Genomic DNA, 72,089 nt, shown 5'->3' on the forward strand with positions numbered 1-72,089 from the left:
AAAAAAAACACAGCAGAATAAAATGTGTGATATGTCTATGAATAAACTAAATGTAGGATTGTAGGCAATCCAGTGTTGTATTCCATACATTTTAGTTTTAAAACAAATGTTTACAAATAAACATTTTATAAAAATGTCACCAAGGATGTAATTTTTTTTAATCGCCTTTTCACCCGATACAGGCCTACTGAAGGAGATAAAAGAACATGTAAGTAAAAGTAGTGAAACACTCACAAAAAACATTTTGAATAGTAACAGTACTATATAAAACACCTGTGTCATACAGAGTAGTAAATTGTTAGTTTAACAGTTCATAGTAATACTGTACATGCAGTGTGTTGTGATTAGTTGTGCAGCAGACATTGTAGTGTATTATTGGGTATTTGTTTCAAACTCTAAATGTGTCTCTGATGTTTTTAGGAGGAGCAGTACGAGTTGAACAGCAAACCTAGAGGTCTCTGTCTTATCATTTTCAATGAGAACGTTGAGGAGGAAGAACGCGTATGAAATTGGAGATCTGAAGAGGCTGGTATGAATGTTGTATGAATACTATGACAAATACCATCATACTCTCTACTGTTTGTTTGTAATGTTGTTCATCTATAAACTGATGATCCCTCTATATAAAGACAGATATAAGACAGATATAAACTACTATGCAGAACATCATGTAATGGGGGGGGGCTAGGTTATGACTTTTACAGGGGCCAGTTGCAAATTGCAGCCACTTGAGGGCAGTTTTGAAGGAGAGGAAGGTTTTACACTACTTCACTACTTTTGGTAGGGCATTCAACATTTTTGTTGCATAGCAGGAGAACGAATTCAACCCCTTGTTTGTGCCAAATCTGGGTTGTACGTGATCAGTGGAACTACCTCTGGTGTTGTGATTGTGGACTTCATTTATGTTTTTTAAGTACTTTGACAGGTACATGGGTATCTTAACGTTGTGGCGTATCTTGTAGACCAGGCACATTGCAAGTTGCAGTACTCTGTCCTCAACCCTGAGCCATCCGATCCTAGCCAAGCGAGCAGGGGTTAGAGGAGTTGTAGGTGTAAGGCCAAGAAGTAGCCTTACCAGTTTGTTTTGGGATGTCTGGAGCCTTGTTTATAAGGCCGTAGTGGTGTTGTGGTACCATAAGGGGCATGCATAGTCAAAGTGACCTTGGAGGAGGTCCCCTGTTAGAATCCTCAAAGTATTCTTACTGACTAGAGAGGAAATCCTATACAAAAAACCTGTTCTTTGGTTGACTTTTTTGATGACTCTTATTGCCATTTTTTCACCGGAAAGGTTTGCCTCTTAAATGGAACATTATCACCCGCTTTGATTGTGAAGCTGTCGGCCTTGCCGAGGTTAAAACTAGACCCAAAGAAAATGGATTCAGTTTTTCCCAGGTGTAATGATAGTTTGATGCGGATCGTATCGAGTTCAGAACTGAGAGTCATCCGCGAACAGGAACAGGTTGCAGTCACAAGCTGATGACATGTCATTAACATATATCAGGAACAGTAAAGGTCTTAGTATGCTTCCTTGCGGAACGCCACAGCTCACTGGGAGGGGGAGGGGGAGGGGACAGGGTTCCGTTCACCACATGTTCTCTCCCCTCCCCTTTGGAGGGAATATTGTCGAAGCCATTGGCCTTGTGTGGTTGAAGTGCGCTCAATCTTTTAAACACCTCATCGGTTGTCACTGTGGCGAGTTTAAAATCATCTTTGCGTACACCTAGATTCTTGTAGAATGCTTGGATGTGCTCTACACCAAAACGCCCAGAGTGGGAGGGCAGTTTGTAAACCAGTGTTGTGGCTATGGTTGTGTAAAGAAGATGTTTAAGCGATTAGGCACATCCAGCTTGTCTGTAATGAGAGTGTCGTCTGATTTGATGTTGATGTTTGTAATCCTGGTTTTAAATGTTTTGCTGCAGAATAGTTGGTTGTTAAGTAACTTCCAAAGCTCACGTGGTTTGTTTGTGTTTAAAAAAAAATGTCATAGTAGTTCTTCATTGCTGTTCTTGTCATGTCAGTTACCTTGTTTTTTTGCTTATTTCGCTGTTCTTTGAGATTCGCAAGGTGGGTTTCATATTACATTAATTGGCTACTTTCTTTCACTTTTCTTCATTTTTTTTTATTGCTTAAAAGTTACAGTTGACATGTAATATAGATCTGTGAGCTTGTAGATCTGCTATTTTCACTTTCTTTGGTACAACAAAGTATACTATAGGGCTTAAGTGGGCAAGAAAATGTCAAATGGAACCCTGCTTTATGGCCTGCTAAGCAGCTATAAAAGCATGAAAGTCTTATTATTGTCAGTATTGTCATCATGAAGTGTCATCTCTCTATTGGGTGAATGTTACTTCTACGTAAACAGTACAATGTCCTCTAAATTAAACACTGGTTCTTAAACTTTTTTAATTTCAATGACCCCCAGTTTGTTTTATGATTAGGCCACAGACCCCCATAACCCTGAGAGTGTACAAATGGAACACTCTCAGAGTTACAGATCTCTAAAGGTCCATTTGGTTCCAAACTATCAACAGTTTAGCTGAGGACCCCCTGGAACCCTTTCCAGGACCCCTGGGGGTCCTCACTTTGACAACCACTACTCTAAAAGCTTTGCTTTATACTTAGTACCTTAGAGGATGGAGTAGATTTGCCCCAGGGATTTTCTACATCCATTTTAACAACCTGGCCAGGGACTACAGATGAAAATGAACTCATTACATATCGTTAGCATATTAAGAAAACATTTATTTTACGCATTTGATTATATTTGTATGTACTTATCGTATTAATTCCCTCTGGAACCCTTGGTTTTATGTTGTACGCACGCGCGCGCGCGCACACACACACACACACACACACACACACACACACACACACACACACACACACACACACACACACACACACACACACACACACACAGAGGATTGTATTATGTAAATGAATGTAGTGTGCTTCATATCATTCACCTATTCATTTATATGCGTGTGTGTGTGTGTGTGTGTGTGTGTGTGTGTGTGTGTGTGTGTGTGTGTGTGTGTGTGTGTGTGTGTGTGTGTGTGTGTGTGTGTGTGTGTGTGTATTCATGTTAATTCATGTTCTGTATCGGATTTGACTTGGTGTGTTTGTGTGTGCTTTTTTTGCCAAAATAAAATAGTTTTCTTATAAAGTCGTTGTCATGGCTAATTCTTTGAATGAACAAACAGAACATTACAATATGAACTGACAGCTACATTAACACACAATGTCATTAATAGTCGTCATTAAGTGATGTCACAGTGATGTGCAATTAGGGTGCAAACAGGAAGACATCAGGATGTCGGTGCTTTGAATACTTGAAAACTTTAAATACTCTTAGTTTTAATAGTGTAATATCCTACTCTATCACTTACACTAGTAGCATCTCGTTACTATCGGGTGGAAACCTCCATGTCCAAAACTTTTCAGGATTCAATTCAAAGCAGCAAAAATAGACGATCTTCAATTTAAAATGAGCATATTCAAATATATTATTTATTGTATTTGTATGAAAATGTGAACATTTGTGAAAATCTTTGAAAATGATCTATCTTTATGCCTTGTATGATGACTGATGTCTTCGTTTTATGTTTTGTTTCCAGAGTTTAAAGTATGAGGAAAACTGATGGATGGGTTCATTGTTAAGTGTTGCTTAGTGATTTGTAGCACTTTTAGATGAACCTTACAGTAAAACAACAGGTAGGTCATCTCAAGATGTGGCAGTGCAGTGTTGTGGTTTGAGTTTCACCTTGTGACTCTAGACTGATGTCATAGAAAGCTTCCCCCAAGCTAAATTATCATTTTGGTTGGAAGCAATGGAAACACATGCACAATGGTTTGTGGGAGAAGTAGTTCCTTCAGTCTTAAAATACAGCATGTACACAGTCTTGCCTATCTTTGGCTTTTTGTGTTTTCTGATAAAAAATATATAAACAGAATGAAATGTTTCATGCCCATGATTCCTCACATCAGTGGTTGGCTTCATTCCAAGCATAACACTCTTTATAAAAGGTTTTTCTGAAACATCTATGGATAAATAAATGGGATTTCTACTTCCTACATCAGTGCTGGTGAAAACCTCTGTGAAGATGGCACCAAATATGATAAAAACATGAATAAAAATGGTGCTACATTGTGCCGTACATTTTATAATTTGTGCTGGTATCATTTTTGAGATATTTTAAGTTATATGTTTATGAGCTTTGCTGAGCTTTGCACCCCACATTTAAATACTCCAAATCGAACAAATGCCAGTCCGTCGCGGCCGATGCTTCCTTTTTGCATGATATTGTTTGATTGAAAGATGTGCAATCCAAAAAGTGCACATGCATTAATTAACAAAGTCATGAGTTTAGTTCGGCAAATTATATTTGGACTGAATAAGTTGGAGTTCGAACCAGGAACCTTCAGACTGGCAGGTAGACACTGTACTGACTGAGCCATTGGATAGATAGAATTGAGGTTCATACGGCATTGTAATATGTATAGACTTATGTGTTCTTTAACGTTGCTACCTTTTAAATGGCCATTGACAATGCATTGGGCGCTTAAAGTTAAATATTAAAAAAACTACACATTATTTAATTATTTGCAGAAACATTATGTCTCCTCGGAACCGAAACTAGTGAAAGTAGCCGATCTACAAGCTCACAAAGGCTCGAACCGGGAACCGTTTTACTAAGAGGCAAACACTGTACTGATTGAGCTATTCGATCCACAGACATACATTTGTGAGAAAGGAGCGCAAACAGATTATTTTTCTTTATGAAGCCAGGCCTCTACAATATTCATTGGCTCATCGAGGCTTCGTTTCACATTTTCAGAAACTTCTCTTCAATTAGGATTTTAGATAATGGTCCACAGATTGAGTGTAGAACGTTTCACACAAATTGCTAAAAAATCCCAGCAGAAACACTGGTTTAAGATTTTTTCAAACTGATCAAAATGGCGGAAAAAGCTTAATTATTTCACTTATGGAAAATCCACCCTTTGGCCAATAGTTTGTGTCTTTGCCGTTTGGCATAGCCCCCTACCATATTGCAGAGTTTCGTAAAAAGGGATTGCACGGTTAAGCAGAACTGCAAAAAGTGGTGGAAGACGAAAGTGTAGAGATGCAAAGAGGGTCCAAAGGCCCTACGGCCTTGGCCCCTCAATAAAAATGACGTTCACTATTGGAAAATGTATGAAACACCAAAACAAATTTTACTTTGAGAGAAGATACAACCTTTTAGACCAGTTCTGTGTCTATGCAGAGTAAAACTAATTTTAGGACAGAACAAACACAGCACCAGGCATGGACAAGCCATCGGGAAGTTTGGGAATTTTCCCAGTGGGGCTGTCTTTTTTATTTATTTGAGATTTGTGTTTGAAAAAATGCTATATTATTCAACACTTTCCCAAACAAATTAGATTTTTCAAAGAAATTCAAAAATAGCAGATATACAAGCTTGCAGTGCGACACGAGGTGACACGCTGTGAGCTTGTACATCTGTTATTTTTTAATAGCCAACGTATAAATGGATAAAGTGTTGAAAATGATTGTGATACTGTATCAACAAATGTTGCTGAGGACCCCCTGGAACCCCCCCCCCCCCCCCCCTTGGGGGGTCCCCGGACCCCACTTTGAGAACCACTGCCCTACACGTCCATTTGGTTCCATGTGAATATGCTCAGAGATAGATTAACACTGAGGATTTATTTTTCATTGTAGATTGGGGTTCCAGAGATAAAACATATTATACAGTATAATCAAATGGGGGTCATTGCCTATCAAGGCATATCAAACAGGGGGTCCTTGAAATTGAAATAGGCTGAGAATCATTGATATACTACAGGGACTATTCTACAGTATAAGCCTTCATGAAGAGTGTTAAAACACATAACTATTCATTGTGATGATGCTGCCACCTAGAGGTGTATATACTGTACATGCAATTTGAAAATAATACTTATTATTGCTATTGTCACACTTGTGACAAGATGTCACAAGTGTGCATTATTTTGCACGAATCCTACGATTTGACAATATGCAGTTACATCTGGCCAACACTTGATTGTCAGAAGTGTTCTATTCTATTCTATTGAAGGATTATTAAAGTATTAATGATGGAATATAAGTATGTTAGCTCTATATCACCATAGGCCTGAATACGTTTGAATAACTCACCTTACTTTCCTGCAGTCTTGTCTAGACTTTCCCCGACTATTTTCTTGCTAGATGAAAAGAAAATATATCAAAAGTGAATTTCACGTATTAGTTACATTTTAATGCTTTACTGAAACCAAAGTTATCCAAATAATGCCACTATAACAAAAAAAACATTGAACTGTGGACTCTGACAAGCACTTGGAATTGTAGGAGTTGAGGCATTATTTAGTTTGACTCGGTTCCACAGATAAATATTGTGAAAATAGACGATTGTGAGGCGTTGTGAGCTTGTAGATCAGCTATTTTCACAATGTTTGTCTCTTTCTTATATTATTTAACAATTTGGCAAATGTTTGACCAGTTATAGTATAGTTGATTACTTTTGATGCAGTAGGTCTAATGGTCTTTTTTCTTACTTTTCTTTCTTTTTTAAAAGATATTAAGGTATTAAAAAGGTCTTAAAAGTCCTTAAATTGTCACTTCACTGTCATCTGGCCCCCACCCCCACAAAGAAAAATCATGTGGGGACCCCCCTGGGAGTCCCGACCCACAGGTTGAGAAGCACTGACCTAGTCTAGTGCACCTGACGTCAGTAGCCAGCCTACTGACAGTAGCAACAAGACAGGAGCGTCCCAGTGAAGTTAAACAGTCATCTTTGTGGAAATGTTTTCAACTGCCATGGTTTCCTACAGTGGATGTCTCTTGATCAATTATGCTGGTTTCCAATCAAAGCTGGAGTTTATAGGATAGCCTTTAAAAGCGACCCAATGTAACCCACGGTTCTTGTTTTGATGTCATTAATATTATAGGTGCCATGGAGGCCAGCAACATTGAATAATTATATAAAGTTGATGCATTTATCTAACAGGAAAATGAAGTCCACGGCTTCTTACAAAGCACATGGTCAGAGCTGCTGCCTGCCTCGGACCTCGTTGGCACATCAGAGGCAGTCAGCTCCGTGGCACAGATCAAAGTGTTAATTAATGGTTTAAATAGGAGAACTGATGGTCACATTGATGCACATTACAACACCAATTTCACCGGATTTGGATCGTCGAGTCAGGCTATAGGCCTACTTTACAATTTGATCCCCAAAAAATATTTATATATTTTTTTCTTTTTTTTTCGGGGCCCCCCCAGTCGGGGGCCATTGGGCAGAGTCCTGCAACGGGCCGGGTACCCGTGGATACCCGACGGGTACCCGCGTTTGACGGGTGAAAACGGGTGAAAACTTTACTTTGATAAGATCACGGGTACGGGGACGGGCGGTACTGAACTAATCGCGGGCGGGTATCATTTTATTGTGAAAATCAGAGAGCACTGTTTCCGCCCAAACAACGTCACTTGTGTAACTTAACACAGCACAACTGCATGGAGCACGCTTGTCAGTTATCTTAACTCACAAAAACAAATTGAACATCCTGTTAAACCTTCAAATTAAAACCATCTGACGACGTAAACAACGACACATGTGTGCTGCGTAGATGCACGTTCGCGCGCGTGGCTTAAGCTCGCTCCTCCGTCTTCACTTGATTTCTGTACGAACCTGACCACTGAATGTAGCGCTGTTGTTGAAGGCTGCTATCTTTTTCAACACACTTTTCAATAGGATTTACTTTTTTTTGTGACACGTTATCTCTCCTCTCCATCAGTGTCTTAGGTATATCTGTTTTGTTTTTTTTGGCACCTTATCTCTCCTCTCCATCAGTGTGGTTTCTCTGCAACGTCAAAACATTTTTGCTGACATGAAGCTGTTATTCCCCACGTCTTCCTGTAGCTTCACCGTGTCTCACCAGGGCCAGAGAGCAGCAGTCTCATCAGCAGAGCTGGATCACTGAACGGGCCTGTCGGGCCCACTAGAACCAGGGGTCCAAAGGTCAGGAGGGCCCTCTATAAAAATGGGCCGACTTATACCCACTGTTCCAGAGCCTGACCCTAAACTTCAGCCTATGTATTTCTTTGTAAAGTATTAGGCTAATCCCATTTCAATGTGTCAGTGTTTTGTAAATCATTTACGAGCTGTTATCTCCTATACTACAGTGGATTGTGTGCATATTCTATGTGCATGCACTGTGTAGGTTGGCTCTGGCTGTGGTGCCTTAATGTGTGTGTGTGGGGGGGGGGGGGGGGGGTCTGAGGTGGTCTTAGACCGAGGGGGTCCACAGACCTGGGGTCCGCCCCTGCTCATCAGACAACTCAACACAGCTGAGAAGAGTGAGGAAGAACCAACAGGCTGCAGCTGTGGCTCCTTCCCAGCAGCCCTGAATAAAACACCTCTCCGTCCTTCACAGAGTCAAGTCACCTTTATTTTGATATAATTTACACTTTTTTTACACTCTCAGAGTTACGGGTCCATTTAGAACCCAGTCAAGTAACTGTGAGGGTCCCTGGCTGGACCCCACTTTGAGAACCACTGATGTAAACCACATTTTGGAGTCCACCAAAGCCAAATATAAAATAAAAACATCAGAAACAACTCATTCAAACATTGTTAGGATGAATTTAAAAAGAAAGAAAAAACTAATAATTACATTCAATGGTCATTGTTAACTCTTTGACTGCGGACGACGCGATAACGCGTCAAGTGCTACTTTGTCCAGTTGGCCGTCGACGCGCTCGACGCGCTGGACGCGCGTTCATTGTTTAATCTCTGATTGCGCTATGCTGCTTAATATTCAATGTTATTCTCGAGTTCCACTTACTTCACGGACATCTGCATCCGGTTTCATGACCTGGATTCCGTTTCCGGTTTTTGATTCTTTTCCCCAGTCATTTTCGTCCAAAATAGGTAAATAAACGGTCTTTCACACGGTATGACGGACAAACGGACAGTTTCTCTTCTATAATCTATGGTCTGGGTGACGATCAGTCATCGCCGTCGTATATCACAACGTAATTTTCGGCGATCAAAACAATGGGGGGGACGTCACATCCGTTTTCATGTTTTTCCTTGTCTAATCTATGAAGAAGGGTGAGAGAGACCCAACGACATGATCAAAGCTGTCATGTGCTGCGCTCTAGTGGCGGGTTTGTGCTGGGTCTTTATATTATGTGTCCTTAAATTATTTTCATGAGAAAAATTCAAAATATAAAAATAAAAAAACACGAAAATTGCTGGCACTGGGGGAGTACTTTATGAAAATACTCTGGCAGTCAAAGAGTTAAAACACAGACAATGGATCACCCTCAGACTGAGCTAAAAGCAATAGAGAAGATATAGAGGTCTTTAGGTTGGATTTAAATATTCAATGGTGGAGCTGGACTTAATGTATGATGGGAGATCATTCTAGAGGTTAGGAGCAGCAACAGAGAAAGCCCTTTAGATCACCTCTAGTTTTAAGACGTGTTTGTGGAACTGAAAGGAGTTGTTTAGTGGATGACCGCTGAGTTAGCGCATCAGAAATGTATTGTGGAGCTAGACCATTAAGGGCTTTAAAAACAAAACGTTTAATGTTTTAATCAATATGATATTTCACTGGTAGCCACTAGCCAATGCAGTTGGGCCAAAACAGGGCTGATGTGCTCTGGTTTCTTTGTTCCAATTTAATTCAAGCCAACACATATTTTCACATCAGTGTCCCTATAGGACAGAATCATTAATACGGGGTTCCATGAAAGTCCATTTTGAAAACGGCTGGACTGTATGTTTTCTCATCAATTTCTCCCTCCGTAGGAGAGCGTACGAGCCAGCCCACAACCACATGCTGCAGACTCAACAACCCAGTACCGCGGGAAGTAGGGGTGCGGCCGCCCCCACTCCCCCCAGGTACCGAATTTAGGTGAACCGAATAAACCGAATTTAGGTGACAAAAAAAAAAAAAAACCCGACCAAAACCGCGAAAAAAATGTGCGCGCGCATACCGCACCCTTAACATAAAAGGTCTTCCCGCGGCTATGAACCAACCCCTAGCACACTGCCAACCAGCTAACTGTCTGCTACCATGCTAGCTGCTAGCTCACTACCTTGCTGTCTAACCCCTGGCACAGAGGCAGAGCAGGACCCACCACCTGCCATTGCCCTGATCCCTCCTGCACCTAACCCCATTTCCTCCTAGTTTGTGTGATACTTTTTTCATTTATTTTTAATAATATTTTGGGAAAATGAAAACAATTAAATACAATAAAAAATATATATAAAATGATTTAAACAAGTAATCGAAAAAACAAAACAGCCCCCTCACGTATTAGGAGGGCAGTATGAGCCACCAGAACCAAGGACGGGTGTTTTCGATGAATCTAACATGGTTCAAAAAGAGTTTGAAGTTACAATGGGTTTGTATAGGAAGGGGGCGTGTCTGATAACATTAATATCAAATATCTAAATACTGAATTGAGCAACTTAAAAACTGTCTGGGGCGCTCCCAAAAGCCTGAGTAGACGATACAATGACCCAATTTAAAAAAAAAGTGAGATATCCCTTTAACATTTTAACTGAGCGAACTATCAAAGTTGCTGTAACACCATGGTTTTGGATGTCATTTGAACCTGGCCCACCCCCTTTCTGACAGGAACCCATTCAGAGAAAGGTAGGGCAGGTTTAAAAGTGGGTCTTGGCTAAACTCTCTTCCAGGTCTTGGATAAGCTCAGTTGGGAATATGTATAACTCAGTAAGATCAGATCTATTTATTGAACCTAACTGGAGTTGTGGCACCAACGTGGCTGAATGTAGTCTCCAGTATCAAGTCAGTTTACATGAGTGGTGTCACCTGGGTAATTTTGGTAAGACTGAGGTGATGTGATGAATGTGATCTGAGCTCCAGGGAAATCCTGGACTCCTGCATCTTCACTGGGTCCAGCTTCAGAACCTGCTTAGAGATCTATCTCTGTGTACTGGTGGTATTCTGTCTCTTCACTGGGTCCAGCTTCTGAAACACCTTGGAGATCTATCTCTTCATACAGGTGGTATTCTTCTTCTTCTTCTTCAGCTTCAGCAGCGGAACCAGCAACGTTATGGTAAACTATCTCAACATTCTCCCGTCTGACACTATAATAAACCAACTCAACGTTCTCGACTCCTGCCCTCTGCCTTCTGGTGGCCTGGAGAAACACAGCAGCATCCAACTTTATCTTACTGGAACAGATCAGGTTCTCTTACAGTGAGTACAAACAGTGTAACTACTTCATTTACATTGCAGTCTTGTAATGTATAAAGATTGAAACATTACCCTCCAGAGGATACTGATTATCACCAACAGTAACATCATTGTGGCTGTAACTTTGAAGATGTTAGCTGTCAGATGAGAAGCTGTGAGAGAAATACGAGCGTTAGAACATCACCACACATCATGGAACAGCTCTAATAAAAAAATATATTCTTTTGTAATTTGATATACATCATACAGTTGATGAAATCCTCTTTCTAAAGACATGTAATCTCTGAGTGTGCTTTCAGATTAACGATAGAAAAATCAATTTCATTCAGGTTACCTGTGACTGTGAGAGAGAGGAGCTTGCTCTCAGAGGAGAAGTTATGAGAATAAACATCGGTGTGATTTATAATAACATTGACGTGATAAACACAGCAGTAATTTCCTTGGTGGGTGTGGTTTGCTGCAGGAAACAGGAAGTTGGCAGACAGGAAGTTGGCAGAGTGATTGACAGCTGGCTGGGTGTTGGTGTGTGTCGTGTTGGATCCAGTGAAGGTGAGGTGGAAGGAGCCTCCTTGGTACTGTGGCTGGACGGAGCAGCTGATCGAGAAGTCAGAACCCTCCAACACCAGCTGCCCCTGCTGGTGGCCCTCAGAAACCCCGTTTATGGAGGGGAAGAGGGTGATGATTGGCTTAAACAGCAGATCTGTAACAAGACAGAGGTGATTGGCTGTAGCACCAGATCCGGAACAAGACAGAGATAATAAGGTAATACATTCTGCAAATTGTTCGCCCCCAAAATAGTGATGCTAATGTTCATGTGGTTAGTAAATTAATGTAATGATTATTGTCATTGTTGAAGTCATTGTTTGTTACCTGAACAGATCACCTCCAGTCTCTCAGTGAAAGTAAAAGATGCATTTGTTCCACATTCCCTAAGTGAAGACTCAGATCCAACACAGGGACATGTAATCACCCATACAGGTTGATCTTTAAACCCCAAACTCATTTTGATTGAAACAGCAGAGCCACAGTCCAACTGTCTACACACTACAGCTGATGAGTTCTGGTTCCACTCTGTAAAACCACCCACTGGTCTCCACTCTCCCTGAGTGGAGACCTCCAGTCTACCAGTACACTGACTGGCTCCTCCCACCCATCTGACATCATCAGACTCTGTAGAGAGACAAGAGAGTAACCAGTTAAACATTTATATTTTCATTATAATATGATAATTCAAAAGTGTAGTTTGTCTTTTACCTGAGCAGGTGAGTCCAACAGTCTTGTCAGGTGAGCAGGTGTTTTTAGTTGAGTCTGAGGTTCCACAGTCCAGGAGAACAGACTCGTTGCCTTCACACTGGAACTCTTTGGTCCACATTGGAGCCTTCACTTCTCCATAGAGCGCCCCTGAAGGACTGAAGGAGGCCCACAGTCAAGCTCCCTACAGACCACCTGTGCATCCTGCTGGTCAAAGTCACCTTCACACACTGAGACCCACGACTGATTAGACTTCACCTCCACTCTGCCTGAACATGAACTAGTCCCATTCACCAACCTCACAGACTCTAGAAAGAGAGAGAGAGAGAGAGATAGAGAGAGAGAGAGAGAGAGAGAGAGAGAGAGAGAGAGAGAGAGAGAGAGAGAGAGAGAGAGAGAGAGAGAGAGAGAGAGAGAGAGAGAGAGAGAGATAGATAGATTTAACCTATACACTTAACCAGGGTCCCAAAAGGGTCCATACTTGGACACCTCACGTTTCCCCCTCTACACCAAATCATTCTGACCTAACATAGTTAATCTACAAGCTCTGTGACACATTGTGAGCTTGTAGATCGTCTAATTCTGCAAATTGTTCGTCCCCCAAAATAGTGATGCTAATGTTCATGTGATTAGTATATTAATGTAAAGATTATTGTCATTGTTGAAGTCATTGTTTGTTACCTGAACAGATCACCTCCAGTCTGTCAGTGGAAGTAAAATACGCATTTGTTCCACACTCCCTCAGTGAAGACTCAGATCCAACACAGGGAGATGTAATCACCCATACAGGTTGATCTTTAAACCCCAAACTAATTTTGATTGAAACAGCAGAGCCACATTCCAGCTGTCTACACACTACAGCTGATGAGTTCTGGTTCCACTCAGACAAACCATCCACTGGTTTCCAATCTCTGTGGTGTTTCATCTCCAGTCTACCAGTACACTGACTGGCTCCTCCCACCAATCTGACATCATTAGACTCTGTTGAGAGACAAGACAATAACCAGTGAAACATTCATATTTTCACCATAAAATAATCATCTAAAAATGTAGTTTGTATTTTACCTGAGCAGGTGAATCCAACAGTCTTGTCGGGTGAGCAGGTGAGTCCAACAGTCTTGTCAGGTGAGCAGGTGTTTCTGGTTGAGTTTGAGGTTCCACAGTCCAGGAGAACAGACTCGTTGCCTTCACACTGGAACTCTTTGGTCCACATTGGAGCCTTCGGTTCTCCATAGAGCGCCCCCTGGAGGACTGAAGGAGGCCCACAGTCAAGCTCCCTACAGACCACCTCTGCATCCTGCTGGTCAAAGTCACCTTCACACACTGAGACCCACGACTGATTAGACTTCACCTCCACTCTGCCTGAACATGAACTAGTCCCATTCACCAACCTCAAAGACTCTAGAGAGAGAGAGAGAGAGAGAGAGAGAGAGAGAGAGAGAGAGAGAGAGAGAGAGAGAGAGAGAGAGAGAGAGAGAGAGAGAGAGAGAGAGAGAGAGAGAGAGAGAGAGAGAGACACAGAGAGACAGAGAGAGACAGAGAGAGAGACAGATTAACAATGAAGGTAATTATTTAATCCATTATTGATTATATTGAACCCTGAACACAAAAGAGACAAGTACTGTGTCCCTATGCACTCATAGAGATAAAGACAATTAACACAACTTTAAAGTAACTCTAAACTCACACAAACACACACACACACACACACACACGCACGCACGAGTGCGTGTGCACACACACACACACACACACACACACACACACACACACACACACACACACACACACACACACACACACACACACACACACACACACACACACACACACACCTTGCAGTGACATATACTGTATTTTACTGCTCATAAACTATAGGCTATATCCTAGTTATTTAGTAGGAATTAAGTTCGGGTGGCTCTTAAAAGATCTGAGCCACCCGTCCAAACGAATGGACGCTTATGGTTCAATTTGGTTCCATTTGTACCCTCTCGGAATTAAATTAACACCGGTAAAAGTTATGCTGGAGGGATCCCAATGTAAATTGTATCTGTTGTATCAACTTGTATGTACCAACAAAGAGAAAAAAATGCCCAATATTCGGCATTTTAGTCAAACTGCGTTCAATACGGATTGCGATGCAACGTGACATTGCCGTGCAGGCAGCTTAGATCATAGACATAAAAAGGTAGACGCCTCCTCCGACTCTGGGGCGTCTGTATGTCGGGCGCCATTTTTGGGAAGGCAAGCTTCCGTGTGCGTCACAGAAGGGGACGTTTGGTAGGCCAATCAGAGTTAGGTGGGGGCGGGTCTTTTCGTAACCCAGATGCAGAATATAAGAGGTAGCCGCGCAGCAACTAATTAGTTAGTTGGAACTTGCCAAACTCCACACTCGTATTTGTGAAATACATCGGAATTTACTGCAGTCTAAACAGGACCCCAGAGACATCTGGGGCCTATTTCACGAAAGCAGAATAAAATAAACCTTGATTTAAGCCAAATCCAGGTTTGACAAAGTCTGCTCCGTACAGCCTGGTTTATTCCGTTCCACGAACGCCAAGCCAGGCTGAGAAGGAGCTACTTTGTCGAGCTAGACTTTGTCAAACCAGACTGTGTCGAGCCAGGATGGTAAAGCCAGGCTTCACGTTTTCCTGTAAAAGACCATGAAAGTCGAATCCTTGAACTTGACCAATCATGAAGCCCAAAACCAGAGCGGCGTTCTTCTCTGTGGCTGAACAGCAGCACTGCAGCAGCTCATGGAATCATACAAGGAAGTAAAATGTATAATAAGCAAGAAAGAAAACACGGCCGCAATAAATATAGATCTAGGGAGAAAGCGTGTTAAAGTATTGCCGACAAATTAAATGCACAAGTCGTCCAAAAATATATACAATTCATATACAAGTCCGTATAATTCAGCTTAAACATGAGGAGTTTAAGTGAATATTGGAATTATCGCCTACTAATCTACAATGCTACATTATATGTGCCATGCAATGTTGACATTACATGGAATCCATCTATTTATATATCTGCATCAGTTCCGTCCACGGGGGTCCCCGGTCCATGTATGTATGTATGTATGTCAGCCATTTTTTATATCTATAGTGTTAACAGAGTGACAATGACATCACATGAGTCATTGTGAAACAATTATGATTCATGGTCACACACTATTTCAGTAATATAATTACATTGATTATATCTTATTGTATTTATTTCATTGTATTTGAATGCAGGGTCATTCAAATGAGTCCATATACAAACATAGGTGTTGAATTAAATGTGGAAAAAGTCAGTGGTTTACAATTGGAGTCATTGGACTAACAGCTACTTCACAAAACTTGAAGAACAAGGCACTGGATTAATAAAGCTTGACTGTTAGCCTGGTCCGTACCAGGCTAACTTCACAGCTAAATTTCCATGGTAACTAAGGTAGGATTGCTTAAAATTTCTTTTGTGAAACCGAGTCATGGATAAACTTATCTGGCAAGATAATTCACCTTTCATGAAACCGATTCATGCATAATCCTGGATAAATTAAGCCAGGATAGCTGTTAAATCCAGGCTTAACCCCTAAAACTCAAGCCGTTTCTTTAAAAAAAAACAGTTTTAAGCCCACAACAATCAGGTTTTCGAACATATCACAGTACTATATCAGCAGTCACCTTAGTCAAAAACCATATAATTAATGCATTAGACAATAAACAACACTGTGCTGCTATATTTGTTGATCTCTCGAAGGCGTTTGACACTGTAAACCATGACCTGCTTTTAGAGAAACTTCGCAATATTGGCCTTGACAATATGGCCCATCGTTGGTTCCAGGACTATTTAACCGACAGGCGTCAGTGTGTCAATGGAGGGGATGCTCGATCGGAATTCCTGCAGGTTACCAATGGTGTGCCTCAAGGTTCCGTCTTAGGCCCAGTCCTTTTTACATCTACATAAATAATATAGTCTCCAAGCTAAAAGACTGTCAATCCCATCTATATGCAGATGACACAATTATTTACTGTACAGCTGACACAGTCCAAATGGCAATGGACAAACTCCAACAAGCTTTTAACTCCCTGCAAGATGCACTCATCGCACTTAAACTAGTCCTGAACTCAAGCAAAACTAAATTTATGCTATTTTCAAGAGCTAAAAACATAGATTATAACTGTTTACATATAGATACTTTTAGTGGATCCTCTATTGACAGAGTTAGAGAATATAAATATCTGGGTATTTGGCTCGATGAAAAACTATCATTCAAACATCACATTGCTGAGCTCACCACCAAATTAAGACAAACAATTGGATTTCTTTACAGAAACAAAGTCAGCTTCCCGATGATCTGCAGGAAAAGAATCGTTGAAGCTGTATTTATGTCAGTATTGGATTACGGTGATGTAATTTATAGAAATGCTGCTCCTACTACTACCCTTTTACCCCTAGACACAGTTTATCACTCAGCACTTAGATTCATTACTGGTGAAAGCTACAGCACCCATCATTGGACCCTTTACGACAGGGTAGGTTGGTCCTCCCTCTCTGAGAGAAGAGATAGGCACTGGTATCAGTTTATTTTTAAGGCTATCGATGGGAAGGTTCCACCGTACCTTACATTACTATTAGAATGGGAAAAAAAAGCACTTACCAGACCTGCTCAAGTGACTGGCTTACACTTGAGGTTCCACCTGTTCAGTCTGAACTGGGGAAATCTTCTTTTTGCTTTGATGCTCCTATTTCATGGCACACTCTACAACTCACGCTAAAAATTAATGCCCCAATATCCTATGGACAATTTAATCACCTGCTCTTAAATCTCCCTACCTCAACATGTAATTGTTTTTAACTTACAAATGTTCTGTTATGGTTTATTTTGTTGTTTCTGTGTTTTATACATGTATGTGCCTTAATTGTTGATTTTTGTGTATGTAATCTCGTCAGCATTGCAAATGAGGGTAAACCTCAATGCTCTTTTTGAGAATAAATAAAGGTTTCAATCAATCAATCAAATTCTGATTTTGTGAAATAGGCCCCTGGTCAGTACGTGTGCTGTACAAGCAGACGTTTGTGTGCAGCTTGGGATGAGATTGGTTCAGAATGAAGATGTATTGTTCAACAGCCTTCATTTTATGTTATTGTCACTGTTGTCTTAATTTTACAAATTGAGGCTTCACCAATTCGACAAACTATAAATTACAGAGTGGCAACACAGCAAAAGTTGTGCAAAATAGTTATCTTCCAGGGATTTTCTTATTTATTACTATTATACTTTATTTATTTATTTGTTTATTTGTTTGTTTGTTTATTTGTTTACTTTCTAACCATATATTATAATGCTCTGCGACTTTGAATTGCTTTCAACTGTCTTGGAGTGTTATGTGTTACATTTCAGCTGAATTAAAATATAGAACACCAACTGTCTCAAACCAAATTAAATTTGTAGCCTATTTGCTGTTAAAAAATAAATAAATAAATGATGGTCAGTTATTCTTTCAAAGTTGATAACAAATAGAAGTTCTTTGTTCCAAACATTTTAATAAATAACTATTTATTTCATTGTTGTCTATTTATTTAATTGTGGTATTTATTATTTAATGTTTGGACCAAAAAGTCCATGGATAGTTGACCTGACCTGAATAGCATGATGAGGATGTTGGATATAGACAGAAAAAGGCAATTCTGCAATGTGACTTGCATAGTTCATGTACATTGTCTATTTGAGTGACTGGACTAAGTATAGGCCTACTGGATCCATAACTCCATGTCTGGCATTTGTTCTAAACCAAACTGCTTGAAAATCGGTTCAGGGAGTTGTGATGATTTCCAGTAGAGAGACCACCAGCTTCAATGGACATAAATGCGTTAGAAGGCTTGGCTGTGTGATATGTTTATACAACTAGATTCTGACAAGTCCCAGAAAAGACACGCTGTGATTGGCCAGTTGTCACTTTGAGTGGCGTGCCTTCCCAAATATGACGGCCACGATATAGGTCACTCCAAAGAACTGCAGCGGCCAATGAGGTATCGGTTTCTATATCTATTGCCTTGATGCCCAGTCGCGATGGAGAAACACACACGGTCAGTCAGAAAGATACATTTGAGATCTGGATTAAGAAACTCCGGTTGTTCTTACTGTATGCCTCAACACTTCCGTTGCATTTATTGATATTGCAGTGTTTTAGTCATAGGTTTTAGTGCTCCGAGCTGGAATCAAACCCCTTTCTCCAGCGCAGCAGACCGGACCAGGCACTGGCAGGCAGTAACAGGGCTGCGCCAATCACTGCTTTAACTTCATTTTTCAATAAATAGTCAAATAAGTATAATTATATTTTAAGATATTATTTGTTTCCACTTTGAAACTGCTCTATATATAAAGTGTGGGGTCGCCAAAACAATTCCCCCATAATATGGGGTTGTGGCAAAAAGATGTTTGAGAACCCCTGCCTTAGGCAGACAGACTGACAGACAGACAGACAGACAGACAGACAGACAGACAGACAGACAGACAGACAGACAGACAGACAGACAGACAGAGTTAGACAGAGACAGAGAAAGAGTTAATAAATGACTGTAAAGATTATTGTCATTACTGAAGTAATTGTTTGTTACCTGAACAGATCACCTCCAGTCTCTTAGTGGAAATATAAGACCCATTTATTCCACACTCCCTCAGTGAAGACTCAGATCCAACACAGGGAGATATAATCCCCCATATATATTGACGTGTAAAACCAAAACTACTATTAATTGAAACAGCAGAGCCACAGTCCAGCTGTCTACACACTACAGCTAATGAGTTCTGGTTCCACTCAGACAAACAACCCACTGGTCTCCACTCTCCCTGGTGTTTCATCTCCAGTCTACCAGTACAGTGACTGGCTCCTCCACCAATTTGATATCTGTTGAGAGAAAAGACAATAACCAATAAACGTTAATATTTTCACTATAATATAAAGATCCAAAAGTGTAGTTTGTCTTTTACCTAAGCAGGTGAGTCCAACAGTCTTGTCAGGTGAGCAGGTGTTTTCTAGTTGAGTTTGAGGTTCCACAGTCCAGGAGAACAGACTCGTTGCCTTCACACTGGAACTCTTTTGGTCCACATTGGAGCCTTCACTTCTCCATAGAGCGCCCCCTGGAGGACTGAAGGAGGCCCACAGTCAAGCTCCCTACAGACCACCTCTGCATCCTGCTGGTCAAAGTCACCTCACAAACTGAGACCCACGACTGATTAGACTTCACCTCCACTCTGCCTGAACATGAGCTAGTCCCATTCACCAACCTCAAAGACTCTAGAGAGAGAGAGAGAGAGGAGAGAGAGACGAGAGAGAGAGAGAGAGAGAGAGAGAGAGAGAAGAGAGAGAGAGAGAGAGAGAGAGAGAGAGAGAGAGAGGGGTTGGGGGGATAGAGTGATAGCGAGAATTTTCCCAATATATATTCATATAAGTATAATTATATTTTAAGATATGATTTGTTTCCACTTTGAAACTGCTCTATAAATAAAGTGTGGGGTCACCAAAACAATTCCCCCATAAAATGGGGTTATGGCAAAAAAAAGGTTTGAGAACCCCTGCTTTAGACAGACAGACAGACAGACAGACAGACAGACAGACAGACAGACAGACAGACAGATTTAACCACCCTATATACTTGACTAGTGTCCCACAAGGGTCTATACTTGGACTCACTTTTCCTCCTCTACACCAAATCTCTCTGGCCTAAAATAGTTGATCTACAAGCTTTTTTTTTGCATGTGAGCTTGTAGATCAGCTACTTTCGGCACATTTGTGCCAAAGAATAGTGTTGCTAGTGTTCATGTAGTTAACTCTTTCACTGCCAAGTACGACTTTTACAACTTTTTTCCAAAGGTCTAGACTGCCAAATACGACTTTTATGACTTTTTCTTTTCGTTTTTCAGTGGTTTTCCACCAGATGACGCTATTCTCTAACACACGAGTGACCATTTTCATCCTCAAGTCAAAAAGATCCAGAAGATCATGTGATCGAAAGATCCCCACCACCATTCCCTTCCTGCCTAGCGATTTTGGGGAAATGGCTGTATCTTATTTTCTCCCTGTATTTTTGACAAGACAAGCTATTCAATGGCCTGTAACAAGCAACCGGGGGGTGGTGATGACTATTTTTTCTTTCTCGCGGAAGCACAGTGAAACGCTCCGTGTTTAGCAACCATCAGGGGATCGATCAAACTGGATATAAATATTCTGTGACTAGTTGAAAAGGTAAGGAAAAACAAAAATCACTGGCAGTGGGCGTTTCATTTATTTATTTCATCTGGCAGTGAAATATGGTAATGAAATGTAATTGTTTGTTTACCTGAACAGATCACCTCCAGTCTCTCAGTGGAAATATAAGACCCATTATTCCACACTCCCTCAGTGAAGACTCAGATCCAACACAGGGAGATGTAATCCTCCATATAGATTCATGTGTAAAACCCAAACTAATATTCATTGAAACAGCAGAGCCACAGTCCAGCTGTCTACACACTAAAGCTATTGAGTTCTGGTTCCATTCAGATACAACAAACACCGGTCTCACTCTCCCTGGTGTTTCATCTCCAGTCTACCAGTACACTGACTGGCTCCTCCACCAATTTGATATCTGTTGAGAGAAAAGACAATAACCAGTAAAACGTTAATATTTTCACTATAATATAAAGATCCAAAAGTGTAGTTTGTCTTTTACCTGAGCAGGTGAGTCCAACAGTCTTGTCAGGTGAGCAGGTGTTTCTAGTTGAGTTTGAGGTTCCACAGTCCAGGAGAACAGACTCGTTGCCTTCACACTGGAACTCTTTGGTCCACATTGGAGCCTTCACTTCTCCATAGAGCGCCCCTTGGAGGACTGAAGGAGGCCCACAGTCAAGCTCCCTACAGACCACCTCTGCATCCTGCTGGTCAAAGTCACCTTCACACACTGAGACCCACGGACTGATTAGACTTCACCTCCACTCTGCCTGAACATGAACTAGTCCCATTCACCAACCTCAAAGACTCTAGAGAGAGGAGAGAGAGAGAGAGAGAGAGAGAGAGATGAGAGAGAGAGAGAGAGAGAGAGAGAGAGAGGAGAGAGAGAGAGAGAGAGAGAGAGACGGAGAGAGAGAGAGAGAGAGAGAGGACACGTCAGCATGAATCACTGCTTTAACTTCATTTTCCAATAAAAAATCATGTAAGTATAATTATATTTTACGATATTATTTGTTTCCACTTTCAAAACTGCTCTATAAATAAAGTGTGGGGTCGACAAAAACAATTCCCCCATAAAATGGGGTTGTGGCAAAAAGATGTTTGAGAACCCCTGCTTTAGTCAGACAGACAGACAGACAGACAGACAGACAGACAGACAGACAGACAGACAGACAGACAGACAGACAGACAGACAGATAGGGGTCTATACAGTACTTGGACTCCTCACTTTTCCTCCTCTACACCAAATGTCTCTGGCCTAAAATAGTTGATCTACAAGCTTTTTGCTGCATGTGAGCTTGTAGATCAGCTACTTTCGGCACATTTGTGCAAATAATAGTGTTGCTAGTGTTCATGTAGTTAATAAATGACTAAAGATTATTGTCATTGTTGAAGTAATTGTTTGTTACCTGAACACATCACCTCTCAGTCCCTCAGTGAAAATATAAGACCCTGCATTTATTCCACACTCCCTCAGTGATGACTCAGATCCAACACAGAATGGAGATGTAATCACCCATATATATTGAGTTGTAAGACCCAAACTACTATTAATTGAAACAGCAGAGCCACAGTCCAGCTGTCTACACAGTACAGCTAATGAGTTCTGGTTCCATTCAGATCCACCAGCCACTGGTCTCCACTCTCCCTGTTGTTTCATCTCCAGTCTACCACTACACTGACTGGCTCCTCCCACCAATCTGACATAGTCAGACTCTGTAGAGACTGAGAGAAAAGACAATAACCAGTAAAACGTTAATATTTTCACTATAATATAAAGATCCAAAAGTGTAGTTTGTCTTTTACCTAAGCAAGTGAGTCCAACAGTCTTGTCAGGTGAGCAGGTGTTTCTAGTTGAGTCTGAGGTTCCACAGTCCAGGAGGCCTTCACTTCTCCATAGAGCGCCCCTTGGAGGACTGAAGGAGGCCCACAGTCAAGCTCAGAGAGAAAACAGAGACAGACAGACAGACACACACACACAGGCAGGCAGACAGACAGGCAGGCAGGCAAGGCAGGCAGGCAGGCAGGCAGGCAGGCAGGCAGGCAGGCAGGCAGGCAGGCAGGCAGACAGACAGACAGACAGACAGACAGCAGGCGGATATATATTCTTGACCAAGGTCCAACAGGGGTCTATACTTGGACTCCTAAATTTTCCTCCTCTACACCAAGTCCTTCTGGTGTAAAATAGTTGATCTACAAGCTTTGTTCTGCACGTGATCTGGTAGATCAGATACTTTCAGCAAATGTTTGCCACAGAATAGTGTTGCTAGTGTTCATGTGGTTAATAATTGACTGTAAAGATTATTGTCATTGTTGAAGTCATTGTTTGTTACCTGAACAGATCACCTCCAGTCTCTCAGTGGAAATATAAAGCCCACCGGTTCCACACTCCGAAGAACCAACACACCATACATATTGAGTTGTAAACCCAAACTCCTTTTATTGAAACAAGAGAGCCACAGTCCAGCTGTCTACACACTACAGCTGATGAGTTCTGGTTCCATTCAGATCCACCAGCAACTGGTCTCCACTCTCCCTGGTGTTTCATCTCCAGTCTACCAGTACACTGACTGGCTCCTCCCACCAATCTGATATCATCAGCCTCTGTAGAGAGACAAGAGAGTAACCAGTGAAACAATAATATTTTCATTATCAAAAAAATGAATCTAAACATGTAGTTTGGGTTTTACCGGAGCAGGTGAGTCCAACAGTCTTGTCAGGTGAGCATGTGTTTCTAGTTGAGTCTGAGGTTCCACAGTCCAGGAGAATAGACTCGTTGCCTTCACACTGGAACTCTTTGGTCCACATTGGAGCCTTCACTTCTCCATAGAGCGCCCCTTGGAGGACTGAAGGAGGCCCACAGTCAAGGTCCCTACAGACCACCTCTGCATCCTGCTGGTCAAAGTCACCTTCACACACTGAGACCCACGACTGATTAGACTTCACCTCCACTCGGCCTGAACATGAACTAGTCCCATTCACCAACCTCACAGACTCTAGAGAGAGGAGAGAGAGAGAGAGAGAGAGAGAAGAGAGAGAAGAGAAGAGAGAGAGAGAGAGAGAGAGAGAGAGATGATAGAGAGAGAGAGAGAAGAGAGAGGAGAGAGGGAGGGAGACAGAGAAGGAGAGGAGAGATGAGAGAGATGAGAGAGAAGAGAGAGAGAGAGAGAGAGAGATGAGAGAGAGAGAGAGAGAGAGAGATGAGAGTGCGGAGGGAGAGATATTAACCAGTACAGGTAATGTATTAATCCATTATAGATTATATTGAACTCCTGAACACAACAGAGACAAGTACATGTACAGAGATTAAAACAAATAACATAAAATAACCTAAAAAACGTTTAAATATATAACATAAATAACAGAACAAATGAAAACAGACGACCAAGATGATGATGATGATGATCATCACATCATCATCATCATCATCATCATCATCATCATCATCATCATGAGGGACGGACTACGGACGGACGGACGGACGGACGGAAAGACAGACAGACAGACAGACAGACAGACAGACAGACAGACAGACAGACAGACAGACAGACAGACAGACAGACAGACAGACAGACAGACAGACAAATAGACTTCTCCAAGGAACCAGCACCTTATCGTTGTGGAAAAGTTTGTTGTGCCCCAATGAACCTGGGAGCTGTGTTGTCTGGAGCCTAGTGCTCCTTGTAGTGTCTCCCTTGGCAAAGTGGTCTTGGGGGAGGGGCCAGACAAAGAATGGCTCACCAAACACTTCATGGACTATTGAAGAAGAAGAGATGCGACCAGGCCCGGAGGAAAAACTCGACAGCGAGCGGTCAGGTGGCCGGGCTAACCACGGAGCTCAGCCGGTTACAGCCTGAAGAAGTGACGTGGGCAGATCTTCACCGCTACGTGGGGCCCACCACCCGCGGTCGGAACCAGTGGGGTCGGGTGTACTGCCAGATGGGTGGCATTGATAGCGGAGGTTCCAGACGAACCAATCTGGGGCAGCAGAGGCTGACTTTGGGATCGTGGAATGTAACTACGCTGGTGGGGAAGGAGCCTGAGCTGGTGCGGGAGGTGGATCGCTATCATTTAGACCTGACGGGAAACCAAACTCCTGGACAAGGGGTGGACCTTGTTCTATTCTGGAGTTGCTCAGGGTGTGAGGTCTCAATCGGGTGTGGGGGATACTCACGAGCCCCTGGTTGAGTGCAACTACGTTGGGGTTCACCCCGGTGGACAAGAGGGTCACCTCCCTCTGCCTTAGGGTTGGAGGGGGGAAAACTCTGACTGTTGTTTGTGCGTACGCACCAACCAAGAGTTCAGAGTATTCAGCCTTCTTGGATACCCTGCATGGGGCGCCAGGTGGGGGTTTCCATAGTCTTGGGGGTCCTGGGGGACTTCAACGCACACGTGGGCAATGCCCGAGATACTTGGACTGACGTGATTGGGAGGAACGGTCTCCCTGATCTGAACCTGAGTGGTGGCTTGTTATTAGACTTCTGTGCTAGTCATGGACTGACCATAACAAACACTATGTTCAAACATAAGGATGCTCATAAGTGTACTTGGTCCCAGAGTACCCTAGGCCAAAGATCAATGATCGATTTTGTAATCGTATCAGCTGATCTGAGGCCGTATGTTCTCGACATTTGGGTGAAGAGAGGGGCTGAACTGTCAACTGATCACCATCTGGTGGTACGTTGGTTCAGACAGGAGACCCCGTGGCCAGACCAAGATAGATAGATAGTCCACTACATTACAGAGACAAATATTGTAGTTTTGTCTCCGCTACAATCATGTGACATCTTTAGTTGCCAGTTAAATGATAGATTTGGATTATTAATATAAAAATGTATTCCTATTAATCACTTAAACCCTATTTATATACTTTCGGCTATTCAAAAAATGCCGATCTACAAGTTCAAAACTTGTTGCGATGCCACGCATTGTGAGCGATGAAACACATGGTGTATGTTTTTTTTAAGTTTGACATTTGTTGGCAAATTTGAGTAATATTACTTCAGTAAAATACATATATTTTGATGCTAATACTTTGGTACTTTTACGCAAGTCAAGTGTTGAATACAGGCCTTTTACTAATGGTAAAACATAATTTTTTATATTGTGGTATTGCTACTTTTACTGAATAGTGAAAGACCTGAGTAGGCTACTTCTTCAACCATAGACAGACAGACAGACAGACAGACAGACAGACAGACAGACATGACACACAGACAGATATTCAAATAAGGTAAATATTGTCATTGTTGAAGTCATTATTTGTTACCTGAACAGATCACTTCCAGTCTGGAGGGGGAAGTATAAGACCCATCGGTTCCACACCTCCCTCAGTGAAGACTCAGATCCAACACAGGGGGATGGAAACCACCATACATATTGGTCTTTAAAACCTGGACTCCTTTTCATTGAAACAGCAGAGCCACAGTTCAGCTGTGTACACACTACAGCTGATGAGTTCTGATTCCACTCAGAAAAACCATCCACTGGTCTCCACTCTCCCTGGTCTTTCATCTCCAGTCTACCAGTACAGTGACTAGTTCCTCCCACCAACCTGACATCATCAGACTCTGTACAGAGACAAGAGAGTAACCAGTGAAACATTCATATTTTCATTATAAAGTAACTATGCTAATCTAAAGTTTAATTTGTATTTTAACTGAGCAGATGAGTAAGCAGTAAAACAATGAATATTAGTTACGTTAAAAGAAAATGGTGGACTTTAATCTGTAATATTTTTTATTTTCTTTTGATATTCGTTTACCTGTTATGTCATGTGTTGGATCAGCCTGGAGAGCTAAAGAGAAAAATCTGTTCCAACCGACTCGGCGCCGGGCACGGTACTCCCTCGGGGTTGTCTGCGACACGCACGCCGAGTTTGAAGTCGGTCGGTCGAACGGACGGTTTGGGATAGACGGACACACAGACAGACGGACAAAGTCAAAAAAGTCTGTCAAAGATGGGGAACAGGGGATCAATCTAATAGTACCAATACACATTGGTGCTGTATCAGCACCAATGTGTTCTGTGCTCTGAGATTCTGACATGCGAAAGCTTAAAGCAAATTAAAATGAAGAAGTATTTCCACACCAAACATCCACATCGCATTGATAAACCGGTTTTTCTTGTTGTTGTTTTATGTAAAGAGGCAGAACTGCGGGGCCAACGTGTCCAGGTTAATTGAGCTGTGGGAACAGGTGCGTATGTTCCTCTCAGTCGTATGTATGTCTCCTCCTCACATAACTGACTGACCTTTACGTCAATAACATTTATCAAAAACAAATACAGTACCTACAGTGCCTAGCCTAATACCTAATCTTAACTAAAATGACTTACCTAATTCTTAACCAATTGTATATCCTTTACAGGAGGCTAAATAGGCCATGTGGTGAACCATGAAAAAGTGACTTTTTGTTCCCATGCATAGATCGGAATCAGACTCAACTTTATTGTCGCATCACACACAGGTGTATAAAGGTGTAAATTTGTGAAATTAGTTTTTGTGCAAGCTCCATCGTTTTTGTTATCTCCATAAGAGAGAGATAGATTACATCCTTGTGGACTTTAGAGCAAATATCCTGCAGTTTTTTGTCACAAGCCATAAATGTATATAAATGTGAATTACTAAAAAAAGAAAAAAGAAAATCTTATGGTGATTGTTTTGCTTATAAATGTATTGATACTCATTTTGACTAAACAAAATCTCTCTCAAACATGCCATTTATACGTGTAACTAACATATGAGACAGGTATTGGTGCATTAGTATACTCAAATGTGAATTTAAACCATCAAATATAGCAAATAAAATAAAAAAACGGCTCCAACTTGAGTGATTGGCACCCAACAAAATTAAACATTACACATGATAAATTCTGCTCAACCCACATGTTTCATACGTTAAAAATGTCAGAACCTACTGTGTAATGAGAGGGGGGAAATAAAAAAGAACACTTTGACTGCAAATGGCAGAAATCAATGAAAATGCTGCCCCGCCCCCAACATTTCAAATGCCAAAAATGAACAATACTAGAATACATGCATTACAGCTCAGAATGAGTACACAGGTACAGGTATAGTATCCAATATGTATTACAATACAACAATATGTTAATGCCACAGCATGTCTCATGAGCATCTGCTCATGAGACATGCTCACAAAATTGATTCTACCTTACAACTCAAACTCAGACCAAATTGTGTGTTAGTGTCACAGTATGTGTCATCAGTAGATATTTATTAAACAAGGTAAACAATGTTTCGACCACTGTGGGTCTTCATCAGACCTGATGAAGAGTCGAAACGTTGTTTAACTTATTTAATACATTTTCTACTGGAGCTACAGTGTGCAGACCTCCCTTCCTTTCCTCCAATGTACGTATTGTAGTTCAGCACCTGAAAAGGTTTTTTTTGGGATGTGCGTGCTTCCCTCTGGACTCATCAGTAGATGTACACATAATTGTACAGCATATTTTGAGCTGAGTTTGATTTGTAACATAGAATCATCCAATTTTGTGTGTGTGTGTATGTGGGGGGGGGGGGGGGGGGGGTGCTGGTGTGTGTGTGTGTGTGTGTGTGTGTGTGTGTGTGGGGGGGTGCTGGGGGATTCTGATCTACTCATGAGGCTGTGACATTAACGCATTGTTGTATTGTAATAAATAGTGTATAGTATACCATATTGCGCACTCATTCTGAGCTGTAATGCATCTAATCTAGTATTGTCCATTTTCAATCAAAATGGGGGTGCAGCATTTTGATTGCTTTTTGCCATTTGGGGTCAAATTTTTGTATTGTTTATTCCTCTCATTACACAGTAGGTTCAGAATTGTTTATGCACCATGTGTAATGTAAAATGTTATTGCCAATCATTCAAGTTGAAGTGTGTGGGGGGGGGGGGTCATCATTTTCAGTTAATAATACAGTAGAAGCATAATGAAGAATATTGAATCATTAGAGCGAGCGACTGTGTGTGTGTGTGTGTGTGTGTGTGTGTGTGTGTGTGTGTGTGTGTGTGCGTGTGCGTGTGCGTGTGCGTGTGCGTGTGCGTGTGCATGTGCATGTGCATGTGCATGTGCATGTGCATGTGCTTGTGCATGTGCGTGTGTGCGCGTGTGTGGGCACACAGACAGACAGATCACTATGGCTCCACGCAGCCTGCAATACTCCTCCCTTTTGTTTTGCCCCATAAACTTAACATAACTTAACTTGTCCACCAAAGTAAAAAAAGAAACAGTGAAAAGTTCATTAAGGAAACATTGTTTACTCTGTCGCTACAACATGGAACAGTCGCTTCTTAAAAAGCCAGTCAAAGATGGGGAACAGCACACACACCTGTCACCCCACAAGTATCGTCGATTCGCCAACCTCGACCACAAGTGAGAAACTCAAGACGGGAAAGCAGCAGTGTAGAAAACTCCGCTAATACCAGCAGCAGTTTTTACAATATGAATTCATCCACATGCCAAGTTATGAACTGGATCAGCAATAATGAGTACTGTGCTCTGAGATTCTGGCATACGAAAACTTGAAGCAAATGAAAATGAAGAAGTATTTCCACACCAAACATCCACATTGCATTTTAATTTTGTTTATTTTTGTAATGTAAAGAGGCCTACGTGGCCAGGTTACTTGAGCTGTGGGAGCAGGTGGATATGTTCCTCTCAGTCATAATATGACTATGTGCGTTATCCCCCCCCCCCCCCCCCACACTTACTGACCTTTACTTCAGGTATCACATTGTTAAACCAGTGGAATTTTGTCTATTGTAATGTTTTTTTTATTTTAATAAAGAAGCTGAATTGCGGCAACTCAAGCTGTGAGAATAGGTGCACATTCTCCTTATGTACGTTGCCCCCACGCAGAACACCTGACTGAAGGCCTTTGCAGACAGGGTGCGAATTTTCGCACGGAAAAAACGGACAATATAATTTTTTTAAAGAACACATGGTTCTCTATGCACACCGGCTCCGAATTTGCCGTGCGGCAAGTGGCTGCGACAGTTGTTTTTTTTCAATCGAACCCAGTCGATTTTTTGTGACTTTTCGCATGCGGTAAAATCTGATTGACCAATCGCATCGTCTGCAAAGGCCTTTACCCTTTCTTCAATGACATTTATCAAAAACAAACACACATCACAGCTAAACAGAGTGAAGGATGAACTCTGTGTTGCCATGTCCACCGTCAAGACAAAGCATGTCCAAGCATCTCATTAGCACAAGTGTCATTTAAACAGAGTTCTACTGTACCTGAGCTCAAGACCAAGCCGAACATCAGTATCAATATTGGATCCATTTCTGTCTGGCGCTGCCTGGACGTCTGCAGGGCTGTGCTGCTGTGATCCACACTTTAGTCTTCACCGAACAAGCCTTAATGTCTCTTAGTTTTCACTGAACAAGCCTTAATGTCTCTTAGTCTTCACTGAACAAGCCTTAATGTCTCTTAGTCTTCACTGAACAAGTCTTAATGTCTCTTAGTCTTCACTGAACAAGCCTTAATGTCTCTTAGTCTTCACTGAACAAGTCTTAATGTCTCTTAGTCTTCACTGAACAAGTCTTAATGTCTCCTAGTCTTCACCGAACAAGCCTTAATGTCTCTTAGTTTTCACTGAACAAGACTTAATGTCTCTTAGTCTTCACCGAACAAGTCTTAATGTCTCTTAGTCTTCACCGAACAAGACTTAATGTCTCTTAGTTTTCACTGAACAAGACTTAATGTCTCCTAGTCTTCACTGAACAAGACTTAATGTCTCCTAGTCTTCACTGAACAAGACTTAATGTCTCCTAGTCTTCACTGAACAAGACTTAATGTCTCTTAGTCTTCACTGAACAAGACTTAATGTCTCCTAGTCTTCACTGAACAAGACTTAATGTCTCTTAGTCTTCACTGAACAAGCCTTAATGTCTCCTATAGTCTTCACTGAACAAGTCTTAATGTCTCCTAGTCTTCACTGAACAAGTCTTAATGTCTCCTAGTCTTCAGTGAACAAGTCTTAATGTCTCCTAGTCTTCAGTGAACAAGTCTTAATGTCTCATAGTCTTAAATGAACGAGCCTTAATGTCTCCTAGCTTCTTATATTTCACTCCTTATCTCTCCTCTCCATCAGTAGATCGTTGCTCTCAGGCAGAAACCTTGTATCTCCATATTTCAACTTATTACATTCTGAACTTGTATATCGGCTAATTTAGCTTTTTTTGTGAAAGTGGTTAAGTGTGTCTGTGGGTTTTATAAATACTGAACCAATGAAAAGTATAAAAATAGCTTGTGACTGAACAATAACTACATTGGATCTGCTGGAACATAGGTTCTTTTCCCCATTGCCTGAAAAGTAAACGTATTGGACATACTAGGTTTCCGCCCGACAGCAACGAGACGCTCATTTGTCACATGTTTGTTTTTTTGTTTGTTTTTTGGTAACATGTTATCTCTGCTCTCCATCAGTGTCTAACCATTAAGCACATCAGTGTGGTTTCTCTGCAACGTCACAGTTTTCTTGCTGACATGAAGCTGTTATTCACCACGTCTTCCTGTAGCTTCACTGTGGCTCTGAAATGGAAAATCTTACACACCACACAGTGAACCTTTAATCAAAATTACATTTAGGTTCATCTGAATTTATATACGATACAAACACTACATGTACACACACACACACACACACACACACATGGGGCCGGGGCCCTTGACGCTCAGGGGTCCTTGGGGGGAACTAGGCCTCGAGACCATTGACAATTTACTACTACTTACTTTTAATGATATAATCGAGTTTAAAGCTGACATAAAGTCATGGCTCCAATAACATTCCTTCCCCGGCTGGTGTAGCCACCAGGGTTACAAACGACTCACTCCTTCTGTGAGCTCTGCTTGTGAGTGGATCCTCCTCATATCGTATCCCTGGCCCTTACAGTGACCCCCTTTTTATGTGTTGTTATCATCAATGGTTTTAAACTGTATACATTGACATTTTATATTTTGTATTGTTTGTAGAACTGTCGTTTGTCCAGTTGTTTGAGTGTTGAATGTTTAAAGGACCATAATGGAAATAAGCATTTAGCTTTTTTGAGCTTTTTGGCGTTTTTCTTTTTTTTAAGTCCTGCTGTACTTTTATAAATATCAATATTATATCTAATCAATCAATCTGCTGAGAAGAGGGAGGAAGAAGCAAAAAAAACACACTCCCACCAATGGGGGAAAGAGAGAAACTGTTTCTATTACATGTGAAGAGAATTAAAAAAAAAAACATAAATATATATATATATAATTTCACCATTTCAATGTGTTTTCATGTGTTCCAGGAGGTCTATAATACCATTCAGTCAGCGTAGTAATCAGGATATCAATTGTCATGAGGAAAATGGGGGTAATTCTTCTAAATTTGTCAAAACTAAATTGTCGCCTCTGGAGTTACCGAAATCGATAGGTCACCAATTCATGTGTAAAACAGCAACTAATATGACACTAAAGCAGTGGCCACTAAAGCAGTGGTCTTCAATGTGGGATCCATTGACCCCCAGGGGCCAAATGAGGAGTAGTGTAATGACCCCATAATTCAATTCACTTGAAATTATTGGTAGAAAAAAATACTAATACTATAATATTGTACAATTATGACAATTTAATGCAAGCCAAAACATTTCCATATCAGTGTCCCTATCGGACAGAAGGATTTGATTCCATGGATGTCAGTGACTGAGAGCGTACGAGCCAGCCCACAACCATATGCTGCAGACTCACCAACCCCTGGCACACTGCCAACCAGCTATAGCTGTCTGCTACCATGCTAGCTGCTAGCTCACTGCACTTCAGAACCCACCACCTACTGAGTCCATTCACCATGCTCCTACACCTAACCCTTTACACCTAACCACTTTATACCTAACCCCTTTACACCTAACCCTGATTAGAACTGTCTCTAACCCCCAGGAGACAGTGGGGGCAGTAGCTTGCCACTTGGACACAGGCCGTGGTCTGTTGCAAGACCGTGCATTAGTTGATTAGTTTTAACAGTTTGACTCGGTCCCACAGATAAATATTGTGAAAATAGCAGATCTACAAGCTCAGAGCGCCTCGCAACACCACCGTTGTCAGTAGCTATTTTCACAATCTTACAGTCTTATATCATTTGACAATTTGGCCAGTAATGGTCTTTTCCTTTCTTTTTGAGGTATTAAAAAGGTCTCAAAAGTCCTTAAATTGTCACTTCACTGTCATCATGGGGGGACCCCCCCTGGGGATCCTGACCCACAGGTTGAGAACCATTGACTTAAAGAATGGAACTATTGGGGGATATTTCTACAGTCAACACCAAAGTGGTAGGCAACAGGTGGGACTGGTCTGGCCTACCGGCGATATCTTGCCCAGCAACACAAAGATAATCTATTCCTAGCTGAAGAATGCTATACTTTCCTCTAATTTATGTTGAGTGACAGGCACATCATAAATCAGGCAGCCGGGTGCACAGTCTGAACCCCTCACAGTGCAATCAATATGTAGGACGTGGCTTTGAATTTGGTGAAACCAAGTAGGAGGATGACAGTCATTCAGACTCCCTGAATCCCTTATTAGTCCCTTGTGTCAATTAATTGTCTTTATCAACAATCAAAGGGTATACCATTTTAAGAGAGAGAGCTCTTAAAATGTTTGTACCAAGTGACTGCTAAACGTAAACAAGTGCTATTTGTTGCAAAAGCTCCATCTATACCAAGGTACCCATATACATGTACGTAGATATGATTATTCAGCAACAGCAAATGAACATTTTCATGGTCTCATAAGCTGCAATGAGACAAAGCTCTGTTTATGCGATACAATTATTTATTACCTTTTAATTGTGCATAATTTCTCATTGTATTGTTTTTATTTTACACTTGCTTTGGCAATGTAAACAAATGTTTTCTCATGCCAATAAAGCGCCTTTGAATTGAATTGAGAGAGAGAGAGTGAGAGAGAGAGAGAGAGAGAGAGAGAGAGAGAGAGAGAGAAAGAGAGAAAGATGTGGGTGTGTGTGTGTGTGTGTGTGTGTGTGTGTGTGTGTGTGTGTGTGTGTGTGTGTGTGTGTGTGTGTGTGTGTGTGTGTGTGTGTGAGAGGGAGAGAGAGGGAGAGAGAAAGATGTGTGCGTGAGAGAGAGAGAGACAGAGACAGAGACAGAGACAGACAGACAGACAGACAGAGTCCGTCGCTGTCCATGGTGCTAGGCTACCCAAGGGTGTTTGCTTATGTGCGTGGCCAATTGACTGACGTTTAAGCAAGATCATTGAACAATTAATTACAGTTAAATTAAAACAGTAATCATCTAATTATATGATGCGGCTACTGGCTAACATACATCAACATTAAATGGCGCTGGTCATTTCACTTTCCAGGTTGCAGATGCTGTTTGGATCTAGAGCGGATATACAGAAACTATGCTGGAACTCAGTGGACGTTAGATTGGGCTAAAACTTTGCCGAAATATGAACTGATGTCATAATGCTGACATGACATCTTTGCCTGGCCCCATTGTGTCCAAGATCCATATGGAAACCATGCCGTTGTTAGACCCCATCACTCAACTTTCTCCGTATGTCAGTGTTCAGAGGCCTGAGAAATCAAGATTTGAGAATGTTCTTTACACACAAACACACACATTATTGAATACTTAAATACGAATTATTGTATTTTCAATTGATTAGATTAGATAGATCTTTCCTATAGATAGATCTTTCCTGTAATCCAGTGACATTCTGTACCGTGCAAGATGCAGTGTGCAGGTTATCTTTTATTGTTGACGTTCACTGTTCCACCTGCCATTAGACTTTTTAACCTATGTGTGCGAACGTTTTGTACTAATCCAGACATTAAAATCAAAGAGCTACGTATTGTGTTTCCTTTTTGTGAATTGCATTCATTTTACTAAATTGTAAAATGTTTCTAATTTACTCATTATTTTGCATTCTAAGCCAGTGTTTCTCAACCTTTTCAAGCTGTGACCCCCCATAATAATCATATTTGAACTGGGGACCCCCATACTGACTTGGAATGTAGGAGTTGAGGCATTCAATTTAGTTTGACTCGGTTCCACAGATAAATATTGTGAAAATAGCAGAAGTACAAGCTCGCAACACGAGGCGTTGTGAACTTGTCAATCGGCTATTTTCAAAAGGTTTGCCTCTTACATCATTTAACAATTTGGCCAATGTTTCACCAGTTTTTATTGTAGTTTGTCGATTACATTTGATGCAGTAATGGTCTTTTTCTGACAGTGTAATTGCCACTTCACTGTCATCTGGGGACCCCCCCCAAGATCATGTGGGGACCCCCCTGGGGGTCCCAACCCACAGGTTGGAAACCACTGTTCTAAGCCACCATATCAGTCATTTTAATTATTGTCTTCCCTACAGGCCAGGAGACGAGAACGTTGCATGCACACTCCCAGTAGGTCTCGACAGCATTGGAAATGAGGGAAACCTCAACTGTCTTTTTGAGAATAAATTAAGGTTTGAAATGAAATGTTTATTTTTCTTTTATTACGTTTCAGGACACATTGCAGGAATTATGGAACCATGTGAGAGCATTTCTTGAAGTGATGTGACTGGTATAACCTTGGGTTATATAGCTACCTGGCCATGATATAAATCCAAAATATTCACAATCTTTATTTGTTTTAGTTTAATATTTTTTCTGTATTTATTTGCGGCCTGTCTTGTCGTCAATGTTTAGAATGTGTTTTTATGCATCTTTTCTATGTTGGCAGAATCCGCGTCATTTGCTTTGTCTATGAGTGTGATTCTAATAAGGCCTCTCCATGCAATGTGGGATTCCACCTTCCTCACTCACAGAGCACAGGAGCAACTGATAATGACTGACAATATTTACACTTGTCAAGGTATCTATATAACCCAAGGTTCGACCAAAGTACAAAATCACTTTAACCCATTAAGACATCTGTGTAACCACTTTAACCATTATTTTATACTTTGACTATTAAAAAATTGCAGATATACAAGCTCATAGCGCGTCCCTTCGTGCCACGCTACGAGCTAGTAGATTGCTATGTTTGGAAAATCGTTAACATTTCTGCAAATCTTTAAAGGGAACATTTTTAACTCAAATCTTTGCTTCTGGGGGTCCCTGGAACAATATAATTTCTGGGGGGTTGGCGGCCAAATACATATACAATTTGGGGGTCCTTGACATCACTGACATAATGAAAAAGTAATTGGCTTTCTTTATGTTAGGGGTGCAACCTGTCCTGGATGGAAGTGCTGAGGTGCAGTGCTTCTCCACCTTATTTCCTGTCCCCTTTGTCACCCTAACGTTTCTTGGTAAAACGCTAGCCTAGAACTGTTTACATGTTTGCAGAAATGACAGTTATCTACAGAATACATCTATGAGACTTCCTGTAAATCGGGGAGGCTATAGCGCCCCGTGCGGGAGGCCATATTGCACCCGTGGTGAAAGCCTGCTGATGTTGCTCAACATCGGGTCCCTGTTAGCCACAGCACATTCTCCCATCAGCACATCTGTCAATGCAGGATGTGGCAAAGGGGCCCTGCCGATGTCTTCGCTTATCTCACCTGATGAACTTTTGCACTTCACTCACTTACACATATAAGCATAATTTATTTGTGTAATAGCTACGCCCATACGAGACCGCCTCGGTGGGCTATCCAACACTAATTCTGTCAATGTATATATGACTGCTTGTCTTTCAATGAATGCGAACATGTTGACTTGGAAGCTTGTTTGAGACTCAATGTGTTCCCGATCGATCGCCCCTCTTCTATGCTGCTATAACTGAGACATCACCTTGTGTTTTCCTATGAACTTCTCTCATCCACATCATCTGACCAGACTTTGAATGACCTAGAGAATAAAATCATTACAGTGACAGGCAGGCACATCATAAATCAGGCAGCCGGGTGCAGTGTGTCTAAACCCCTCACAGTGCAATCAATATGTAGGACGTGGCTTTGAATCAGACTCCCTGAATCCCTTATTAGTCCCTAGTGTCAATTAATTGTCTTTATCAACAATCATATCAATATGGAAGCCATGCCGTTGTTAGACCCCATCACTCATCTTTCTCCGTATGTCAGTGTTCAGAGGCCTGAGAAATCAAGATTTGAGAATGTTCTTTACACACAAACACTCAAATGATTGAATACTTATATACGAATTATTGTATTTTCAATTTCCTATAGATAGATCTTTCCTGTAATCCAGTGACATTCAACATGCCTGAGGAAGGTTGTGTGTGTGACCGAAACTTTGCTCAATAAATCTATGCATGTACCGTGCAAGATGCAGTGTGCAGGTCATCTTTTATTGTTGAGGTGTGCGAACGTTTTGTACTAATCCAGACATTAAAATCTTCAAAATCAAAGAACTACGCATTGTTTTTCCTTTTTGTGAATTGCATTAATTTACTAAATTGTAAATTGTTTCTAATTTACTCATTTGGCTTTGTCTGTATTTTGCATTCTAAGCCAGTGCTTCTCGACCTTTTCAAGCCGTGACCCCCCATAATAATCATATTTGAACTGGGGATCCCCACCCTGACAAGCACTTGGAATGTAGGAGTTGAGGCATTCAATTTAGTTTAACTCGGTTCCACAGATAAATATTGTGAAAATAGCAGATCTACAAGCTCGCAACACGAGGCGTTGTGAACTTGTCGATCGGCTATTTTCAAAAGGTTTGCCTCTTATATCATTTAACAATTTGGGGTGGCTCAGGGGTAGAGTGGCCGGGTAGAGTGAACTGGAAACCGCAAGGTTCCCAGTTTGATCCTGGGCTTGGGGGCTCCCCCAGAGTTAAGGTCCTTACACACCGGCGAATGTGCGAATATACGCAAAATTCGGACTCGTTCCGAATAATTAAAAGACGCTTTTTCGCTTCGCTTTTCCGCTTTTTCGCGCCATGTACGCTTGCATTGACTTTATAAGGTTTTAAAAAAAAGCGTATTATTCGCACGAAAAAATCGCCCCGGTGTGTAAGGACCTTTAGTGTTTAAGTGTCCTTGAGCAAGACGCTGAACCCCTAATTGCTCCCGATGAGCAGGTTGGTGCCTTGCATGGTTTCCTCCGCCATCGGTGTATGAATGTATGGGTGAATGTAATGCACAATCTATGTAAAGCGCTTTGGATAAAAGCGCTATATAAATGCACCATTGACCAATGTTTGACCCGTTTTTATTGCAGTTTGTCGATTACATTTGATGCAGTAATGGTCTTTTTCTGACAGTGTAATTGCCACTTCAGTGTCATCTGGGGACCCCCGCATGATCGGTCCCGACCCACAGGTTGGGAACCACTGTTCTAAGCCACCATATCACTGTCATTTTAATTATTGTCTTCGCTACAGGCCAGGAGACGAAAACGTTGCATGCACACTCCCAGTAGGTCTCGACAGCATTGGAAATGAGGGAAACCCCAACTGTCTTTTTGAGAATAACTTAAGCTTTGAAATGAAATGAAATTATAATTTTTCTTTTATTACGTTTCAGGAGACATTGCAGGAACAAAATTACGGAACCATGTGAGAGCATTTCTTGAAGTGATGTGACTGGTATAACCTTGGGTTATATACATATCTGGCCATGATATAAATCCAAGATATTCACAATATTTATTTGTTTTAGTTTAATATATTTGTTTCTGTATTTATTTGCGGCCTGTCTTGTCGTCAATGTTTAGAATGTGTTTTTATGCATCTTTTCTATGTTGGCAGAATCCGCGGCATTTGCTTTGTCTATGAGCTAAAAGTGTGATTCTAATAAGGCCTCTCCATGCAATGTGGGATTCCTCCTTCCTCACTCACAGAGCACAGGAGCAACTGATTGGCAAAGGATTGACAATATTTGAACTTGTCCAGGTGAGGTATCTATATAACCCAAGGTTCTACCAAAATCACTTTAACCCATTAAGACCGGGAAAGCATCTGTAACCATTATTTTATACTTTGGCTATTCAAAAACAGCAGATATACAAGCACACAGCGCCTCACTTCGTGCCGTGCTACGAGCTTGTAGATCTGCTATTTTTGAAAAATCTTAAAGCGAACATTTTTAACTCAAATCTTTGCTTCTGGGTGTCCCTAAAACAACATATTTTAGGATGGGGGGCGATGGCCAAATACATATACATTTTGACATGAAAAAGATTGAGAACCACATAAAACTGTTAGGATTTAGAAGACATTTGTAAAATCGGCCTCAGTTCTTAATGGGTTAGAACTACAACATAAACCGCAGTATTCAGATTAAAACACAATCGCTCAATCACACAGACAGTTTTGGTTAAGCGGCCGGGATCAAACCCAACAACATCCATCTATGAATCAACAAATCGCGTTCCATTGCCCATCGTGACGTTGTGACCTCAGTCTTCGTTCACCGACGTCTTTCTCGGCGACAGAACAAGGTCCTTCAGTTCGGGCGTCAGGGACTTCAGCTCGCTGCGGATCGCCTGGGCCTCCTCGTCCTTCTCGGCGCTGTCCTCATCCTCTCCCATCTCCTGCTTCTTCCCGCCGCCCTGGCCCAGGGTCACCAGCTGTTTCACCACCAGGCCCTGATAGCGAGACAGCAACTGGTGCTGCTCCTGAAACACATCGACACACACACACACACACACACACACACACACACACACACACACACACACACACACACACACACACACACACACACACACACACACACACACACACACACACACACACACACACACACACACACACACACACACACACACACACACACACACACACACACACACACACACACGTTTCAGTAAAAATAACATTTGTGAAATGGGACATTCTGCAAAATGAGTACTTGTACTTTCAGAACTTAAGTATATTTTAATGTGAATACTTTTACTCAACTGAATTTTGAATACCGGACGAGTTATTTCTACATTGTGGTATTAGTACTTTTACTTAACTCATTGGCCGCCATTATCGCATTAACGCGATCTAATAAATAGCGCGCTTGGCCGCCAGGATCGCATTAATGCGATCTAACGTCTTTATTGATCTTTATGCTCTGATCACGCTATTCTGTTATGAATCAGGCTAAGTTTCGGGTTCCACTTACTTCAACCACCACTGCATCCGGTTCCATGACTTGGGTTCCGTTTTCGGTTTTACATTTTTCCCCCCCAGTCATTTTCGACCATAATAGGGAAACAAACGGTTTTTCACACGCTATGAAAAGCGATCGGAGACCTCCCCTCCTATAATCTATGGTCTGGGTGACGAACAGTCATCCCCGATGTGTATCACAAAGTAATTTTCGCCGATAACAGATTCTGAGACATTTCACTTCCGGTTCATGTGTTTCACTGTGTGAGTGGGTCTGGGAGGGGGCGAGTGTGATCGAGAGGCGATCAAGCTTGGTATGTGCTGCTCTCTGGTGGTGGAACGATCAAAACGATTCAAGTGTCAAGGTAGACTTTCTAGATGTGAATTAAATAACAAAATAACGAAACAAAAAAACACGAAAATCGCTGGCAAGGGCTGCTATGAACGAGGTTTTAACTCTGGCAGTCAATGAGTTAAGTACAAAATGTGAGTACTTCTTCCACCACTGCTAGTTACTAAACCATGCATGTATTCACTGAGTGATTAGGTTCACTGCAGCAGTACCGGCGGTATGCGTCCGGTGAGCGTGCCGACGATTTGAGGCACACAGCGTCCTGGCGCATGGAGCATGCAGTTGGTGCTGGCCTGGAAGAGCAGAACGCTGGTCAGGTGGAGAGCCAGGGCCGGGTCTTCTGTCTCTTTCAGCTGCTCCATCAGCGCTTGACGGTGCAGGAACACGGCCTGCCTGCAAACGGCACACATGAACGCTGATGTCAGTTAGACCTGTCACAGTTATTACATAATAATCGTCTAATCGCAATTATTTGAGATAATCGTCATAATTATTACCATGTTAAAGTTTTTCATATATTTTCAAACATTTTCAAGAGTAGTGGAAATAGCCAATCTACAAGCTTGAGCTGGTAGATTGGCTATATCCACTATTCATGTTTTTAATATCCACTATTCATGTTTTTAATATCCACTATTCATGATTTTTTTTAAGTATAAAGTCAGGGTTCCCACACATTTTTACCAATGAATTTCCAAAACTTTTCCAAGACTTTTCCAGAATATTTAACCCAATTTCCAGGCCTGTATAACATTATTATATATAACATTCAGCGCAATAATGAGTCTCTTACTCTTTTGTGCAATGCCCAAAGAAAGGCAGTGTAGCAAAAATAAAGAACTAAACTAAAAACTAAAAAATTGACTAACTACGCATCACGCTGCAGCACGTTGTGAGCTTGTAGATCTGTTATTTTTGTCACGTCCGGTATACATTAGGCTGCAATCACGCAGCCCGTTCGGAAAGAAAATACATATTTTGTGTAATGTTATAGATGTTTTGGAAAGAAATTGCCAAAAACAATGCATAGCCAAATACTTTTCCAGGACCCTTGATAAATTCCAGGACCCTAGACAAATTCCAAATCTTTTCCAGGACTGGAAAAAGATTTTTCTAATTTCAAAATATTTCCAGGAATTTCATGACCGTGGGGACCCTGTAAAGTTATTAACTCTTTAGACTGCCATGGACGAGTTAATTCGTCAAATTCTGCCAGGGCTCAGCCTGCCAACGACAAGTTTGGACGAGCTCTTTTTTTTTTCTTCTCACACAGAACCAGGAGATAACGTGATCCAAAGATTTACTGCTCCATTGACTTGCTGTTTAAAGTATTTGAGAAAAAGCCTGTATCTCGGCTCCTGGGTTTGTATTTTTGCCGAAACATGCTATTTTTAACGAACGGGAGGTCGCAATGACCTTTTTTTTTGCGGAAGCACAGTGAAACCCTCCGTGATTAGCAACCATCAGGGGATCGATCATACTGGAGATACATATTCTGTGACTACTTCAAAAGGTATCTGCCCTGTGCACCTTTTGTTAACAAAGCCTAAAAGCCAAATAGAAATGCATTTTTTATTGATAGCGTTCTACAAGCTCACAACGCCTTGCAACACGAGGGGTTGTGAGCTTGTAGATCGTCTATTTTCACTATATTTATCAGTGGAACCGAGTCAAACAAAATTGAATGCCTCAACTCCTACAATTCTAAGTGCTTGTCAGGGTGGGGGGGGGGTCCCCAGTTCAGATTATGATTATTTTGGGGGGGTCGCAGCCTGAAAAGGTTGAGAACCACTGTCTTAGAACAGCATCCAGTATTTGTGCTGAACACTAAGTTTATTATTACTTATATATATCATATATATTACCTGTCCCTTTTCTTGTCTCCCTTCTTCAACATGAAGCCACACACCTCAGCTGAAGTGTCAACGTTGGTTAAAAAGTCTTCAATAAACTGTGAAGGAGACAAGGTAAATAAATAAATAAATACATACAAACAAAAAAAGGTATACAAGCTGCTATGTTGAAGCATTACATTTCATCCTTTATACAGACCATCTGATGCCAGAAAGCAGCTTACTTTTCCATTCAAGCAGTTGTGCAGCTTCATAAGAGGTCCTTTTGTTTCATCAGGTAGCTTTCCCAATATCTTCACTCTAGCCTAAAGGACGACAGATGGGGAATTCAATGAGACTTACTGTACAATCAGCAAGCATGTAGGGGTTAACTGACTTTTCCCAAGGAAACTGTGATTGTACATACATGTTGATGGATTATATACTGCGCTTTTGCATGGATCGGACCAATAACATTTAGGTTACAGTGTATCTCTTTTTTTGTTGTCTCCGCCGGAGGCGGAGAGTATGTTTTCGCTTCGTCCCGCCGTGTGTTCACCTCCCTCCTAGCCAAGCTAACATTGGTCAAGCTCCACGTGACACGTGTCAATATGTTGACACCAATGCCTTTGATTGGCTAGAGGGACGCATGACGAAATAAAATCCTATAAATAGGTGTGTCACTTCAAAAAGCCATTTATGTTTTTTGAAGTGAGGTAAGACAGGATCAATCAGTCTTGATTGGAACAGTACCTTCCAGTACAAATCACCCGTCCGCGCGTGTGTGTGTCCCTCTGAGAACACCTAACATTGGTCAAGCAAAGGCGCAGAAGGCCAAAGCTAAGAAAGCATACTCATCTACAACAGTAACACAGAAGAGGACTATAGAGTTGAATTGATCCCACAACAAGGCCGAAGTCTTAATACTGTAACAATTGGCCACCTTGATCAAATACATTATGTAGCACTAGAGAAAACTGACATAGATCAAACACACCAATCAACTGCTGAAACTGTTCAAGACAATGAAGATGAAGAAGACAGACAAGCATTTGAACAAACCAGTCAATTACGACGACTCCCATATGACACATTGCTTCAAGAAGAACATTTTTTAGATGCAGACACTACATATTCAGTCGCCCCTGCAGAACACCAAAAACCACGCGCATTCTACCAAGACGACCCGTTCTACCAAGACGACCCGTGCTATTAAAATAGCACGGGTCTGCTGGCGGAGACTTGTGCTCCGAGGAGCACATTTTCTAGTTTTTCTTTTTTTTTATCCCACGATTTTGTAACCCATATATTTCACCCGTGCCAATTTTCTAAGCGATCCTGGGCGCTACACTCCCCTCACCAGCCTAGGGAGGCCAGGGCCGAACTCTCGCATGAGAGCCAACTGACCTTCTTGTCACCTGACAGGGGCGAGTTTACCTGGTTGGACGTAGCGTGTGGAAGGAACACGTTATTCCAACCAGTTCCCTTCTCCTCCATCAGGCGCCCCGGCTGTCATGGGGGAGGCAGTATAGTATTAGTGACCAGGATTACTACATGTTTTTGTGAGGGTATTAACTACCCTGAGAGACACGGGGAGAACATGCAAACTCCACACAGAGTAAGCCCTTTCATTACAGTGTATCTCTATACATTTGGCTACATCACTCCTATTACAATGAAGGAAAACCATTTAGCCACTTATATCACCCATTTCATACTTTGTCGTACAACGGCGTCGCACACCAAAGAAGCTGATCTACAAGACCACAACGCTTTTAGGCTTGTACGGTAATTTTCGACTATAATGACATGCCCAAAATAGGGACGACTGGGTTAATGTATGGGACCTCGGGGGGTATTCAAAGTAAAAGGATGACAAAGTGACCTCATTAGTGATGGAGCTGGCGTTCTCCACCGACATCATCAGCTCAGCAGCCAGGAAGTTGACCAGGATGTTGGTGACATCGGTGCACACGGTCTTCAGAACGTGCTTGGCGATGAGGACCTGGGTTTCATCTGCCAGATCAAAGTGGATCAGGAGAAATCAGTGGTGCAGGGTACATTTAAGTACATTTACTCTAGTACCGTACTTAAGTACAATGTTGAGGTGCTTTTACTTTACTTGAGTATTTCCATTTGTCAATACTTCTGTTCCACTACATCTCAGAGGCAAATATTTTTACTCTACAATAATTATTAATTATTTGACGCGAGTTACTAGTTACTTTGCAGATTTAGATTAATATTACAAAACATACATTAACCCGATTTTATACTTACGTTATTTGAAAATAGCACACAATGTGACGCGAAAAGAACTCTTTACATGTGTTGTAAATGCATTATAGCTACATTCATAATAGCTTTATCTTTGCCACTTTAAGTATATTCTGATGACAACATTTTGAATACAAGACTATTACTTTTAACAGTATTTCTATATTGTGATATTGCTACTACTTATTAAAAAAGTACTTCCACCACTGGGTGAACTGGCGTTCAACTGCAGTGACCTGTTGTGGTGTTCACACCAGCGGCAGGCAGATGCAAATAGTGGCTTACTGCACCTGAGAAGAACTTGGTGCCCTTTTCAAAGAGGCGGATGTTGTTGTAGAGGTTGGTGATCTCCTCCTGGAGGTCTTTCATGCTTTTCTTCTTGTTGGCTCCTGATGGAGAGCTGCTGGAGGACATGAAAACTGCCCGCACCACCTCCTGGTAGGTTTTGGTCAAAGGCCTGTGGAGAAAGAACATACTTCCATGTTAGATGGTGAGGACAAAAATGTTATACTTTTGGCTTGGATATTGGAGAATATGAACAACCAATGTTGGTGGTTTGGGAAACAAAAGCCTTGCCATCTTACACCTTTTTTATTGTTCTTTTAGTAAATGTAATGACTATACCGCTTAAAGTTGGGGTGGTAAAATACATGATTTAAATACTTAACATAAGGTTGTGTAACGTTTAACCCATAAGACCTGAAGCTGATTCTACAAATGTCTTCAAAATCCCAACGGTTTTCTGAATAACATATGTTTCTATATCAGTGGTTCTCAAACCTTTTCATGTCAAGGACCCCCAAAATGATGTTTTTGGCCGCCGACCCCCATCTCAAAATATTTTGTTCCAGGGACCCCCAGAAGCAAAGATTTGAGTTAAAATGTTTGCTTTAAAAGAATATAAATATATTAACTTAACAATTTTTTCAAAAATAGCAGATCTACAAGCTCATAGCGCGGGACTTGGTGCCGCGCTATGAGCTTGTATATCTGCTATTTTTGAATAGCCCAAACGTGTAAAATAAAGCTTTTTCGCTCAAATCAGTTCTTAATGGGTTAAATACTTAATCATAAGGTTGTGTAACGTTTAAGAAAGAAAGAAAGAAAGAGTAAAATGTGAAGGAGAGGTGGAGTCAATAGTATTGTATTTATTTATTTATGACAGCAATCTATATTACCTTACTAATTGTTCCGCCAGCTCAGAAAGAATTTCTTCAGGGCAGTCACTCAGTCTCTCTTCTAAGACGGCCACTATTTCCTCCAGGGTCATAAAAGGGACTTCAGACGGTTTGCCACGACCTATAGGAAAGAGTAAAGCAAAACTAATTGGTCTCAAGGGAGCACTACATTTACCTTCAGTCTTACACAAAACAGTTTAATAACCCAGTTTAACCAACCAGCCATTAAGCTCTTGTTAAATCAGAGGGCCTAAATTAACAAGGTTTAGGCCTCGACTATACGCATATGGATACTTACTTTTCTTAACAGATATTTAATATAAATAAATGAAATAAAAATAAATCCTATCCACATGACCTTACTTTACAAAATGATCTCCGTACACACATAAACGCAAAAATGGTAGGAAGCGAGTTCCCCATCAGCAGCAGACCAGGGACGTGTTTCTGTGTTAACCTCGGCATAGGATGTCAAAACACCTGCTTTAAAGGGTTGTTTCAAAATGTGTCGAAATCTGTCAAAAATAGAATGTTTTTTCAGTACTTAGGGTACTTATATAGGGTTTAAGTACTTAGGGTTCTTATATAGGGTTTAAGTACACTGTAGCCATAATCATACTTTGTTGGGAAGGTCCGGTTTCTTCATCGCTGTCTTCATCCCTCCTCCCTCCCTTCTTCTTGGTTTTGCGTATCCGGAACTCTCTGGCGTTGCCTCCCCCGCCAGCTTTCACACTGCCGCTACCCTCTGGGAATCAGGAATACAACGTAGTACATGAAGGACGGAAATGATCAACAAATGATGGTTCATTTTGGATGCAAGTAACATCATCATCAACATTGGGTTTAAATGTATATAAGTATAGAAACCCACACACATTCTCACATGGAACCGTATATTATTAACCCATTAAGACCTGAAGCCGATTCTACAAATGTCTTCTAAATCCCAACAGTATTCCGAAAAAAAAACTTGTGTTTCTATATCAGTGGTGCTCAAACTTTTTCATGTCAAGGACCCCCAAAATGATATGTATTTGGCCGCCGACCCCATCTCAAAATATTTTGTTCCAGGGACCCCCAGAAGCAAAAAATTTGAAACAGATCTACAAGCTTGTAGCGCGGCACTCGGTGCCGCGCTATGAGCTTGTATATCTGCTATTTTTTAATAGCCAAAAAAGGTATAAAGCTAAATAATGCTTTTTAGCTCAAATCAAGAAGTGACACAGATGCGTTCCAGGTCTTAATGGGTTAAACAAATTATGGTTATTTAGTTATTGATTTGCTTTTTAATAAAATACTGTGCTATCATGTAAGAATGTGTGTGGGTTTCTGTACTTCTGACCTAAAAGGTTTTAGCTAACCTGTCGTCTTCTTCCTGCGCTCTGCCTCTTTCTTTTCCTTTCTAGAAGGACCAGTGACTTCGGTCACCACAGATGTTCGCTTCAGATCTTCTTCGGTTACCAGAAACACTGGGTTATTCTTGACTTCCTGAAACAGCACAGCTCTAAAACATTACCGACATGGACATTTGCATGTTCAATATAATAATAAATACAAAGCTTTTCATTGGATATGGTACTTTATCCTTAATGTATTCTTGTAACGCAGCCACTGTGTTACAATATTGCGCACAACATGATTGCAGGCCTTTTCTGCCTTATTGAAGTGATGGGGAAATAACAAACTGTATGTAACATAGGTGTTGTAAAAGTGCGACATCTAGTGGCTGAATGTTGTCTAGCGCCCCTTTAGCTACTTGTAATGTAGCAGATCTAGTAATTGAGGTGTGTTCTACAGTTGCACTGCTAAATGTGAACCCTATCGTCCCTATTCTGGCCATTTTATAATATGCTAACATTCACCAATAATTGGCAAACATTCGCCGAAAATAGCCAATCCACAGGCTCACAACGCGAGCGTGTAGATTGCCTATTGGCAAAGATATTTGGTGTAGAGGGGAAAAGGGAGGGGACCAAGTATAGACGTCTGAGGGTCCCCGGTCAACAAATTAAATAGTGTTTTAAGTGGTTAAATGTCACCTGTAAATCTTTGAAAAAGAAAGCTGTACCATTTGAGCTTTAAGTTGCATGGCTTCATCGAACAGAGAAAGGCAGTTGCTGATGAACTTCTCGCTGACGACCACCGTGTCTGCCAGCACCCTGGAAGAAGACTGCACATTGGCGTTCCTCATGGCCTGGTTGATCAGTATCACGCCGTCCTCCACTGACAAACAGCTCGGCAAAATTGACTACGTCAGGGAGAGAGAAGGGCGCCAAGTGAGTTAAGTGTATGAGAATGTTAAGAATGTCTATACAGAATGAAGAATAAGTTGTCTGATGTGTAACCTTCTTCCTATAACTGGCTTATTTATTAAAAAGAAAAAAATAACGACACAAACACACGCCACACACACACACACACACACACACACACACACACACACACACACACACACACACACACACACACACACACACACACACACACACACACACACACACACACACACACACACACACACACACACACACACTAGAGCTGGTAAATTAATATTCGAAGATTTCTCGAATATAGGGGAAAATAATTATATTAAAAAATATAAAAATTAAAGTTTACAATACAAAAAACAATGTATCAAGTTATAAAAACAAACAAAATATATGTTTAGTGGATCCAATAAACATAAAAAATAAAAAAAGTATAATAATAATAATATTAATAATAATAATATTCAAATATTAGCCAATTTTTGCACACACACTCCCGACCCTCATATAGACAGCTAGATTAGAGCCACGCCGTAAAAAAGTAATGTGTGTAATACATTAATGTAAGAGCAGAAGGGCGGTGTATAAGCACCTGGATGTCAGCCCACGTAGCCGAGCTGACTGCTTCCTCCACCGAGGCCTCCACCTGGTCCACTAAGGCCTGGCCCACACACGCAGCTCGCAGGAATAACAGCTTGCTGGACTTGTAGCGCTTCTTAATGTAGTTCGCTGGGTCAGGGATCCCCAACCGGACCAATGCATCAAACTCTGCATGGATATACACAGAAGAAGAGTTAGGTGGATTCACAGTAAATTCCTCAGTAATATTAACCTCTTAACCCATTAAGAGAGGGAACGCATCTGTGTCATTTTAACATTGCTTTGGCTATTCAAAAATAGCAGAAACACAAGCTATTTTTGAAAAATTGTGAACATTTTGTGCAAATCTTTGAATATACTGTATATTCTAAACGTTTATGTTGCTATATCAGTGGTGCTCCAACTTTTCCATATCAAGGACCCCCAAAATGATATCTATTTGGCCGCGGACCCCCATCTCAAAATATATTGTTCCAGGGACCCCCAGAAGCACAGATCGGAGTTAAAATGTGCGCTTTAAAACGTATATATATGTATTCAAATTTTGCAAACATTTTCAAGATGAAAAAATAAAATAGCAGATCTACAAGCTCATAGCACGCAGCACTCATGACAACACGAACACAGATGCGTTCCAGGTCTTAATGGGTTAAACCCTATACATTTAGTCACGAATAGCGAAAAATCTATAAGCTCACAACGAACGCATCGGCAGGCGACACATTGAGCTTGTAGATCTGCTTTTTTGCAAATGTTCCCCCCAGAATAGGCATACTGTGGGGTTCAAGTCATTAAACTTCGTCACGAATAGTGAAAAATAATAATAATCTACAAGATCACACCACATTGCCATGCGACGCGTTGTAGAGCTTGTAGATCTGCTATTTTTTTAAATGTATACCCTCACTCACAGGCCTAATTAACACTGACGATCTTATTGTGCATTGGCATTATGTAAAAAGAATAATATTTGAGAAAGAGTACCCAGATATCCGTTCTGCTTGAGGAAGGAGTCCACCCATGCATTCTGTGTTTTGGAGTAAATGTCAGGGATGTACACAGCCTTGTCCTGGCGGCCTCCCACCACTGCACCTTTAAGACGTCCACTATTCACCAGCTCCTCCAAGACAGCTGGCAAAACCACATGAAAGCAACATTATTACATCCGGAAAACGGTCCAGGTTTATCACACTGTCAGAGCTGGTATGTGAACTTCACGTCTGCTATAATTACATCAATACTGGTGGTTCTCTTTTACATTTCAAGGACCCGCCATAACTCTGAGAGCGTACAAATGGAACCAATTGGACCCATGAGGGTCCATTTGGTTCCATTTGTACTCTCTCAGAGTTGCAGACCTGTAAGGGTCCATTTGGAACCCTCAAAAGGAATCGTTAGAGGGAACCGTTAAGGAATCGGACCGCTAAGAGGATACCAAACCCAACACACAGCAGGCTATAAACTACCGAATCTCATATGCTACGTTGCGACTGAAATGAATAATTAAGTCAACAAAATGAAAGAACTAGTACTTACAATATAAAAGATGTTCCTGAAATCCAAACGTTCCAATCATGGTGCTGACAGGCGTTGGCCTTGAGAATACAACAACGACAACAGTAGGGAATTCAGTTTAGAATATAAAACAAAACAAAAGAAAATTATGCTCTAATATGCTTAGAAGATGTTTGGGGGGCGTACCTACCGAGTGATTGCACTGAAAAGCCCACTGATGCGTGCCTTGTGTCGCGCTACAAATCCTTGTGTAAATATGACACCCCTGTTGTACTGATCCATTTCCCCCTGGATCTGCTTTCCTATACGCCTTGACAACTCCTACCATATAAAGATAAAACACACCATTAAACATGTTCTCATTTCTCAGATGCTTTTGGCATGAAAAGACACATTCAGATAAAAGTAGTGAGTCTTTTTAGGGAGCCAAGAGGTATCAATGGAGTATCAAACAGCAAGCAGTGTACTATGTGATTTAACGTATGATCTGGGTGAGTATTTAACCAAAGCTTGCTTTCAAAATAGGGATGCATGATATTGAAATTTTGACCAATATTGTTCAAATCAATCGTTACAATACCAATATTACAACACACGTTTCCAGTAGGGTTTACCATACAGCTGTTATAGAGTAACTGTGATTCTGGGTGTACTGTAGATGCAAAACAACGGTACACCTGATTTATTAAGCCTAATGATGCACATATTAGTTCAAACAACTTAAATGTAACACTTATTTTTACTTAAAGGCATACTAGGTAACGTTTTCAACAAAACTAAAGTTAAATTGTATATCTTTTGTGAGTGGCAAAAGTTTCACAACACCCACTCCATGAATTTCACCCCCGGAAGCCTTTTATTTATATATTTTCTATTGAACGTGGACGGGGGGGACTTTCCCGGGAAAATGACGTTCCTGGCCAACGTCATGACGTCGTGGCCGACGTCATGACGTCGGCCAGGAACACCGCAACGGTTTCCTGTTTGGCCAGGAACTACCGCGCTAATAACAAAAAGGAACCTCACGCTGATTTTAAGAGAATGTAGGATTGGAAGATCGAAAAAGAACAGAAAAAGAAAGCACAGCTCATGGTAACTAATGCTCCACTGGCTAAGAGAAACGATCCGTAGATAGTATAAAACAATTAAAAGATCGCTTTTTGAAACGCTTCCGGCTTCCGGTGAAAACGAATGGAATTCTGGGTAATCGAGGACTACGGAAATTGTATGCAGTGACGGTAGTGACCAGCAGAGGTTGCTAAAAATCGTTATTTGTGATTCTGCATTGTACAACTTTAACATTTTTGCCTACATATGCTTTTATGTTCTACGGTTATTCTTTTGAAAGCTTCCCCAGAAAACACTGATAAAATCTGCAGCCTTCAATCATCAAAAAAAGGGCTTTTTAAGCTTCTAAAATCTATTTTAAATAAATATTAGAAAATATCTGCAAAAGTTTCTGGATTATTTTGCCGATACTGATTGTACCAATATTGCGTTGTAAGTAAATATTGGCAGATACATTTTATTCCATAAGATATATTCCAAGATTATGTCTTTTTTATCGTGTGAGTTAAGAGTGGCTGCAGTGTGGCTCACCTCTGTCAGGAAATCCCCTGGAAGGTCATAGCTTTTACAGAGATCGGAAATATTTATAAAACCGGCCCCTTGTAGTTTGTCATTCACCTCCTCTGCTAAGCCGTCCAGGTAAGTACTACAGTGAACAACATTAGATACATCATTTCAGTAAAAGTGAAAAGGCTATGCACCATTTACTGTATGATTATAATATAATTAAATATATTACTGGCATATCTACTGTATGTACTTATTACAAAACGTTTTTTTTTCCTCACTTCTCTTCAGTCTGGCAAACCTCCTATCTCCGCGCACAAACGGGAGAAAACGACCCGCGGCTACTGATTGGTCTGTGGAGGGGGCGGGACCAGTGTTAGCCAATGTAAAACTCGAGTCACTTCCTGACTTGCCTACGTAATGGAAATACGAGTCAAATAGGACCTTGGCCAGACTGAGTAGCGACGTGAGAAAAAGACGAACGTGGCGAATTCCATGTGTTCGCAGCTTTGGTTTGATTTCAACCAGTATACATTTCTAACATGCCTTACGTTCATAATGAGACAAAACATGAACCACCTTATACTTACTTATCTATGAGTTGGCCCAACACAAGGCGGACACCTCTTTCAGATTTTGCTATGTCGTTTGCTCTACTTTCAACATGGACCAAATCCACATTGATAATCTGTAGAGGGAAGGATCACGACATGGTTTATGGGAGGTTTTAGCCAAGACATTACAGCGTAAGAATACTATATAGAACATCTGTTTTTGGCATATGATTTGTAATAGCTGCTCACAGATTTTTCACACATTTTGCTTTACAAAAAGGCGTTTATGAGGGGCAACAGCATGTCAACTAGTCTAATAAAATAAGTCTGCTTGAACGCACCTGCTGGAGATCGACGATGTTGACACGCCCTGCGAAAACAGACAAAGTCTTATTATTCTTTGTCTCTAGATCAGTGGTTTTCAAAAAAAGCAATTGCGTCCCAGGCATACCAATGGACACAAACTCTCAAGGCACATGTGTATTCAGAATAAAAATAGCTGATTATGATCACAATGCATCGCAATGCGTTTTGAACTTGTAGATCTGCTATTTTTTTTTAAACATTTTGTGGAAGAAATGTATACAAATAATCTACATTTTCAGCCTATGACAACATGCCAAGTTGAAAGTGGGAACAATATATATTTTTCTAGGGTATAGAATGTTGTCTCAGTGGGCACACAAAGTACTGATATAGTTATATACAAAAAAATGAATTCATACATTCTTGTATAGTCACAAAATCCCAAGGCACACCCGACGTCCCATCAGTGTGCCGTGTAACACTGTTTGGGAACCACTGGTCTAGGCTATTTGAATGGACCACAATGAATGGAAACAAGGCCCTGGGGCTTTTTGTGTTAAGCCTCTTAGCAACCTTTGAGTGTTTTCTTTTCTTTTTTTTACAAATTAAAAATATAAATGAGAAAAGGAAAAAGGAGAAAAAAGGGAAAATTTTGATTTAAAAAACTGCGCCAAAAATAATTTTAACATCAAACTTAAATTATATTCCATGTTCGAAAAAGGAGTAGGAAGAAGTTTTTTTTATGTGTCTCAAATATCTTTAAAAAATTAAGAAAATATATTACTGTACTGTTAATAATCGTGCTGATAAAGTATTCAATCAATCAAACATTACTGCAGACAATTTCAAGTTGCCATTCCAATAAGTTGTATGGTACTGTATGCAAATTGCAGCCAATGGGCTAAACATGCAATATAACACCAGCATGGTCCTTTTCGATATCAATCTATGCTGACCATATCCAATGTTGTGGTACTGTTAACAGTAAACAGAATTGAAGGTTGATTTTAAACAAATTCCCCAAATTGCTCAGCCCTAGTTGCGAACGCAGCGGAAGGAGGCGCGCCGAGGCGCGCCTCCGCGCAAGTGGAGCTTACTATGAAACCGTGCTCGGCTTGTGAGTGTGTGTGTGTGTGTGCGTGTGTGTGTCTGTGTTCACTGCCTGCCTGCAGCTCCTCTGAGATAAGTAAATGTCCAATTTAGACGTACCATACATCAAATGAAAGGTCTTTGAAAACTGAACACACCTGTCAAGGTTGCGTTTAAGCCCGCCCCTTCCCCCGGAAGCCACGCCCCGGAGAAGGCTCCTAAAAACTCCCCATTGAAACCCCATGTTAAATGAAAAGTGCCCGAATCGCTCCGAAACTTTTTCTACCCCCCCTAAGTGGGGGTCTACGAACAAATACTTCGGGCTCGGATTTTGGCTCCGCCCCCCGGAAGTGGGTGAAACAGGCACTTCAAACACTTTGTTGAATTGTTCAAAAACATTCAAAGTTTTTTTTTAGTGAATTTGTATTTTTCTAAGATGCTCCCTTTAACGCAGATTTTTTTTGTATTTTATTTTTATTTTTTTATTGGTGACTTTTTTTTAAATCTTTTTTTTTCATATTTATTTAAAAAAAAATGCGTTCGCTTCCCGCGTTCGCGCGTCTTACTTGTTGGCATTAGATTGAAAAACAAAATGCCATAAGATGTATGACAGTGATAACCTACTCAACAGATGGCAGCAACATTTGATGGTACTGAACTACAGGTTGAACTTAGCCGCAAACAACTCTTAGATGCTATTTTTAATAATCTGGCATCTAGAGTTGCAATACCAACCCTTGACAGCTCATTCATCCAAACAGAAAAGTCCGATCTGTACAGAAAGCTTGGATGATCCTCTTTGTATCTATCTGCCAAGTTTTTGTTTCATAAAAATCCACTGATGACACGTTATGAGCTATTTTCTGTCAATAAATTCTGTGCAGGACTGCAGGTGATTTTCTAAGCGTTGGAGTTTGGAAGCGTTCGTTGGGAAATCACTCAACGCGTCCTGCTGCCCCCTGCATTACGTGCAATTTCGAAACAGGGCCGTCGAGTGATTTCCAACGAGCGCTTCCAAACTCGAACACTTAAAAAGATTATCACCTGCACAGAATATATTGACAGAAAGTTGCTCATAGTCATAACATGTCTACGGTGGATTTTTATGAAACAAAAACTTGGCAGATACAAAGAGGGATAATTCAAGCTTTCCGTTACGTACAGCTGCAATGTTGGTGAGTTTAACGTCGTTTAATACAATCATATGAGACTTTTCTGTTTGGATGAATGGGCTGTCAAGGGCTGGTATTCAGTGGTGTAACGTAACTAAGTACATTTACTCAAGTACTGTACTTAAGTACAATTTTGAGGTATTTTTACTTTACTGGATTATTTCCAATTTTCAATACTTTTACTTCTACTCCACTACATCTCAGAGGCAAATATTGTGCTTTTACTCCACAAAAATTATTTGAAAACTTTAGTTACTAGTTACTTTGCAGATATAAATTGTTACATTATAAAACATACATTAATCGCTTTAGCCCTATTTTATACCTAGGCTATTTGAAAATAGCCGATCTACAAGCTCAAAACGCGTCGCATCGCAACGCGTTGTGAGCTTGTAGATCTGCTATTTTCAAACATGTAGTACTTTTACTCTTGGTACTTTAAGTATATTTTGATACCAATACCTTTGTACTTTTACTCAAGTAACATTTTGAACACAGGCCTTTTACTTATATCTGAGTACTTTTTCCACCACTGCTGGTATTACACAACTCTAGATGCCAGATATTAAAAATAGCATCTAAGAGTTGCTTGCTATAGGTTGAACTGACCTCCATGGATGTACAGCTCATCTTTGATGTCCCTGCTGATCTGGGCTGGGGTGATGTACTCCTTCCCATCCAGCGTGTGCACCACGTCCAGCTTCTTCTCCAGGACCAGCTTTGCAATGATTTCAATGCAGTTCCTCTCAGACAACCTGTTGGAATTGTTAAAAAATACATAAAGTGTTGTTATACATTACTGACACTACAATATAGCTGAAGAGATGTGAGGGAGCAACATAATCGTTGCTGTCAGGCAGAATATTACCTCATATCTCCATATTTTTCACTTTTGTAAATTAATACCCTACTTCATCATACAATAGTAGTATTGCACAGAAGCAGTGAAAATGGTTACATGATAGGTGGGCACCAAGGAAGAGTGGGCACCTAGGTGTGTTAAATTAAAGAATACAATATTAGGAAATCAATTTTTTAGTTCAGTGGCCTTGTGGTTAGAGCGTCCGCCCTGAGACTGGGAGGTCCGGGTTCGAGCCCCGGCCGGGTCACACTTAAGACTCTAAGGGCCCCAATGCCTCACTGCTTGGCACTCAGCATCAAGGGTAGGATTGGGGGTAAGTCCCTGCGACATACTAGCGTCATGTCCAGGGGGTGTACTTGTACATCATGCGGCCTCACGCTAAGACCCCTACACCATTGGTTCTCAAAGTGGGGTCCGGGGACCCCAGGGGTACTTGAGGGGGTTCCAGGGGGTACCCAGCAAAATGTGTTAATATAGCATCACAATAATTTTTACCTTTTATACTTTGGCTATTCAAAAATAGCAGATCTACAAGCTCATAGTGCGGCACTATGAGCTTGTAGATCAGCTATTTTTGAAAAATCGTGAAAATGTGTGCAAATGTTTGAATATATATATTTTTAAAGCGAAAATTTGTAACTCAAATCTGAGCTTTTGGGGGTCTCTGGAGCAAAATATTTGAGATGCGGGTCCGCGGCCAAATACATATCATTTTGGGGGTCCTTGACATGAAAAAGTTTGAGAACCACTGCCCTACACACTGTATGATAAGGAAACAGGAGATAGACTAGACTCCTGCCCTATGGGCCTCAGGGCTCTGCAAGGCTTACAATAACATGATTAGAACAGTAAACAGTCGACAATTAAGCTTGACTGTTTAAGTTGAAGGATACAATACAATTAAATCTGATAATGATGTATACTTTACATTACTTAAGACCATTTTTCAAATATTTTATTTACGTAACATTTTGGACTAAATAGACAATTTTACATTGAGGTGCCCAGATTGATTGATTGATTGAATACTTTATTAGCAGTTTGCTAAAAACAACAACACAGGAAGTACAGTTCAATACAAGGTCTGCTAAGAGGATTTTTAAACCCAAGAAAGCCTATGGCTTGTTTCCATTGGGGTCCTTTGTACTCAATTCATAGAAACATTTAATGACAGACAAATAGATGTCCCTAGTGGCCAACTATCCTGTATCCTGACAAAAATGACATATGTCAGACTAGACTCGAGTGAAAGTGATCCTGAACAGGTTAGCATAGCAGTAGCCATGGTTCACATGACGCTTGTATGACAGTCATGTTTCAGGGCTAGCATAGCAGCTGTGTGCAGGGGTTGCCAGATCTGCTTATTATAATTTCACCGCAAGATTTTATTTGAAAATAGCCGATCTACAAGCTCTCATCGCGACGCGTTGTGAGCTTGTAGATCTGCTATTTTCAAATAGCTGATGTATAGGTTAAAGTGCTTATGTGTCCCATAGTTGCTTCTTTTGGGCTGGTTTTCCTAGACCTGGTTGCTTGTTTCTCTCACAGAATCTGGCAACAGTGGATGTGTGTAGTGTGTGTGTGTGTGTGTGTGTGTGTGTGTGTGTGGTTGTTATAACTTCTTACCTTTGCACCGTGTCAGTGAACTGTGCTCTCTGGAAGTCAGCAGCAAGGCGTCGGATCTCTTCCCACGCAGCCGCCATTATTATTATTGGAAGCTTTGATTATCCGTTGCTTTTTACAACAATTCTCTATGAATGAAACACTGCTGATCTAACTAGCATGAGACCATGGAGCTGTGCTCTGCTAACACACACGTCAACATTCAGTGACGAGTCACGGAGCTGTGTTCCGTGAGCAACAACCAGCTTGTCAAATAGAAGACTTCCGGTGGACGATCTCTTCAGAATAAGAGTACCCTCTAGAGTAAGAAGGATCCATTGAAAAACGATTCATTTGCACATTAAAACTACAAATTAAGCATTTAAACGAAGCTAGACAACCCAAATGATGTTTATGTGTAACAAAAACAGCGTTTAACTGTTTTATTAACATTAAGAATGTATCTAAACCAAGGGCCCAGCTTCCTGCTTTGAAATTGACTCGAATAAGGAAGAGAGTTCAAGTGACAGTTCATGGCCTGTAGTTTCACTGTTTTACCCCTGCTGGGGTCAGAAAGAATTTATCTCATGAGGTTTTTTTTTTGACGAACTTTAGACTTGATTTTCTTACCTTAATGAACATTGTCATAAATACTATATGCTTCCAGTCGCTAGTTTAAAGTCTCCTTTCAATCATCATGATATGCGTTTTGGTAAATTATGGTCCCATATATTTTACTTTACTGCCTCACAAAGGAGGCTCACGAGTAAAAATGCATCCCATCAAACTTTCAGATGCTGTTTTTCTCCCAGTATGGAGGAAGAATGCTTAGGATTTTTACTGTGATCTCTCACTCTTGAAGTTGAAATATATAATCCTTGGTTTCTGTTGTGTGTAAACAATAATAACAATTCAAAGCAGTTGTCCCCCAAACCCCACCTCCAGTGGCTGTTATAAGAACGGAGGGAGCGCTCTATGATCAGGGCACCAGAACCTGCTTGGCTCGCGCAGCTGGAGCCCGTCAAGCCTAATATATGCTCCGTCCCGCGAAGGTGGCGCGCGCAGAGAATAGCAGACCTCCAAGCTCACAACGGTCTCATCCGTGACGTGGTTGAGAGCTTGTATGTCAGCTATTCTCAGCGCGCAATACCGTTGCGCGATGAAGTTTATATGTCTCGCTAGGCGCACCCCACTATCCAACACACAAGAGGAGGTTGAATGAACTGAAACCAGCACACCCCAAAATAACAGGTTTGGAGATCTGTTGGGAATTGATTATATTAAACAGTCACCTGTGCGTCCAGTCTCAATGTTGGTAAACACATAATTGGTCTATATGCACTCTCCTGTCCTGTCCAATTTGTAAAGGCTATAGCATTGCCATTTACAAATTGGACAGGACAGGAGACGGCTCTTCGTGTCAGCACTTTTAACATACGCGTTCGGGGAGACCTCCTCTACAAAGAGTAGAAAACTGTTAATAAAGTATCCAATCAATCAATCAATCAATCAGCGTGACTAGAATTAAGCTAAACTGCCCTATGGCCTATTATGTTCATTTTATTTCTGCTAACTTTAGCTAAGAAGCTAAAGCACTTGTATGCCGGCAAAACTTAAACAATTCAATTCATACGTGTGAAAAATGGAAAGAAAGACCCACAGACAGTGGTGAAAAGTAACTAAGTACATAAGTCAAGTACTGTACTTAAGTACAAATATGAGGTATTATTTACTTTAGTGGAGTACATTTACTTCTACTCCACTACATCCCAGAGGCAAATAGTAAAAAATAAATACTTTTACTCCACGACAATTATTTGAAAACTTTAGTTACTACTTGTTGTTAACTAGTTGTTAACCACGTTGTTAACTAGTTGTACGAACGCATGTTTTATTGTTGTATTGTTTTATTGGATCTTGTTTAGTGGATACACTTATTTGTTTTAGCTCCTGCTCATTTGATTTAGCTATTTTTGTCTCATCTGTTTAAGGAAATAAGTAGCTGATATAATGCACTTTTACCTTAGCGCTAGGTTTACACTTGGTTGCTTGTTTTTGCAGAAAATGCACTTAAGACTTCTGGTGATTAGTAGTTTTCGTTCCCTACCTATGTTGAATGCACTTATTGTAAGTCGCTTTGGATAAAAGCGTCTGCTAAATGACTGTAATGTAATGTAATGTAATGTAGTTACTTTATAGATTTAGATTACTATTACAAAATACATTAACCTCTTCAGCCCTATACACATTTCGGACATATGAAAATAGCCGATCTACAAGCTCACAATGCGTCGCGATGCATTGTGAGCTTGCAGATCTGCTATTTTCAAAAGATTTTTATACATTTTATACATTTGAAAACTTAGGAAATAGTCTAGTTGGAAAGTGGGGTCCACTCCACGTGAATAGGGTGGATTTGTTTCTGCCTCCTGGTTTTTCTTCAACCTTGAAGTGTGTATTTCAAGATTCTGCCAGGTAACAGGCTGAAATGATGTCCCATGGGGTTAATTTTTTACCTTTTATTACACATATCTTGAACCCAAACATGAAAATGGAAGAAATAGAAAAGAGCATAACTTTTGAAGGAAACAACCAGAGACCCAATAAATAAAGTGGTTATGTAACAGGTTTTGGGGAGAGTTGTTACTACTCTAGGTTCAGACTCCCGTTCACACAGAGTGAATGACACGACACAAAGTATATGTATAAAAATATAGTTCCTTTTATTATAAAACTAAACATACAATTCATGCAAGGGTACCCTTTTCAATACATCAACATCAAGCAAGCCACTGCAATTAATATAAAACTGTGGAATGAAGAAAGTCAGTGAATCAGGGGTTTACAAATACCAACAGTCCAGTCCAGTGCTGTGGTGAATCCGATCCGGGTTTTGCGTCTCGCCACTGCGCCACAGTAGTGACGAGGCGCCCAGTACAGTTCAGCTCAATCCGTGCAGTTACCAACTGCATTTTCTTAATCCTTGAAGTGTACCAGACTGAAATAATATCCCAGAGGGTTCATTTTTAACCCTATGTTACACCCAAAAAGGGAAACATAGCACATCTCTGGAAGTATAGCCTGGCTACAACATACAAACAAACACATATTCCATACAATTTGGACTCAAGGAATTAATTAAAATTGGTAATATTAAGCATATCTTGACTCTATTTTAGGGCAATAATAAAAAAAACTGAGCCAACGATGTTCAGATTACATCTATATTTGTCTTTTTTACAAAATACTTGTTGATAGTTTTCTTGACGAATATTTTCTCAATCCTTGGAGTGTGTATTTAAAGATTCTGCCTGAAATTGTTGTGTGCGCGTGCGTGCTCGCGTGTGCGCGCACGTGTGTGTGTGTGTGTGTGTGTGTGTGTGTGTGTGTGTGTGTGAGAGTGTGAGTACACACGTGTGTTCGTCCCTGCATTCCCAGTAGGCATACTTTGTGGCTCCTAGACTGATGGGTCTGATTTTGTACCATTTTCTTATGGATCTAAAGTGTATGTTAATATGGTTAAAAGTGTCAGTGCCTTTCAGGCAGCCTGCAACATTGTTTTGGTCTGATGGGCCCCTTCAGCTATGTCAATGTAACCCATGTGAACCATAGGGCTACTAATAGTGGGCCTATTTATGTAATTTAGAGGTGTAGTTGCATTCCGTTTCCACTGGACGGCGCACTACACTCTGTCCTTGCTAGTCCAGCAAGAAACATACAAATGATTAAAAACAACACACACAAGAAGAAATCTAAGACATTCCACAAGTGGTTCTTAAAAATGTCCACAGAGGCTGCAGCTCTCAAGACCTGTTTTTCGTGCCGCGGGGGAACTTCTGTTTTCTGCCTCACCCAGCCACACCGGCTGACATAAAGTGCAAGAACAACTCCAAGGTAAACCATAGGACCATAAGGGCGGATAACAATCTATCAATAGTTTTGCTCCTATAGATTGCCTCAGCAGAATGATTTCCAACGCGGAGATTCAAGAAACGTGTTGCCAGCGTTTTATGAGTTGTTTCAAGAAGCCAAAGCCCGAGTTCGGAGGCACCGATATTGACGATGGGAAGAAGAAACACTTTGAGGTGATCGTAGATGGTAAATATATAGCCAACCCCAAACCCGGCGTCTCTTTATCCAAACTCCCAGGCAAACTCCCGGGGATGGACAACCAGTGGTATACCGGAGCGGTAGCAAGCGATACACTGTACCCAGCACTATCTCCATTGCCATTTGCGAAAGGGCCCCCAACCCCCTCCTTGACTCGGGGCCGGGGTTCGATTTTTTTTACCACACCATACCCAGCACCATCTCCATTGCCATTTGCAGAAGGGCCCCCTCCCCCCCCTTGCGTCGGGGCCGGGGTTCGATTTTTGTTACCACACCGTACCCAGCACCATCTCCATTGCCATTTGCAGAAGGGCCCCCTCCTTGCGTCGGGGCCCGGGTTTGATTTTGCGCCAAGTCACTGTGGACAACGTGGTGAATTGTGTTTACATTGCTCTGTATGACTACACCGCCCGGACCGAGGAGGACCTGAGCTTTAATGCCGGGGATAAGCTGGAGGCTTTGGACAAGAGTATTGGGGACTGGTGGTGGTATGCCAAAGCACTCACCGGGATTTCTGCCTCGAAGAAAGGTTACATTCCTGCCAACTATGTGGCCCCCGTGGAGAGTATTGACGCTGAGCCGTAAGTACAGTAGCCTTACAGTATACTATACTATACCCCCCGTGTTGCCTTGCCCCCCCCAATTAATTAAGATTATTACATTAAATTCACCACACGACTGGACAACATTGATTGTCTTGGTCATTTTTGTATGAATTAGAATTATAAAAGATAATTTTAATGCCACTGCTGCTGTGTAATTTTTTATTTGTGCAATAATAATTGCACTGACATAGCCTGAACTTCTTTTGACCAATTATCCAAGTGTCTTAACTTGGACTTAATCAGTCATTCATGTTTCAAATTAGTGGGTTAATTGTGAGAACATTTTGGCCTATATATGATATGATGATATCCATACTGACCTATCTTTTCAAACATTCCTTAAAATCAATGCCTCTGTCATTTGTGAGTTGTTAGTGTTGGGTTGAAGTGGTTAATCATTGTCTATGTCCAGGAAGTAGCTACAAGATATAGGCTAGGTTAATAATTCTGGTGATCATCATTCGTTCAGATCATCAACAAAGCTTTAATATGCTTCAGATGGCATTTAATGGATAACCGCATCTAGCATCAAATTGCCACAACAGTGGATAGGCAAACTGGTTGTGCAAGGTAGTACCACTAGACAGAGGGTGACATAATGAGATACTGTAGAAGGCCTATACGTCACCCTGGCCACAAACAAACATGCTGAATGGGTTTCTTGTGAGAAGTTCAGTGTGTTTTGTGAAAGTGTTTTAAATATGCATGTCTTCCATTCTTAAACTTTTAACTAATTGTGATTATGGGAGAGTGGGCAAACCATCTCTGTGCTTTTAAGAAGATGGCACAGGAGAGAGTGCTCTGGCTAGATGCAATCCTTGACCAACTGAGATGCATGTGTTCCCAGAGAGGGGGAGCCACCATAACCCAACTGTAATTTACCTCTAGAAACAAAACAGAATGTCAGGAGGAGGGTAGCCTAAACTCGATTAGAACACAGGCATGTTATGTGTGGATTTTTTTTATCCCAGTTATACCCAAAAGGAAAGTTATGTCAAAAACTGGAATCATGTTGTAAACAAATGCAACAAATAGAGCCTGTTATGGCATTTTCATCCTATCAAGCATCCCTATAAGAAACCCTCTTCAGACCAGCTGTAAGACAGTTTTTCATGTTCTTTTCACAGTACTCTTCCACAGTTTCATTCACTTGCAGTACCTGATTAGCGTGTTTTGTGACAAGGTAGAGAGTGTTTTGTCCAATGATCTAAATCACTGATTAACCTTAAAGGGATAGTTCACCCCCAAAATGACTTTTTTTCTATTGATTAATCACCGTGTGGAAACTTGTATTCATGGATATTATTTAGTTTTTGTCGCATTCCTAAGCCAATAATTTGATGACGGGCAGCAGTTCCTACCGGAACCGCTGCCTACCGGAACCGCCGCCTACCGGTCCACTGGTCATCACATTATTGGCTTAGGAATAAAAACAATTCAAGTCTCCATGGGGTGACTAATCGATAGAAAACATTTTTTGGGGGTGAACTATCCCTTTAACACAATCTGATGATCAGACTGTTGTAGAGTCTACTGACCGTGTTTTAATCCTTTTAAAACCAAAAAAGAAATCCATAGGCTAGATGTGTTCTGTCATAACACATTTTTCAAGGCACAATGTTTCTCTGTAGAATATATATTTTGTAAATGTTTATTTATACAGGGTAGGTTCACTGAGCATGAGAATGAATGCTCTTTTTCATCTGGTAGCTGCCAGTACTAGCCTGGTAAACCACACCCCTTCCAGAGTCTGGCCGGAGCCTATTTTGGCGTTTCTGCGTCGTCCACAAAGTAGACGTGCCTATCAGCGTCCTCACTCATTGTTCTGTGATTGACAGCAGAGGTTGGCCAATCAGGTGGAACCCGAGTGAACCCGAATGGAGCCGAGTGCAGCCGACCGAAATGGAATGTCGGCTGATTGGCTGAAGGGGAACAAACTGCTGATTGGCTGAAGGGGTTGTCAGTCAACGGTATTACTCCCGCCCAGCTCCAGCCAAAAAGCCAAACAGGCCCCCATGCCAGACTCATTACTGAAATCAAATACAAATGATATTTCCGGAGGGAGGGGTTTACCAGGCTAGCCCAGTACAACCACAGTCTTATTTTGTTTGACACTGAGCAGCTCCACTGAGGCGGTTTTGGATCAAGTGCCTTGCTCAAGGGCACTTCAACGCCAGAGATTTTCCCTGCCAGTCTGGGGGATCAAACCGGCAGCCTTCGGGCCGCAAGCACTCTTCTAGAGGCTCCAACCATATAATACATTATATTAGAAGCACCTGGCCGTGATTACCATGCAGTGTTTAGAATGTTGATAATGACGGTGCTTTTGCAATGATGATATTTATTTATCATTCTCAATTTTCAAGCATGGAAATCGCACACTGGTACTTTCTATTTTATTTTAACATACGTTTTATTGAAGGATTGTCACAGCTTACAGAATAAAAAAATAGAAACCCTTCTAGTTTTCTGAAAAAACAAACACACAAGACAAACACAAACCATCCCACCGCAAAAGAGTACATTTGCCAGTAAGGTACAATGAAGAAGGGCAGAAAGTGGGAAAAAATAAAAGACAAAAAAAAAAGAGGACGAAACAGAACACCAGCCAAAAGAGTATCAGAGGAGATGACAGTATATGTGATACATTTGTTGGTCCAATATATTATGCATTAAAAAAAATACACAGAGAATGCTCACAGGAAAAATAATTAAAAAAAATATTATTCGACGTCTATCCTACTGAAAGTTTTACCAGAAAAAGAAAGTCAGGGTTTAAAGCAGGCTTAATTTGGCCAATATTAAGATTGTTCAGTAGGCTTGAAGGGAACTCTGAAATGTAATCGTTTTTTAGTAATGTACATGTTTTTATTAGAAGCTGATTAATTAAGTGCATAGAATTCGTTGTTGACCAGCAGAGGCTGCCCTATTTTCAGGCAGACGTGATCTTTTTTGTTGATTGTATACCGAATTCTCTTCATGTGTAGCCAGGGCCGTGTTTACGCACAGGCAATGTAGGCAAATGCCTATGTCCTGTCGGGGGGGGGGGCCCGAAAATTGTACCCATGAAAAAAAAAAAAAAAAAAAAAAAATCTTTTTTTTTTTTTTTTTTTTTTTTGAAAAACAAACAACTGAGAAATAAAACTTATATTTTTTATATATATCACTATTTTATTTTTTTTGATTTTTGGTCAGTATCATATTAATGGCATTATACTGCTCACTGTTTATGTCGAACATGCCTGCCTCTGCCTGTACCTTGAGAATGATGGTATGCAGGTGGGGCCCCCACCCACACGGGGGGGGTGTGGGGTGGGGAAATAGGTTACCTTATATCCGAACCGGGCAAAGCAAAGGTGAAAGGTGACTGATTCAAAACAGTAAACAAACATGTCTTCCTCGGCAACTTCAGGTGCATCAAAGAGAAAGAAAAGGAAAATCTTAGAAAGAAACGTTGAAAAGCAAAGAGAAGCGATGGGCAGATTTCTGCAAATGAACAAAAAAAAGGATGATTTAGTAGTGATTGCAGTCGAACAAGAAGAGACCGCCCGCGATCAAACGGAGCCCCAGCCGGGACCTAGCAACCCTGGCAATGAACCCGATGATCATGAACCCGAGGTCGAGTTGTTGTCCGACTCTGGAGAGGATGAAACTGAGAGGTTGGGGGGGGGTGATTCAGGTCAAATTGAATTGGGTGATGATCAGCGGGTCCGTAATGTACCGGAGGAGGCCCAGATGTTTCCAGTATCTGCTATAGAACTGGGTGAAGATGAATCTGAGATGGAGGAGAACCAGGAGGAGGGAGTTGATTCCAGTGGAATTGAAATGACAAGTGATGCCGATGCCGACAAGCTGGTATGTTATTCATCAGATCCTGCTGAATGGCCACCAATTAATGACCGTTTGCGGGACTATATATGTTTAAACGAGCAAAGCCAAAACATGACAGGCGACTTTTCAAAGTCGGTTAGAAAGTTTGGAACAACATCCAGGAGTCTCAAGAAAGAGCACTTTTACAGGCGAATGCAAAATGACGAGATAAAACTCAGGGAATGGATGATATATTCGCCATCGACGGGGTGTGTCTATTGTTATTGCTGCAAGTTATTTGCCAAAAAAGAGACACAATTTACCACAGGTTACAGTGATTGGAAAAATGTCACAACTCGCTTAACAGAGCATGAAGGTTCATCAGAACACATCACTGCTGTCCTTGCACTGTCATCCCGTTGTAACGTTAATGCACGTATAGATTGCAGTCTAGCTGAGGGTCTGATGTCACAACAGGCATACTGGCGTAATATACTGAAACGTATAGTTGCCACTGTTAAGTATCTAGCTTCACGTGGGCTGGCTTTCCGTGGTGAAAACCAGACGCTCTTTGATCCACAAAATGGAAACTTTTTGGGAGGCTTAGAACTCATAAGCCAGTTCGATCCATTACTGGCAGAGCATCTTGGAAGCTATGGAAACCCAGGTAGAGGATATACAAGCTACTTGTCATCTACAACATGTGATGAGATTATTCAATTGATGTCAGACAAAGTTTTGAGTAATATCACAAGCGAAATTAAAAGTGCAAAATACTTTTCTGTCGTCGTTGACTCCACCCCAGATATCACTCACATCGACCAGCTGACTTTAATAATTCGCTACTTGGAACCAAAGAGCCTTAAACCAGTTGAGCGTTTTCTGAAGTTTATTATATTACACGCTCATACAGCTGAGCATATGATGACTACACTCACGTCGGCCCTGGATGAACTTGGCATTGACCTGATGGACTGTCGTGGCCAGAGCTACGACAACGCCAGCAATATGGCTGGCAAATATACAGGACTACAGGCTAGAATTAAAGAAAAAAACAACCTTGCAGATTTTGTACCTTGTTCTGCACATTCGCTGAATTTAGTAGGGTCTTATGCAGCCGAAAGCTGCATTGAAGCCGTGTCATTTTTCGGATTTGTGCAGAGTCTGTACAATTTCTTTTCTGTGGCTACAAAACGGTGGAGGGTTCTCATGACACACCTACGCAATTCTGAGACGAACAAGACACGCAAGCTCACGTTAAAAAGCCTGTCTACCACCAGATGGTCAGCACGGGCTGATGCTACAAAAGCCCTCCGAGTGGGCTATAAGGACATACAGGACGCCCTGGAAACTATTCGCAGCGATGATGAATATACTAAAGGTGTTCAATGTGAAGCTGGCCAGCTGAGTGCAATAATGGACAATTTGGAAACAGCTTTCATGACTGTTGTGTGGGACACTGTACTGAAAGAAATCAACACAACAAGTAAAGCATTGCAACAAGTTGACCTGGACCTGTCCACGGTTACTCAGCTGTACAATGTACTGATTGATTTCATCCATGAGACCCGAGATGATTTTGATGCCTATGAGGCTGAAGCGAAAACAATGACAGAAAATGCCACATACAAGGCAGACACGAGCAGGCACAAGACACGAAGAGCTAGGGCTGATGAAACTAAAACTACGCCCGATGTGAGACGCACAGGACGAGAGAAATACCGGATTGAAACTTTTTATCCCATATGCGACTGCCTTGATGTTGAATTACGGCGACGCAGAGAAGCATACCAGAAGCTACAAGGGAAATTCGGATTCCTCTCACAGATTCATAAATTGAGCAGAAGTGAAATTCGCTCAGCTGCAGAAACGTTTGCGACACAGTATCCACGGGACTTGGAGCAGGATAAGTTTGTGGATGAGTTTAGCCTCTTCGCTTCATTGTTTAAAAGCTCAGAGCCAGAACAACGCGCGTCCGCTACTACAATGCTTAAATGGATAAAGAACAGTGGCCTGCAGAACAGCTTCCCCAATGTTGAAATAGGCCTTCGCATGTATTTGACCCTTCCACTATCCAATTGCTCGGGAGAGCGATCCTTTTCTGTCCTAAAGCGTGTCAAGAACTACCTTCGATCAACAATGACAGAGGAAAAGCTAAACACCTTTGCATTACTGGCCATAGAGAGCAGCATCACCGTTGCTTTGGACTGTGATGGACTAATTGAGGACTTCGCAATAAAGAAGGCCAGAAGGAAGCCACTGTAGAGTGGGTGTCTGGGTGAGTAACCTAATTAACAAATAATGTATTCATAATGTAACAGTCTAGCATCATCATAGATGGGTGGCCTTTTAAAACTGAAAAGTGCGTCTCTCTCTCTCTCTCTCTCTCTCTCTCTCTCTCTCTCTCTCTCTCTCCTCAGACATTCGCTGTCCAGGGTGCTGACGTGCGAGGACGCGCGCTGCATACAGACAGTCTCAGAGCGAGGGAGGTTGTGAAGAAGAACTAAGAAGACATTTTTTTATTTTATTAGATTCTACTTTGATTTGACATCTTTATCGCTAATGTTCATATTAAAAATACATAGGCCTACTGCCTACATTGCACACTGTCAGTGTCAAAAGGATAAAAAGCAAGAAAGCTAAAAACTCGGGAAGTTGCCAAGAAGAAATGCTCTTTTTTATTTTATTTTAGCTTAGATTTGGTGCTTATTATAAGAGACTTTGGGCTTCCTTTCCCGTAAAGTTGCTTGTAAATAGTAGGCTATAGTTACGGCCGGGTTGCGTTCTTTTGGGCTTGTAAAGTGGAATTGCTTATTTGGGCTTTCTTCCAAATCTTTTATTATTATTTAAACCAGTGGTTCTAAAATATGTCATGGTTGGACCCCCAAATTAATAAGTATTTGTCCCTAACCCCCGATCTGAAAATGTCATCAATGTTCATGTAAAGAAAGTTGCACACGCTGCACTCATTAAAAGCAATTATTGGTTGAGTGTGTTGTTTTAGCATATTTTGCAATTTGCACTATATTAAAACGTCTTGATTCCTAGGCTTGTGTTTTGTAACTTTGTCAAAAACGTTATCATGATGGTGTTGTGAGTGAGTAAGACATGTAATGGTGTCACATGCAATGATATAATTTATATTGAGTTAAATTCTTCCCGCTAATCTGTAACACTGAAATTATGCTGCTGTAAACTGCATTTTAACATCCAAACTTGTAGTCTGGCAGTGCCGTGCGGCGGCCGCGGATGCGGGGGGTGGGGGGTTTGGTTGAGGGGGGGGGCAGGGACGTGGAGACAATCTACACTTCATGGAGTACAGAATTAACCGAAATAACCGAATTAATGTAACAAAAACACCCCCAAAAAAGTAACCGACCCGGTGGAAAACCGCAACGCACGGGGAACATGCACGCGCGCTGCGCGCGCGTGCATGTTCCCAGGGGGGGGTCCGAAAACTGTCGGGTGCCTAGTACTCATTCTGACCTTAACACGGCCCTGTGTGTAGCATATTGCCCAAGTCTCTTAAGCCACACTGGTGCTTTCTTGTGGAGGCATGTTTTCGACTATACAAAACATTTTCATACTCAAGGCAGACTTATTGATCACAAAATCGCTAATCAAATCAAATGGCCTTTCTGAGTGTCCAAGAGGGGGCTTCATCAATACAATATGATCATATTAAATCTAGGACCTTCCTATCCAAGAGACCCTTGATTAAAGCTAAAGCGACCATAGTCAAATGATGACCATAAGGTATCTCTCTGCTTCCTTTGTGATTTGCAGATGGTATTTTGGTGACACAAAGAGACCTGATGCAGAGAAGCTGTTGTTAGCTGGAGGGAACCAGCAAGGAGCCTTTCTCATCAGAAACTGTGAAAGTCAGAAAGGAGACCTCTCTCTCTCAGGTAATCTCATCTCCAGTTGACAACAAGCTGTACCATGTTAGGTCTTTCCCTTTTCTTCTCTGAAACCATGCAATCAACCTGGTGGACTTGAGTATCAACAATAATATATATATATATTTTTTAATGTTATAATTAATTATATTTTTTATGTAGCACCTTAACCTCTATGTATTTCTGTGCAAAGTTCCTAATAGAAGCTTAAAGCAGGAACTGGATACACTAAACACATGTTTCCTCATTCCAGAAAAATACAACCTTCGCTCAGAGCGAATTCTTTCCATCACCTGACTGAAGTGATTGATCACTCAAGGTCAACGACTTAACCCATTTAGACCTGAGGCCGATTCTAAAAACGTCTTCTAAATCCTGAACTAAGTTTTCTGAAAAACTTAAAATATGTTTTAAAAAATTACAACAAATATATGTTGCTATATACTGTACGTAGCAACAACAACCCCAAAAGGGGTTCCCGTTCTGAAAGGTATAGTTACAAATAGGGGTTCCCGCCCAAAATGGGTTACAAATGACTAACTCTGCTCCGATAAAAGCAACATAACTTTATCTTGGTCCGGCTTAATCTCTTCTTTCACCGTGTCAGAGGACCTTGCTGTAATTCATACATTAAACCCAGTGAAGGACCACCCCCTCATTTGAAATTCCACTTAGTTCATTAAGCAGCTAATAACCCCATGTTACATCAATGATGAGCCCAAGTGTCTTAGATGTATATGATTGATCACATTTAATAAACATGTATTAATAACTGCCAATAAACCATAGCAGAGGAAAACTAGAAAAAGTGCTCCTTTGAGCACAGGTCTCCGCCAGGTCAGGTAGGTTATTGTGGGCCAGCAATTTTTGGAATTCGCCAATCAGGATGGAATATGAAAAATCGATTTGATTTGCGGCATTTTGTTCAAAATGGGCCACTCCTGCAAACTTATGATGTCAATCTTAGCCAATCAGGATGGAATATGAAAAATCAAACAGATCTGTCTTGATTATATGACTATAGAGATCATCTGTACCTACCGATTTGCGTGAAATTTGGATACAATCTGAAGGCTTAATATATCCTTGGCCTCTAGAGAGTGCGCATACAAAGTTTTACACAGATCGGTGCAGTTATAGGTAAAAACACGAATCGGCCTGTTATAGCGACACCATGAGGCTGAGTTGAACATTTTCAAGTGGCATTTCTTCGGCCTAATGGGAATGTGCGTGCAACATTTCACGGAAATTGCATGCTGTGTTCATGATTTGATGCATTTTGTTCAAAACGGAGTACTCCTGCAAACTTTGGAAGCCAATTTTCGCCAATCAGGATGGAATATGAAAAATCTGAAAGACCTATTTTGTTTAATGACTATAGAGATACTGTGTACTGATTTGCGGGATTTTTGGACTAAATCTGTAGGGGTACTGTCAAAAAATTGTGTTTTGCACAAATCGGCCTCCTGGTGGCGCTATAAAAGACCCATGTGAACAAATTGGGGCAGAGGTTCTGCTCTAGGGTTGCCAACTCCCAGAGATTAAAATAAGGGACACCTATGCTGGGCGCGGCCGAAACATTTTTTGGGGGTCAAACCCCCAAAAACCTGTGCATTAGGCTACTACATCACAAGGAAATTAAATGCAATGCTTCAGCCATAGGCTACTCCAGATATGTATAGTGGTGAAATGTTCTACAGAGACCGTATCTTAGCAACACTGAAAGCGCTAACTCTCATTGGTCGTGTCATGAGTAAATGAGACAATGAGCTGCCCACAATGAGCTGAAGGCACTTCCAGACACACGACTCGCACAGCTCACAGGCAGTCACACACAGCAACGAGAGGGGGAGAGTGGGAGCAGGGCAGCAGAATCACCGTCATTTCTCAAATAAATCGCCCTGTCATTCATATTGATTCCCCGACCTCAAAATAGGGAACAAAATGCGTCCCGTATCAGTTCATTACGGAACACGTCTTTTAGTTTAAAAAAACGGAACGATTCCGTATTTTACGGGACGGTTGGTAACCCTATTCTGCTCTGGTATCCAGGGAGTGTGTGTACAGTTTCGCTGCGATCAAGCCAACAGTGCCAGAGATTAGCTGTACACAGACAGAATGACACACGGACGGACACACAGACGGACAGGGGGCAAAACATACTCTCGCCATGCCTTTCGTCCTGGCAGAGACAATAAAACTGGGTTATTGCTAATAGCCAGCTACAGTAACCTTCTGCATGTTATCTTTTAGTGTTGGACAGAGGGAAGGTGAAGCACTACAAACTCAGAAAAACAGATGCTGGCCGTTATTTCGTGACCAACAATAAGAGCTTTGTAACACTGCGGGAGTTTGTGGAACACTACACCAAGCAGAACAGGCTTTGTGTGTGTCTGTCGCAACACAACCAGAGACCTCTAGGTTTGCTGTTCAACTCGTACTGCTCCTCCTAAAAACATCAGAGACACATTTAGAGTTTGAAACAAATACACAATAATACACTACAATGTCTGCTGTACAACTAATCACAACACACTGCATGTACTGTATTACTATGAACTGTTAAACTAACAATTACTACTCTATATGACACGTGTTTTATATAGTAGTTACTATTCAAAATATTTTTATGAATGTTTCACAACTTTTGACTTACATGTTCTTTTACCTCCTTTAGTAGGCCTGTATCGGGTGAAAAGGCGATTAAAAAAAATTACATTC

The 72,089-nt window shown here is 41.2% G+C and overlaps 3 protein-coding genes across 3 annotated transcripts in view; 1 reads left to right on the forward strand and 2 right to left on the reverse strand.

The window, feature by feature from the left end:
* LOC308103394 (uncharacterized protein) overlaps window positions 1–2,946 on the forward strand; it is a 29,327-nt gene extending 26,381 nt beyond the window's left edge. Inside the window, exons 12-13 of the mRNA XM_080453350.1 lie at window positions 183–208; window positions 421–2,946. Coding sequence (XP_080309476.1) covers window positions 183–208; window positions 421–422 — 28 coding nt within the window. The 3' untranslated portion in view covers window positions 423–2,946. The remainder of the gene's footprint in view (window positions 1–182; window positions 209–420) is intronic.
* A 7,636-nt stretch (window positions 2,947–10,582) lies between these two features.
* On the reverse strand, window positions 10,583–12,313 carry LOC308103452 (uncharacterized protein). The gene is made up of 4 exons (XM_080453419.1): window positions 12,127–12,313; window positions 11,591–11,956; window positions 11,329–11,408; window positions 10,583–11,200 (listed from the first exon to the last, which is right to left on the reverse strand). The coding sequence occupies exons 1-4, from the start codon at window positions 12,257–12,259 to the stop codon at window positions 10,973–10,975; spliced, it is 807 nt and encodes a 268-aa protein (XP_080309545.1). The 5' UTR covers window positions 12,260–12,313; the 3' UTR covers window positions 10,583–10,972.
* A 25,581-nt stretch (window positions 12,314–37,894) lies between these two features.
* On the reverse strand, window positions 37,895–57,157 carry LOC308103910 (E3 UFM1-protein ligase 1-like). Its single transcript, XM_080454119.1, has 19 exons — window positions 56,969–57,157; window positions 55,090–55,235; window positions 52,255–52,283; window positions 51,950–52,047; window positions 51,384–51,498; window positions 49,975–50,105; window positions 49,806–49,864; window positions 49,254–49,400; window positions 48,262–48,437; window positions 47,471–47,650; window positions 46,764–46,890; window positions 46,022–46,147; window positions 45,403–45,523; window positions 44,515–44,681; window positions 43,833–43,963; window positions 42,193–42,273; window positions 41,981–42,066; window positions 40,328–40,508; window positions 37,895–39,279 (listed from the first exon to the last, which is right to left on the reverse strand). The coding sequence occupies exons 1-19, from the start codon at window positions 57,043–57,045 to the stop codon at window positions 39,061–39,063; spliced, it is 2,397 nt and encodes a 798-aa protein (XP_080310245.1). The 5' UTR covers window positions 57,046–57,157; the 3' UTR covers window positions 37,895–39,060.
* Between the last annotated feature and the right edge of the window lie 14,932 nt (window positions 57,158–72,089).

Source organism: Gymnoscopelus braueri, assembly GCF_963280865.1.
Source record: "Gymnoscopelus braueri genome assembly, chromosome: 16".
NCBI classification, from domain to species: Eukaryota; Metazoa; Chordata; class Actinopteri; order Myctophiformes; family Myctophidae; genus Gymnoscopelus; species Gymnoscopelus braueri.

Coding starts and splice junctions, on each gene's coding strand:
- LOC308103452 (XM_080453419.1), bottom strand. CDS start 12,259: ATGAGTTTGGGGTTTAAAGATCAACCTGTATGGGTGATTACATGTCCC. Junction 11,957..12,126: donor ACTGGAGGTGATCTGTTCAG/GTAACAAACAAT, acceptor GTCTTGTTACAG/ATCTGCTGTTTAAGCCAATC. Junction 11,409..11,590: donor CCTCTCTCTCACAGTCACAG/GTAACCTGAATG, acceptor TTTCTCTCACAG/CTTCTCATCTGACAGCTAAC.
- LOC308103910 (XM_080454119.1), bottom strand. CDS start 57,045: ATGGCGGCTGCGTGGGAAGAGATCCGACGCCTTGCTGCTGACTTCCAG. Junction 55,236..56,968: donor TTCACTGACACGGTGCAAAG/GTAAGAAGTTAT, acceptor CAATTCCAACAG/GTTGTCTGAGAGGAACTGCA. Junction 50,106..51,383: donor CAGGGGATTTCCTGACAGAG/GTGAGCCACACT, acceptor TTTATATGGTAG/GAGTTGTCAAGGCGTATAGG.